This window comes from Mustela erminea, chromosome 3 (genome assembly GCF_009829155.1).
Source record: "Mustela erminea isolate mMusErm1 chromosome 3, mMusErm1.Pri, whole genome shotgun sequence".
NCBI lineage: Eukaryota > Metazoa > Chordata > Mammalia > Carnivora > Mustelidae > Mustela > Mustela erminea.
In genome coordinates this window covers 127,543,553-127,615,641 of record NC_045616.1, presented here as the reverse complement: position 1 = coordinate 127,615,641, position 72,089 = coordinate 127,543,553, and positions in this window count along the sequence as shown.

Sequence of the window (72,089 nt, the reverse complement as noted above, 5' to 3'; positions counted from 1 at the left end):
CTCACTCTGGGCCAAGCAGTCTACTCAGTACCTCACATTTTATCTTCTAAGAAACGTAGAGGAGATTTTGTTATTATGTTCCTCTTACAGATAAAGAGGTTAAGGTTGAAATAATTGACCCAAGTCACACAGGGAGAAAGGAGCCCAACTGGATTTGAATTCAAATAGTCTGACTCCAGAACCACACTTGTAACTATTGTGCCCGACTCTCCCCACATGCTACCTCATTAATGAACAAATTAACTCATCAAAACCCACTAAACACTTGGTATGTTCTTGGACTTATGCTAAGTCCTGGACGATACAAAAGTGAATAGAACAATAGCTTCCATAGCACAGAGGGGGAAAAAACACCTGGTTTTATCTCTGTCAGTCTGGACACCTTCTCAGAGAATGGAGCCACATGAATTCCGAAAAATGAATAAGAGAGAAATGAAGAAAGTGTGGGGTTGGGAGACACAAATCAAGGCTGGTAGAATATCATACAAAGGGTGGACAAAGGGTGTTCCACTGGGCCTGTATCAGGCCTTTCCTCCTACAGGTGTGCTCTTTCCTCTGCTTCTGATTGGAAATATTCATCCTTTAAGACTCATAGAAGAAACCTACCCCTCTTGAGGTCTTTGAGATTCTCTCTGTTGAGCTGGAGTTCCACCCTCCTTGAATTATTTCTGGCCCTTATCTTAATCCAACTGATATCTGATTCCTTCTAGACCCATTTTATTCTTCAACCTAAGCAGGGTGAGGCATCAGACAGTAACTTTCTCATGTCCTTCCTCACTACAGGTTATAATACCTTAGCTTTGCCTTCATCCTAAATATTCCCTCTGCCTGTATACTTTTTCTTCCCGAGCTCCTTTCTTTCATTCAAGTTCTTTTTTCAAAAATCATTTTCTGCATTAATACTTTTCTAATTTCCCCAAGATTTCTGTTAGATGTCCTGCTTGTGTGCTTGCATAGCACCCATTATAGCCCCCCGCCACCCTGTTGCAGCATGTAACATACTGTATCGTGGCCAATTTCCTCTCCTGTCTGCTCAGTGAGGGTAGGAGCATCTGTCATGTTCAGGTGGAATGGGGCTCATAGGTTTTTGTTGAATGAACAAAAGAAGGAATGATTTGTTGAAGTTGACTGCTCTCTTCTTCAAGTAGGGAGGCTCGAAGCTGGCCAGCCGTGGCGATAGGGTAGAGATGAGGTTCTACTGGATCGCAGAGACTGTCAAGAGTAAGCAGTTCCACACCTTGTTATCTTATCCATGTGTCCTCTGTCTATGACTATTTTAACCCTGATATTTAAGGAGGCCAGCCAGGACCCTGAAGAATAAGGTATTTCCCAGATACCTTGCAGTACCAGTCAGCATTCCCAGACTGAATTCCCCATCCTAGGATTTCAGTTCTGGCCTCTCCTTTTGCTGGGGAAGTGCTTATTTGACATCCATCTAGTCACTGGGAAGCTGGGTCATCCTGGTTTAGTGGTTAAATGACTGGTTCCAATTCTCCTTGGTCTTAGGATTCTGCAGAATGAGGCAGGGTCTTTAAATCTCAAAGCTTTTAACTCAGTTGGTTCATAGAAACAACCTCACTCACCATGGACTGGTTTTCTTATAATACAGTGGACATCTCTTATTATTGCCTATCTAATCTCTTCTGAGAACATCACCTCCTTGTCTAAACTCAGGATCATCCCCAAATTAGGTCCTCTAAATCTGAATCTGGAGGGAAGTGTCACAAAAATGAAAACCTTTTAAAATGCAGTCCCTATCACAGTGGTACCCCAAACATAGCCGTGAGACTTTGGGCAAGTTACTTAACCTCTCTGTGTCTCAATTTCCTCATCCACTAAAATAGTAACAATAATAAAGTACCAAGCTTATTAACTTGTGGTGTGGATTAAAGATGTTAATATTGGTAGAAGAAAGTCAGGCACAGAGAGGGTGCTTAGTAAGTATTATCTATTTCAACATATTTGTTAGAATTTTGAAGTTGCTCTGTTCCTGCTCATTATGAGGCCTGGCTGAAAGATTTTTTTCCTTTAGGCTTCTAGGTTACTCCGAATCCTTTAAAAAAAAAAAAAAAATCTTTTTAGCTTAAATTATCCTCAGCCAGCTTGCATTGCCTGCTGCCAGAAAACTCTAATGGTTGCTTCTCTCACATACTGTAGGCCTTTTCTCCCCAAAGTGTTTATTAAACCCCAGAGGGCAATAGCCATATATTATTAATCACTAAATCATCCAGAACACCAAAAGTAGTGCTTTGTATGTAAAAATATTCATTTTAGTGACTGGAAGACCAAATACATGAATAATACCATTGACCCTTTTCTTTAGGGGTTTATTGCGATTTTTCTTAGCCATAAAAATTAGGACTAAGAGCATCATGATCTCTTTCTGAACTCCAAAAGTGGCCACCACCAAATATTTTACTTCGCAGGGGGACAGCTGGTGCAAAGGAAAGAAAGCTAGAGTTCCAGGTGCTCTAATTCCCACCCACCACTTAATACCTTGGTCAATTTAGGTGAATAACTGAGACTCTGAGTCTCAGTTTCATCATATGTAAAACTGAGATAATAAAATAGAACCCACAAGGACTGAGAAACCAACAGAACAGATGATATGGCCCATGATAGAGACCCTATTTAGCTACTTGTCTTATTTTTTTGAAAGTGCTAGTTCATCAACAGAAGAAAAAGGAAATTAAACTTTTAATGAAAATTATTTACAAGAGTATGTAAAACTTAATCCATAACTGAATGTAATCAATTCCTGCTAGTTAAAGGAAAACAGTATGTAATGGGAACAGAAAAACTATAAGATCATTGCTTTGGGTCCTTAAAATGATGCCATTTTACCATAACTGCAGAATTAAATACATGATCATTTATACTATTACTGATTCAGCATCTAGAAGACTCTATTTTCATGCTGTTCTATTCTATTTTGTATCACAGTCATTTAATAAGTAACTTATCTAAAAATTATTATAGAATGACCAGTTTTGTTGAGAACCCAACTCTGAGTTGTTTTATTTCCCCATGTCAATAATAAAGACATTTTGCTTTAAACTTTTTATCTTTTCTGTTTGTTAGCTTGTTTATTTTTTTAAAGTTATTTATATTATTTTTAAATAATAGAAAGATTGTAACCACATGAAAAACAATTTGGAATATTAAAAAGTTACTTAAAATGTCACTATTGCAAAGTGTTTCCTTTATGTAGATATTTTTCTCATTTTATGCAGTTGAATTATATTCTCTTACTTTTAAAATTTAACACACTCAAAACATTTTCTATATTTCTATAGTTTTCATGCAGTCATTTTTTTCTAGCTATAGATCTTAATACCAAATAGATGTTTGGGCTATTTACAGGTTGTTTTGAACCACTGTGGGCTCAGACTTTGTCAATACTCAGGAGAAGAATTAATCTACAAATCTAGAAACACTTCACAAACAAATTATATTTGTATTTGCATGGTGGGAAGTCCTACACATAAACATGGTAAAACTATAGTTCTCTCTTTGATGAACATGGCCACATCCTACTTTAAAATCGTAGTAATCACAATAACAACATTTCCTTTGTTCCTGAGTCTTTTTCCTAGTTCTTCATTTCTCTATTGGTGAAGATGAAGCTGAGGGAGGCCATCTGGGGAAGGATATGTTTTAGTGATTCTGTCTGGAAATTATGTCATAGTTAAAATCTAGCTTTTATTTAAATTATTTGACATGATTTTGAAGAAAAGTTGATAGAGATTAAGGACCGCTTAAAAACCCTTGTCCCCCATACCATGCCTCACTGCTGTACTCTAGACAGGTACGTTCTGTGGCATATGTAGTCACATATAGAGGCTGATGGGAAGGATATAATGTAGCACTGAATCCACTGGGGTAAAGGAAGAGGGGGGGCGAGAAGGAAGTGGGGACAGAAGTGTGTCCTCAGCAGAGAATTAAATTCGGTAGAAATGGGTGTAGGGGCAGGGATATGGAGACTGAATGGCAAGGAACTTTCAAGAACAAGTAAATATCTGGCAGAAAGACTGAGAAGTAGGAAAAACCAAGTATCTTCTGGTAAATGAAGTATACAGGGTGATTGTAGGAGTGACCCAGACTATGGAGGCACAAGGAAGAAAGATCTAAAGGGTTTAATACTTCATTTGTAGTTAGTTCTCAGGATGGTTTGGTGCTGGACAGATAGTATGTTTACCCTCATTTGTTTATTCAGAAAATATTTATTTACCACTTAGAATATGCCAGACATACAGAAGTAAAGAAAAACAGATAAGAGCTCTTGTTCTTGTAGAAATCACAACTTGGAGAAGAAGGCAGAAATTAATTGATCAAATAACTACATAGATAAGCATGAAATTACATGTGTGGTGCTCTGAATGGAATGGAAAGGAGGATTTGACCATTCTGAGAGGTCAGGAAGGATAATTAAGAATTACAGGTGGATAAGGAAGAATTGACTAAACCATGACAGAGGGAAGAGCATTCTAAGTGTTATAAAATTACACATGCAAAGGTCCTGGGGTGAGCACAGTGAATGTTAACGACTGAAAAAGAACCATGAGATGGGATGGGTCAGAACAATAAGACAGGATTATTTTAGGAAGTTTGTCAGTATACTAAAAGCAATAAGAAATTGAAGAATTCTAAATTAAATTGTTATATGACCAGAGAGACATTTGGTAAAGATTACTCTAGCTACGTTGTAGAAAACAGATTTAAAGTCTGAAAGGAAGAATGTTGGTGAATACCTACCTCAGTTTACTTATAAGTAAAGAGTGAGCAATAAATCCATAACCTATTGTGAAAATAATAAGTGGGTTTTTTTTTAAGAATGTGAAGGAAGAGGCTTCAAATTCTTTAGAAGATCTCAGTCCAGCTGATTTACATTAATAAATGAGTCATTTAAACAACAATGGCTGCAAATCCCCAGTTAGCAACTTTTTTTTTTTAAAGATGTTATTTACTTATTTGACAGACAGAGATCATAAGCAAGCAGAGAAGCAGACAGGGGAGGTGGGGGAAGAAGGCTCCCTGCTGAGCAGAGAGCCCCATGCAGGGCTTGATCCTAGGACCCTGGGATCATGACCTGAGCCGAAGGCAGAGGCTTAAACTACTGAGTCACCCGGCACCCCCAGTTAGCAACTTTTAAGGAAGGAAAACTTGCCAGTTTGGTTGAAATTTGCATTAAGAAGAATCTGCCTATTATAAATTGAATTGGCAAATTAAACACATGATTGCTTTGAAGCAAAGACTAGTATAAGGATAGGACTCTTAATTCTGTTTTAGTTTTTAATATTTTGTCCTTCAGAAAACAATTCCGTTAATATATGTCTGAATTTCCATCAGAATGCACTAATCACAATATTTATAGTGAGTTCTTTAAAATGGAGAAGGAAGTATTAAAATAGAAAATGCTAAATATTTAATATAGAAACAATAATTCTTCATGGGGTTGATTCAGATCTTAGATAGTTCCGTCTTTTTAAACAAGAGAATATTTACATATACTAAATTCAGAAAATTCGCAGACAAAATACATTGAAGCACTGAAAATAGAAGAACTGGTTTGCATTGAAAGAATGAAAGATACCAATATTGATTAATTACAGAATGTCACTAGTAGAGTTTGCTTTTGATCATTCTAGAAGGAAAAGATTAATACTTTGCTTTCTATTTATATGCTATCTGGTCATTAAATAACTTAAATGTGATAGATCAGTAGCCAAGAACCTGGCAGATGTTATCCCACAGAGGCAACTTTTGCAACAGATTTTGGAGATGCAAGTATCTGCTCCATATTTGAGAGAAACTTCCTCTCTGGACTACTACACATTTAAATAAAGTAAATAAAACTTAATTTTAACATACGATTTCTGAATTTTGGGCAAGTAACAACAAAGAGAACATGTTGATGCTGTCAGTTTTCCCCAAAGGAAATTTGTATTATTTGCTACGATGAGGAAGAATTTAATATGTTCAAGAAAGAATTTAATATTTTCATCAAGTTTGATCCCAGCTCTACAGAGCATGCTCTTTCTTGTGTTTCTGTCTCTCTCTCTCTCTGAATGTGTCTATTTAGAGGTCAAAAGTTTCCAGATTTTTGATCATCTGTGTGTTTGTTTAAAAAGACTGCATAATACAGACACCAACCAAGAAGAAGTGATCATTCATTTCAAGTATGCTGTATGCATATTTCTGATGCCACCTCTGTATTTGTACTGCTGATTACGTTGAATTTGAATTGAAGCTGAAATTATCCTTCCAAATAAAGGAAAAAGTTGGAACTCTGAATTTATTCATGCATCCCTTCCTTTGGTTCATTTGTCATTGATTTGTTCATTCTTTCAATAGCTATGTATTGCACTCTTTCCAGATGCTCTGCACCATACTAGTTAGTGAATGGCATATAAAGACAAGACACAATCTTGTCACTTCAAGTGTTATTTCTCTATATTTGGGAATATATGGAGAAATGTATTCATTAAGCATGTTCCTTCTGATTGGGTAATATATGCGGAATAACACTTAGCTGTGTTTATTTTCCTTGACTTAGAGCTTACTGTGAAGGGCTGTTAATATTCTTCTAAGTGGTCTGACTACACTTTTCACTCAAGGAGGTTTTGACCAGGTTAACTCTTCAAACTATGCCAACACTGAATCAAAGTCTTTATTCCACTCATATTTTAATCCACTCATAATTGTCATTTTTGTTTATTCATGTTTGTTTGGTTGTTTTTCTTTTTTTCTTTCTTTTTTTTTTTTTTTTTTTGCTTCTTTCTGTCTTGGATAACACAGGCCATTCTTTCACTTTTGTGCTCTGAAGATGGCAGATCGGGGCCACCCGTGGAGAACAACTAGAGCTCCCCCTTTCCGGTCTCCCATCTTCACATGTTTTATTTGCCAGCTGATTCAAGTTTGTGCTTCTAGGCAACTCCCCACAAACAGTTGGTAGACAACGGGGGATGCTGCCTTGTTCACAATCTGGCAAAACCTTTGTATAGTCACAAGTACCCATCCTTGAAGAACCACGGAAGTTCCCCTCATGCACATCAAGTGCTTTTCACAATGGGAGCGTGCGTTCTTTAGTTTGCCCACATGTGCGCTATTTAGGAATAAGCCAAAGCAGGTTAGCACCACGTTTCTTCAAATAAACAAACACAATACTAAAACGGAATTGGGTAAGACATCGAGAGAATCATAGCAAAGCAAGATGGTAAAGATCCGTTTTATTTCCATGCAGAAAGAAGTATTTAAAACTCCACCAACAGAAAACATCAACATGCATCTTTTAGTGATGCTCATTAGCTGTCCTTATTATGACCTGCTTCTTAAGCCTCGAGGACATCCCTTCCAAAAGAGGAAAAGTGCAATCTGTATGCTAGGAAAACTACAAAGAAGCAATAAATTATTGCTGTAATGACATGCTAATTAAAATTTTGCTTGTAACTCATGTAAGTGTTTGAAGCCCGGCAAATTTCTCTTTTCATTTGTGAAGTGTGAAGGTAAATTGCCCAGTGACAGTGGGACATCGCTAACAAGTACAAATTGAATAACATGCTATCTTGCTCTATTAGCCCTGACTAGCATGTCTGAATTAGATATTCAGCACACTCCCCATTGAAGGCCTGATTGATAAATGCTAAGGAGAATTTGTCAAAACAACAGAGGCTACACCCAGTGGGACATCAATATGCTCCATTTAGTCACCCACACAGCACTTCCTACATAGGATTGTCACATAAAATTAAGACTAGCCGCTAACCAGCCATCAAGCTTGTAGCAGACGTCAGGCAGCCTGTGTTCTGTATGCATATTAGTCACATGCTTCACAATTTGGGCTGTCAGGACAGAAGCATGCAGTGACCTCCGGAGCAGAGGTTGAATTTTCCAACTATACCGAAACATCACGCTCAGCTGTTCAAGATTTTAGACCATTTCCTGCTAGATCTGTGCACAGATGCAGTGCCCTAAGCTATAATCTGTGGCCGTGTCCAAACGACAAATGGCCCTGGGAAGATTATTGCATTATATATTAAGTACCACAAGTCTGTAAATTATAAGTAAACTACTGTTCAGACTGTCTCCTCCAGCTTTCAGGATACTTTCCGTCTCCATTCTTTTTTAAATAAACCTAATAAATATTGGGTGAACCGAGAGATCAAAGCCCAGCGCTTGAATTAGCCATCTCCATTGCTAATTAGCTGCTTGAATATCAAACAGTTTTGGACCAGCTGTAATTTAATAAGCCATGATTGAGGTTGGTTTGATTTTGTTTCCCCATTGAAAATTCTTCTCAGGTGCAAGTTTGTATGAGTTTAGAATTCTTGGTGATAAGCTGTTTTTGGTACTTCCCTTGTAAACATAATTAGCTATAAATACAAAGTAACAATAATAAGAATCAGTACAGTCTACAGAATCTTTCATTGTATCTGTTATCTTATTTCTATGCATTATACTTAATCTCTTATGTATGAAGTTATGTGCTCATAGAATAAAGAACTAAAATGTAACAGAGTCAGTAGTTTGGAATAAAATGTATTCTCTACAAAATTGACAAGCTTTTGTCATTTTCAAGCTCATATCTTACCATCAGGCATGGAAACTAGGATAATATTTTTTAATAAATTGCTTAAGCTTCCCTTTACAAAGAGTCTAACAAAATGCATTTGTGTGCTGTACTAAAGAATATAACAAATAATTTTTGTTTTTGAAAAATCATGTATCTGTTCCAACTCAAAGAAAGCTATTCCAACCTGAAGTTTTAAACACTTAACACTGGTATTCTCCCTGTATTTTGGAATTCTTGCTTTTGTGCCGAGACTTAAAGCAGAATTACCCCATGAAACGTTAGAAACACATTTCTTATGGCACATCTTCATAATACAATCACAAGAAACAGATGGGCTGTGATAAAAAAAAAATCACTTTTAGACTTGAATAGTTATTTCTTCTTTCTAGGACACAAAGGCAAAACTTTTTTTTTTTTTTTTTTTTTTTTCCTAGGACAGAAAGGCAACCTGCTATTGGCATTCTGTATTTTCAATTTTGGAGAGAAAGAACACATGAATGAAATCTTCACTTTGGATTCTTTCTAGATTATATTTACCTTGGAGTTTCCAATATTTCAGTTTTTGGGTACATCTCAGTGGTATGCTATTTATAACTATGTGTAAATCTAATCATAGGATTCCTTCCATAAAATAATCATTTTCCATCATATTAAAAGACATCAGGTCCCTTAGCCTATATAAAATCAACATTTAATATGAAAAAATCGGTGAGCTGCAAAATGCTAATTCATTTGTGTTAAACTGCAGAAAGACTAAGTGAGAAGGCTGTGTCTTGACCCTAAAACAAAACTTGCTCAGTGTGGTTCAAACGACACTCCAAAGCCCAACAGTAGTTGTAATCAGGGGCAAGATTCCACCCCGTTGCTGGGGATGATTACAAAGGCACACTGGGGCAAGGAGGAAATAGCTGAACATTTAGCCTTGTCAAGCAGGTGACTTTCTGTAAGCAGATATAAACCTTTTCTCTCCAAATATTTTTTCTTTAACTGAGAACTATCCCCATGTTATAGGATATCTCACATTTATTAAAGCCAGCAGCAGCAGCCAACTCTGTTTCTTTTTTTTTCATGGTCACTTTGACTTCTTCAGCAACAACAATTCTTCACTTAAAATTTTCGCTATTATGGATTTTATAAATTCTCTTTTCTCATCCCCCACTACCCCTCACCTTCCAGTAGGAAGAGCAAACAAAGGACAGCAGAGGCCTTTGCCTCGGGCAACTGTCTGCTGATGGATATTGTAGCAGCTGAATCGCTCCCCATTCACATTCTAAACCCTCTCTCTTAATTGTCATCAGTATCATCAATGTCACTGACAGAGACCACTGCACAATCTACAGCCCTTCAGAGCAATATTGCCTTTGGCTTTTTCTCCTGGGGCTTGCTTCTTGCTTGGTGCAATCTGTGAAACCACTTAGCCCAGGATCTACGTGGACTTCTAACAGGTACCAGATGATGCATCCAGACCTCTCCTCTAGTTTTCTGTCCTTATGCCTGGTGCGCCTCCCACTGATGTGTGTGTCCAGATGTCAGGGAGTAGAGGACGCTTCTGCTTCCACTTGCATGAAAGAGCTTCAGGTTGGTGGGAGTGAAGTCAACTGTACATGAGAAAACCTGATGTGTGAAATAATGTTATTATTTGTAATGGCTTGGTACATTCTTTATTTAACCTAGTCCAGAATTCTCAGTCAGCATGTTTATATGCCTATGTGATTGTGATGCTTGAGGAAATAAATAGAGGGAAGTGCTTCTTCCTCCTCAATGATTTCCTTGATCTTTAAATATTATCTTTGTCCCCACAATTTATAAAAAGTAAAGGAAAATTATTCATCTTAACAACTCCTCTACAAGGATTGGGAAAGAAAGTAACCTCAAGTGGCCTTTTAAAAACAACCTTTATTATAATACTATTATTCTTTCAATGAGAAAAATTATTTCTTTTCCTAAAAATACATAATCGAATATTTCTTCCTAACTGTCCAATTTGCATTAAATTCAAATTCATCCATGAACATATGTTAACACAACTTGAAGAAAGCTGTATTATCTATGTGATTATTATATCTCTTTCAAATGAATAAATACACACACACACATATATATATAATATTCCCTTCTCCATGTGGCATAAATACAACTCCACAAAATATATCGGCAATCAAAATATTGTGCACAACAACACTTTCTGCATCTGTGTTTTTTATAGCTGAACTTTCATTATCTCAGCTAGCAATTATATGTTTTTACTGAGATTATTTATTTACATTTATTGCTGTCTTCCACATGATTGTAAACTCCAAGAGAGAAGGGATCATGCCCCCTTTTTACTCACCTTCTTATCCACGGTAGCTAATAAAAAAACAAAACTAAACTAAACAAAAGCCACCTGCTTTGTTGTAAGACTATCACTGGTTGAATGAATTAACATATGAGCGAATGACGAATGAATGAATGAGTGGATGAATGAATATATAAAATTACTGGAATTGGTAGGAACTTTTTAGTACTTGAAATATAAGCATTGAACAGGCAGTCTAACATAAATGTGGTAAGTCCTAAATGCGTTTGGTAGGCTCACAGTGCTGTCTCTAATAGGGATATCATATGGCCCCTACATCCTCTGAATCTTTAAGCAGACCCAAATCTTGGATTCTAACAGTTTTAGAGAAAACTCTTGAGGTGAGCTGTTGACCCTTAAAACAAAATAAGAAAATTCCAAGGCTAACTTATTCTTCAGGAGGGATCCGGATAACTTACTTAACTCTTTCCTTATACCTAGAGACTGCCACTTTAATTGGATAATCTTTTAAGAATTGGCCTTTTTGCATTTTTTTCTCTCAAAATATGGAAGAGGACAGGGTATTTTGAATAAAGTGAATACAGTGAAATTGAGTTAGACAGTAGTTCCTATATTCTTAAACAGAGTATTGCTAGGAATGCATTTGCTTTCTTTTCTACATCTTGGCCTAGATGGACGCCATTTTTCTGTTTTCTCTCTTGCTGGTTCTATGACGATTTTCTCTACAGATTGGATTACAGAAGTGCTTTTTGCCTAAAGTTTCCCCGGAGGACCACCCAAGAGCTTTCGCTGCTACAAAAGGTAAAAGCCTGTGACTTTAGTGGGTTGTTTGCCTAAAGCATAGACTGCCTATAAAATATAAGGGACTCTGTCCTGTAATTCATGTGGTTATAAAATAAATCATTTGAAAATGATTTCAAAAGCTTTCTGGACAAGTTAGTTTAGTATAATCCTTCTGACTAATGATCAACAATGGTTGGTCTTAATGAAATCTGTGTCAACGTGTGTGCGTGTGTGTGTGTGTGTGTGTGTGTGTGTATAGTATTTAACACTAGAAAAACTTTATTTGTGAAATCAGGGTCCATCATGGTCATCTTCCTGTGAAAAGCAACACAACTGGTTAAGCCTATTTTTCTCATTCTGTATACTAGAAGCAACTTTTCTAGGGTCATGAATGTAATATTGTTACCGTAATAATACATAATACATCTTATATACTAACCCTGTCTTGTAAGTGCAAATTTAAAATAGTTTAGACCTCGAGACAATAAATGTTGTGTAAAATTAGTACACAATGTACTATACCAGCAGAAATGGTATTTTATGATATTTACTCATACTACATTTATTTTTAGTCATAACACATATCAAAAATTAAAAGAAAACATACTTAGGGCTTAAACTTTTGCTTTCGGTGCAAAAATTACATGCATACATACACACAAATTGATTCTGGATATGAAAGCATAGTGGACAAATAACTGAGAATTATGTTTTCTGCTAGAGACAACAAATTAAATAATTTAATTCCAAAAACGTAATTAAAAATTGAAAACCATATTAGATTTTCACATTGGCCAAAATAATGATTTAATAACGCCAAATGCATGTCACTTTGTATGCATGGATTGATATGACCATATCATATCATATCATATCATATCATAAGAAAACTGCTTATATTCCTCAATATCACTTTTAAATCACAATGCTTAAAATAAAATCCGAGGTTTAAAAAAAATTTTTTTTTCTTCTTCGGACATTCTTTTTTTATTCCATATTGTTACAGTGTGATTTTTCAATAATCCAAACAGCTTATAGTTAATTTTGGACCCTTCATCCTTCCTAGGCTCTAGGACTTGGTAGGGGTCCTTTATTTAGAAGCGCTGGAGATAATTCCTACACAACTGATTTCAAGCGCTTCTCCTGTGGCTGCTCCAATCGTCACTCCTCTATTCCAGGTCCTTATTACGTCGTACCTCAATTCCTCTTTCAGAAGCCTCCTAAATGTTCCTTTGAGTTCACACCTCCTGCCCTCAGATCTTTATGCACAGACACTAGATTACTCTTTACAAAATTTTCATTTTCTTACTAATCTCATCAGAAGTAAGTGATGGCTGCCCATGGCTCATAGGGTAATTCTGAACTGCTCTGCTAGAATTCAGGGCTCTCAGACTTCTTGCTTTGACCTCACTTTCTGTCATTATCTCCCACTCATCCCTCAAGTTGATATGCTCTACTTGATATGCCCTGAATTGTCCGACTTCATTAATTCTGCCGGCATCAACATTATTCCTCATACTCGAAATGACCTCATTGTTAACCACACAGAAGCCTGCCCCGGTCCACTCGTCTCATATCCCCAACCCGCAGTGTTCTTCCTCACCACTGAGATCTTGCTTTTCAGGACCAGTTAGCCTTGCACTGAGTTTCACTGTATTATTATCATGTTTATGAAGACATACGTTTTATCTATCAGTTAGTTTCATGATTTTAAGAACAGGGCTTCTATTTCCTCTTTCCCCATAGGGCATGCCTTACACGTAGATTCCCCAAACTATTCACTGATAGAATAAGAAACTTCACACAGAGGTTAAAACTGTGTTCACTCTAGAAAAAAACTTACTTGCTGGCACCAAACGTTTTCTCACCTATTAGAAAAATAAAATGATCATACTAAGTGATACTGTGTATAAAATACATCTCTTCCGATGCTGAGCATATGAAATCTCAGTAACATTAGGAAAACTGAACTTTAACCCTAATCAAAATTTATCTTTTTCTTTGAGAAATGCCCACATATGTCTCTTGTAGATACTCATGCTATTTGAAGACAGACACATTTTAAAATTTATACTTACATAAATATGAAAATTTTTAAGAAAATGCAACCAAGGTGAATTACATTAATACATTTTACTGAGAGACTAGCAGAGTAGCCTGAACATAAGGCAGTTTCAATATTATAGTATCAGGAAACAAAGTGAAGTATAAATGATCAAGATATCAAGTCACAGACTTGTCCAGATTCACTATGAATAAGTCAGCGCCCTCTAATATAAAAGTATTATAAAAGCCATAGCCAACATAATATTATAGTAAGTTTAAAAATTTAAGGATCATATTTGCTTCTGTGTGTGATATTCTGTAAAAATCTTTATCCTCTCGAAGTTCCTTCTACCTAAAGCTCAGAACCTATGGTAAAGTATATTTTAGGGTGTTGTTCTTGATGTTTTTGGAGATACTTAAACGTCTAAAGTATTTTTCAGATTTGTGCTGAAAAGTACTAATCATTTAGTAGTAAGTCATGAGAAAATTTACATTTAAGTAAGGAGGAACACCAGGGGGTAGTACATTCTTTCCAATGACTTGAACAAGTCATTTTATGGAATTTATTATTCTGTCACTGGGGAGCTGTGACACTATTTTTTTTTTTTTTTTAAATAAGCTCTACAACCCAACATAGGGCTTCAACTCACGTCCCCAAGATCAAGAGTTGCAAGCTCTACTGACTGAGCCAGCCGGGTGCACCAAGTTATAACACTACTGGGCCAGTTTTTTTTTCAGTTACTCTTCAGTTTCTAAAATCTCCCTGCAAGGCCATTTAGACCAGTTAGTTAGTGTGCGACCAAAATGAGAAGCCTGATCCCCTAATTCATTAGAGTTCTTCTATTAAATACTCACAAATAAAAAAAAAAAAAAAAAAAAATACTCACAAATAAACTTGCCATCCATTTAACTTGCAAATGTGTGCTTCCGACTGCAACAGTTGGAAGGTAACTAGTAGTCTATCCTGATCACTGGAAAAGAAAATGTTAATCAATCCTTTAATGATTGAATATTTATCAAATTATTAATTTAATGAGAAGTACCAGCATCAACTTTGATTAAAAGGAACAGACCAAAAGTATATATGAAAAAAAAGTAAATAGTTAAAAGATATCATAAAGTATAATACTATATATAATTATATATTATGTGTTCTATGTATAATATGAATTAAACTATAAGCTAAGTAGGCATGTTTTTGTATATTACATGCTATACTTATGTAAATATGTGATATATATGCATATACATCTTACATACCCATGTCTAGATCTGTCTATGTATTTGATAATTCTCTATTACTTGGCTGAAATAAGAACATAGGTGATCCAAGTATGCATGATTTTTTATTTAGGATTCAGACTAATACATTTTTGTTAACAGACTTACCCTTACCTTTCTAACACATGCCAGAACACATAATTGCTTCCTGAGTAAAATTTTACAAGATAAATTGATTTATTGTTCTGCAGTTTTTCTTGTCAATTTTATTCTCTTTAGCATTCTCTGGTTAGTTCATATACCCAGTCACCATATTTATTTCTGAAGGACATTTGGCTCTTATTGACAATAAAATTCATTCTTGGAGAATCAGATCAACATTATTGAGAATAATCAAAACAGGAAACAATGGATTACATGATTACTGGAATAAGTATTTCTTCTCCGAAAATCAGGTACCCACATCTTTGTTAAGAGGACCATGCTTACTGGGAAGCATCTGCTGTACGTATCTGTGTGTTCATGTGCATATGTGCATGTGTATGTGTGTGCATGTGTACACTGAAGAAATCCAAAACTAGTTCTCTTTTATAAGGTTCACAGTACTACCTACATTTTATTTGTTTGTGGCTAAGTGTTCTAATTTTATAAGATTATCTAGCAAATAGTTGACACCAAAGATACTGGGCATTGTATAAAACAGTGGTGGATTCCTCAAGCTTAAATGTAAAAATCTATTTATTTTATAGTCTATCCCTCACATGCTCTTGGTAATCTAAATGATCTGAAACATGATCTAGACTGAGCTCAACTTTATATTAGCTACAAGCCCTTGAACAAGCCTTTGAGGTAGTTTACTCTTTTGCAAAATGGATAATATCGTTTTCCATGATTTTTTTAAATTATAAAGTAATAGCTTTATTAATGAATAGTCTCATAAAAGGAAAGTACCATGTGAAAATATATGATCTGAAAGTAATGAAATTCAAGAGCAAAAATTAAATATCCTGTAACTAAATTTTCACTGATGGTGAAAACAAAATCTAAAAGTTCTTACCATTTCTAAAGCTTGTTTTGCTACTGGTTAAAAAAACATTTCAAGATTTATTTTTATCCTGACCATAATATTAACATACAAAGTAATATTCAAGTATGTCTTATTCTTAATACCACAGAAGGAGATCTACCGAGGTGGGTGGAAATTTAGCTGAAAGTAATGAAGGGTCATATCTTTAAAAGACATATTGCTGTTGAAAAATATGGCCGAATCACACTGGTTGACTTTTTCTGTAAATGGGTTAAAATTTACACACCACTGGAGATCTGTTGAAGAGCATGTGGGTTAAACACACTGAATCTCCATCCCAAACACAGTAAGGCAGCTACAAGTCAAACATAATGACAGTGCTGATTAATTAGATACTCCTACCCCCAGTACTTCAGAGTGATTTATGGAGACACATCTCTAGCCTGATCCATTGTGCTGACTGGATTAATGGAGTGAGCTAGAAAAATTCACTGGCAACAGTATCTGGAAGCCCAGCAAACATTAACCCTTGGAGTTTTCTTATCTACCCTATTGACAGAATATTAATTATGACAAAACATACATGTCTCACCTAATTATCTTTTGATAGCTTGGTTTATGTTTGATATATAAATACAGATGTATATATTTAATGTTGAATATTTGGATCTACTGAAATTCCTTGCATTAGAAAGAAATCACACATAAACATTTAAGAAGAACAGAATGAAATTAAGTTTTGTGTCCATTATGGAAAGGACACTGTGTATGCTTATCTTTTTCCTCTTAACCATATGCTTAGAGACGTAGAAATTTGTTACAGAGTTAAGGAGAACATAAAAATTCTTTTCAAACAGAGACCATTCCATTTACATTAAGTAGTTATCAATGTGTAGGTTGCCTGGTGGTAGTAAATTCTGGAGTAAAGAGATATTCTGCTTGGGGTTGGGGAAAGACATCACTGACATATAAGCAATTAAATTAGAAATATTTTGAAGTATGCCTAATTAGAAGTGAGCCTATTAGCACATAAATTGTTTCTGGTGTATATAAATGAAGTATCATATATTATCTGAATCTCAAAATTAAAAGTTTTATGGAGCTATTTCTGCATATGTAAAGATATGTAACATTGAAATTGAACCTTTCCTAAAGTATCTAGAACAATTATGAGATGTATCACTAAGTTCAGATTGAATTATTTTTGTGGTATTAGATCCATTCCAGTCACGTTTTCTACATGTGTTATGTTAAAGATATGAAAATACAACTTTTATGTAGACTTGCTTAAAATTCTCTGGGTAAAAATGTGTCTTTCAGTTAGAAGCAGAAGCTAGAACCAAGTCATAAACTCCTAATGAAGCAGCTCTACGTTGCACTGAGACCAAATAAATAAGTTAACTAATTTAACTATTTTAAGAGCTAAGTTATCGTAATAGTACAATAAAGATAATGTAAGGTTGCCAAAATTTGGATAACTGAAGGAATACTCTTACCTGTCTGGCGACTCAAGGCTCATACTTAGAGGAATTATATTGTTTGTTGTAGATTTTCTTCATTCTAATGATGGTACAAAAGGAAGGAAATGCAAAACTGACTAAATCTAAGTTCATAAATTTTTACAGCCCAGGTCGTCAAGAAATGGAAACTTAATATCAGGCTTTAATACCCATAGGTATACCATGAAACCAATACGTTAGATCAAAGGTGTTGTCTTAAATTTGCCAAGTTGGAGTTAGTGACAGTTCTGCAACGCTCTCATCTGAACAAAAATTTAAGTTCTCATCTGGGAGCGATTTTGCCCCTGAAGGGAATGTTTTCCAATGTCCAGAGAAATTATTGATTGTCCAAAGGAGAGTGCTCCTGACCCCTGGTGGGTAGAACTCAGCTGATAGATATCCTACAATGCACAAGATAGCCACCTGCAACAGAAGTATCCAGCCCCTCGGGGTCAATAATGCTGGGGCTGAGAAACCCGGCCCTAGCTAGAATACATTTAAATAATTTTATCTCAAGTTTCGAAGGAACTTGCTAATGCTGAGAATTGCCTCTATGAATGAATGCTAAAGCGTGCTGATCTGCTATGACAAAAGGTATTAGTGTCCCTGGAAAAATATAAGAGTACTCTGAAAATTGGAAAAATGAGCCTAAAACTATTAATATTATCAAAAAGTGTCATCATTAAAATACCCTCAAGACATTAGGAGGCCCTTAAAATAACACACAGGCCCATCAATAAGTTGATTCTTCATGTTCCGGATGCCAAACTTTTGAATGTGAATATCTTGGACGTCTAAGCCCATATATTGCCAAAAAGTATTACTGAGTACCAGAAGAAAAGGTTTTATGTTATTTAATAATGCTAATATGATGAATAGTATTTAAAGAAGAATTTAATAACTCCCATGCAAAGTATTGTAAATACCACAACTTAATGGACTAAATATCTCCACTGAATACATGACTAAAGGTAAATTTGTGCACGAGTTCAAAAAGTTACAATTTTATTTTTCAATTACCTAAAACATATTCAAGCCCAACGCTCATCTCTTACATCATTCAAAGGCTCTATTTCACAGAAAATTGACTCCAGAGAAAGTGGCTTCCCTTTCTGACCACTGCAAATAAAAAATTTGAGAAGTTTCTAGGATTCCTGTCTTCAAGCTTTTCAACTTCAACATTAAGATTTTATTATTAACAGCCTTTGCAAATGGTTGTTTGTCACTTGGAAAGGCTTTCTTTATGTTACAAATTTATTACGATTTTTCCGAATTCAAATCTAACTCCCACGTAGTCAACTTTAGCCTTTTTCAGCAATTCCAGCTCAAAAACCTCTTTTCCACTTAAAATGGAAAATTTTAAATTATACTTAGAATTAGAAATTTAAAATTTGTATCACTTACTTTGGTACTTTATGTTATCCTGCCTCACTTTTTTTTTTTTCCTCTCAACCAATTATTTTCCATTTGTTTTTAAATCTTCTCAGGTTATAAACACCCAGTTAGGTTATAAACACTGTTTCATGTATATCTCTTCTAGTGATAAGTGCTTAATAAATACTAGCAGAGTGAAAGAAGGAAGGAAAGAAGGAAAGAAGAGAGGGAGGGAAACCGGAAGGGAAAAAGGAAAAAGGAAAGGAAGAGGAGGAGTTCAGGAAGGAAGGGAGAAAAAGTCCTTTGTATCACTCTTCCTGTATGACTCAGGAGTAAATATTCCCGGAGTCTACTTTAAAAACAAAATGTCTTCAACTGGCTCACAGATGTTGAAGTTCATCAATTCCAATCCATCAGTGTCCACCCGGATCATTTATGCCTAGACGGAATAGTATTTGAGGTTTCTCTACGTTTTCTCATTCAAGATCAGTAATTCTAAACTCTCCTTTACAAGCATAAACCCAGCTCCTGGAAACTGCATTAGAAGGTGGGACAGGGTGAACTTCAAAGGCATAATATGTTTAACATAATTACATATTTAGAAAAAAAACCCTTATTTTTCATAAAATAAAAAATAGAAAGCAAAACTGGTACAGACAGAGTGGTCTTCTTCTACTTTTTTTGGGGGGCGGGGTTTAAAGATTATTTATTTATTTATTTGACAGACAGAGATCACAAGCAGGCAGAGAGGCAGGCAGAGAGAGAGGAGGAAGCAGGCTCCCCGCTGAGCAGAGAGCCCGATGCGGGGCTCAATCCCAGGACCCTGAGACCATGACCTGAGCTGAAGGCAGAGGCTTTAACCCACTGAGCCACCCAGGCGCCCCCAGAGTGGGCTTCTTAAGCAGATATGGACCCATGATTTTTCCCCTCAATGTCTTCCCAATTCCCTGGAAGACGAATTCCAATCCTTAAATTCCATAGGCTATCTTTGCTACCCCTTTCATTTCCTCTCTCGTTAGTTCCTAATTCAGACTTTGGGCTTGAGACAAACCAATTTTTTTCGTCTTTTTCAACTGCACCATGTAATCTCTTTTCAGCTGGTCTTTGTGTGTACTCGTTAGCCATAGCCCTTTCCCAAGCATCCTTGTGGCCAACACACAGCATACAAGTGTGTACACGTGCATTGTTAGCTACCTTCTACTTCACTTCCTTCAAGAATTACTTTCGTGGCAAACTGCTCTCAGGTCTGGGGTCAGGTCTCTGGGTTCCCGGGAGGATCCTGCACCTCCTCCCACACTTCCTCTTTCCCAACGCAAACCACACTGGAATGAGATTGAGTGCGGGGCTCTAAGTAAATTCTGTGAAGACCCTTTTTTTCCCTCTCTTGCTCTTCCAGTAGTCCTAGCACCTAGTACTGAGTTTGACAGGAATGTTTTTCAATGAATATTTGTTAAATTGACCTAAAACAAACTAAATTGGGTCATACTAAGTAATTTTAAGTTTAATATGTGGCTAGAGCTACTCGTAAGTTTTTCATTTTGATCAAAAGGGGATTTGGTTTCTTGTTTTGTTTTGAAACATTGATAAACACTTAGATGCAAATCTGCACAACTTCTCAATGCCTTTCTTTTGTAAGGGAATGCATTTTATGTTTCCCATCTTTTTACTTACAGGACTATAGCTTAAAACAGACATTAGATGTCCGAAATTCCTATGGTTACTCAGTGGTTATGCATCTGTTATTTCATAGCTAGACTTTTTTTAAACCTTAAGAAAAACTTTTTCTCTTAAGTGATGGTCTCCTCTACTCCCCCCCCCCCACAAAAAAACCCCAAAACCAAAAAAAAAAAAAAAAAAGAAACCCACAATCCCACTTTAAATTAACCTTAATATATTCTGCATTTAACACTGTAGGACATTTTATGATTCACTGTATTCCTTTAACCAAATTTCTTCTGATAAAGCTTTTCTTTTCCTTTTTGAAAATTGAATTAATAAATGATCATTGACAGAAAATTCGAAAGACACAGACATATGAGTAAGAAACAGTGATCACACACGTAATTCCAAGATCCAGAGCTGGCCCCTGATAACATCTTGTTGAGTTTAGTTTCCACTTATTTTCTATGCATGTACTTTTAAACAGTTAAGATCAATCTGGGCAAATAGACCATATCCTGCATTTAAAAAAATAATTTTATATCAAAACATTGCCCTTGCTGTTATGCCATTATCTTTGTACACTTAATCTGAGATGACTATATAATATTATTATGTGAGTATCTCACAGTTTACTTCCCCATTTCCCTATTTAGTGTTCATTTAGATTTCTCTACACATTATAGGTGTTCATGCTTTTAAGAAACAAAGGCCATGGAACCCCATGGGCCATTGGGCTTGGGTGAATTTTTTCTTCCTTCCTGGTTCACGTAACGTGCTGTACAGCAGTTGCCTCAGTACAATGATGCCATTTAATGAACTATCCTGTGAGTGCATGAATCACGTAATTGGGAATTTGGGGAAAGAACTGTCCTATATATTGATGATAAATACAGTCATGACTCAGGGAATAATGATGAGTCATTTAAGCATGTCTTCTCAGATTCAGTGGAAAGGCAGGCTTAAAATCACTGGCAGCCAAAGATGTACTCTTTATATTTAAGAGAGTAGGAGTGTTTTCTGCTCTGCTTGCCTGAAAATCGATTATTCTAGAAGTGTAAAAGGTATAATGATTGCATAGCAGTAAGTGGGCATGACAATAATACCAATAGCAATGTTAAATTGATTAGGTTTCAGAATTCCAAAGGTGTGCAGATGCAGGACTAGGTGTTCCTACAACTTGGTGAATTATAGGACTACCTGTTAATGTACACGTACAATGAGCTTTTCCAGGTGGCTATGCTCTCAGCAAAAAGATCAGAAATATGTCTGTTAAGAAAATTCATTTATGCCAACAATTTGCTTCCAGTATTGATGAGAGAGAAAAGTCAAATAACTGCATTAAGTGGCTTTTGCAGTTTGACCTCCTGGAACGGGGTAAAAAGAAACCCAACCTAGTGCTCTACGTGCTCGATTGTAAAGGGCTTTGATGATGAGATGCCCTTCCTCAGGCTGTGACACTATATTCCCATGAAAAGATGAGACAAATAATTTCCATATTAAGGAAATTTCGTGAGGAATTTGTATCTACTTTAGAGATACTGTATTTTCTCATTTATAGAAAGAATCCAAGAAAGGGGTAAGAAGAACACCAACTTCACTCACACAGGGGCTAGAATTCAAGGACTCTATTTCTTTATTAAAGAGAGCAACAGAAGTAATAGGAAAAAAGCTTGGTCTTGGCTGTTGGCCTGAAATTTGTCCCTTTCTTGGCATAGGGATGGGAAGGTCTCACACATGAAGGAAGAGAACAAAAAGGAAAAAAAAAAAAAAGGCGGGGTGGGGGAGAGATAAAGGGAGAGAGAATTCTAAGTCGGAATTCAGGGCAGAAGGAGGAAGGATCTTGGAGGAGAAGTACTACCACCAGCACTAGTCCAGATAGTAGGTGCCCCAGAGGGTGGCTCTGAGGGGCAGGATTGGGACTGTTGCAGACTGAGCAAGTGCTGACTGCAATTTCCGGAGCAGATGGCCAACCTGGCAGGTGAGTTTCTGAGAGGAAGCTCCTGGGCCTTTACCCACATTCTCCACGTACCTGGGTTCACAGATGGCAAATGAAAAAGATGAATTTTTGTGTGTTTTATGTGCTCTCATAAATTATAGAGAGCAAAGTCCATCTTCTTATATGGATAAAATTAATTCTCAACACTTGTGTATTTATCACTTAACTTAACTGATTTTCTTTTCATTGGAAAAAAAAAACCTTAGAAGTCACAATTTTCTCTATTGTTTGTATAGACTATCCAGGTTTCTGAATGACATAATGCTTATGTCATAAACAAGCAAGGAGAACAAACATAGCAAGGAGAAAGCAAAAATTTCCAAGGACAACGAAATAAAATCCTATCTTGTCCTTAAATTTCACTAAAAACATGGTTTGAACCAAAAATTAAAAAAAAAAAAACTTCAGAAATTCAGAAATTGTTTCCTAACTACTACTAATTCTCATTAAATAAATTGTTGTCTATGCCTAAAGTATCATGACATAAAACAATAATTTTCCATACACTTAAAATCTAATATTAGATTTTATCTAATTAGATTGTATCTAGTTTATCTTATTAGATTGTATCTAATATTATTTTATATTTTAAGTGTGTACATGTTATATATAGATATGTAGAGAAATGTTATTATATGAAATATCATAACTTTATTTTAATCAAATAATAGTTATTGACCTTTTTTGAGGCATACTTTTTAAAAATGTGTTTCTAAATAAAAAGGGTCTCAAGAAGTTTACAGTTTGGTTTAGGGAGAGCGAACACATATAAAGGAACAAACCAAAAGCATGTTATGGAAAAGCAGGCCAAGGGGAAATTAATATTGAGTAAAATAAAATTTTTCTAAAAAATGATGAGGAAACAGTGTACCTGAATTAGCAAACTCGTTTACGATGTAGCAAAAACTGCATCGTGTCTATCCTTTCCTTAAGAAAGAAGTTCAGAGTTTATGGTACTGAACTGCACAGCATCAATATTTAGCTATATTTTGAAATCCAGGTAAGAACATTCTGAAATAGTTCCACACTGCCAGTATAACTTGTGCCATTCTTGAACCCTGAAAATTCCTGTCACAAAGAGGAATATGTTATGCATTTGAATCCAAAGAGGAAAGGTTTATCCCAGAGGTTCTTAATGGGGGTGACTTTCCTCCGCTAGGTAATGTCTGGAGACATTTCGCCTTGTCACACTAAGGGGGTGGTCGGTGGTGAGTATTATTGTCATTTAGTAGGCAGAGGCCAGGGATGCTGCTAAAACATCATATAATGCACAGAACCGTGCCCAACAGCAATCACCCAGCCCAAAATACCAACAGCACTGAGATTGGGAAACCCTAGTTTGTCCCTTATGTATCTGCTAAAGGCTCAAGGGAAAAGACTGGCCCTCAAATTAGAGCATCTATAATACCAAAAATTGTCGTCTTCTGCAATCACATGTACATGTTAGAGAAATTAAATCACTTTTTTAAAAAGTTCCCAATTTTTTTTTCATTTTAATCCTACTGTTTGAGTTAGTTTTCAAAAACTTCCTCAAAAATATACCTTTTACTTTGGTCAGGTGTCTCACAACTAAGGTAAGGTGGTGTTTCATACCATACCATTACTTCTATTGTTCTCTTAAATTCCAACCACTTGTTTATTCCTCTACCTTTCCTTTCTTTTATTCAAATATTTTATACCCTCTGATAGTTGGGTAAAATATCTTTTCTAAAAGTAACCCCCAACTTAATATTTTGTATTTTTATTATCTCTACCACATTCTTTAGCATTTAATCATTTCTCATTGTCTTGCTTTGTTTTATGCTTGCTTTTTTGTTAAATGTCTTGCTTATATATGCTCTTAAAAATAAGGATGAGGCATCATTCTTAAACTATATGATTCTCTTGGTATTTGATGCCAATATATGCAATATACAGACTAGCATATAAAGACCAACATATACACACATAGAGACGAGCATACACAGTAAACTTTCATTAAATTCTCATTATTTGGTTCATTCATTTCTTTAGACTGATAGGAAAACAAAGGGTGAAGAAAGGTGAGAAGGAAAAGCATAAAACCAAGGGAACAGGTCTTGCAACAAGTTTAATACATTTTTTCCAGCGATCTTTGCACATGTAAGTTGCAATCTAATTAACTTCCATTTTACCCTGTCTCCATCTGTATTTATGGAGGTTGAAATACGTTACTGTTTTCTCAGAAATACCAACTGAGTAAGAAGCCAGGGCTTTCTATATACTCATTGGAATGAGCAAACTTTATTCTAACCCTGGATGGTGGTGGCCACCGTTGGGCTCTGGAGACGGAATCCCTGGGCTTGAATCCTGGATTAGCTACTTATCAACAGCGACATTAGGGAAGTCATTTAACTTTTCTGACTTGGAATTCTTCCTCCATTCTATGGGAATATTAAGGGTGCCCAGTTCAGATGGTTGTTACGATGACTGATGAGATAACTGATGTGAAGGGCTTAGACCAGTGCCAGGCCAAGAACAAGGCTCAGTAAATGCTAGATAGCCTCATTACTAAAAACATAACTTAATCCTGTGATCCCTCAAGATCTTATCTGTTAACATGACCTTAGATCTAAGATCTTCAAATTATCTTAGCATTTCAAACATATGTTATAATGTCTTTTAAATGAGATTATTTTCTTTCCTGATTACTCAAGAAGTAACAATTTACAGTTTATCATGTTTCACATTGGGCAGGTTCACATCACTCTCAGATGCATTTTACATTTTTAAATCTATCTAACCTAAAAATCTAAAATAAAGAATAAAAATGTTCTTAATCTCGCATACTATAAATCTGCTTTTGTGTGTTCGTAAACACTGAGTTCATGGTGAAATAAATTAGCGCTGTAAAGTACACATATGTCAACAATTACTGAGTGCAGTAATTTAAGGCCTGATTCACTAAACTTTCCTTTGGCCAATAAGCACTCTTGCACAAGAAATGTGATTTAAGGAGGAAAAGGACTGAAATATAAATATTGCACTGACTCCATCTTTCATATTCCTAAGTGCTATAACTTTCAGAGTACCATTTCCTATACTTATGGCATACCCAATTAGCTCCCTCCCACCAACATTTATTTATGTCATCATTTTCCCTGGATTAGTTCTGATTTATAAATAAGCATGCTCGTTGAAAGCAAAGTAGAAGTGTGATTTAACCCAAAGTAAGAAAAATGTGTAGGTTTAGTTCATCAAAACTTCTAATAAGCATTGGTGAAAAAACCTCACCTACACAATAAAGGGCAAAGTGTTTGAGCTCTACCTGCTTGATTCGGAAGGGTTATTAATTCAGCATCCATTCTTCTGTTTTTAAATGTGGAACTTTAATTGACAAATACTGACTTCCAGTGGTGTAACACAAAACTTCCCAGCATGGCTGGAATATCCAGCTTCCTAATATTTCACCTGGATTTCATTTTTATATTTATGGAAATCATTTTTAAAATGTGACTCTAAGGGAAGTATGACTCTAGGAACTTTCTATGTTAAAGATAAATAAATAAATAAATCCTGCCTGTTATACAAGGGATGAAGACATCACTATATTATTCTAGATTAAAGGGCACTTGAAATAAGCAATAAACTTCTGTAAGTCAGCAACTTAGATAATTGGTCCTTTATAGTATCCCTTTTTCCTCACTACAAAAGAAGTACATGAATAAATATATACAACAGCAAGAACAAACACCCAGAAAATAAAACGGTTGCACTGTGTGGAATTTGTTACAGTTCTTTACTAACAAGAGAATTGGAAAATCTAACTTTGTATTCTAACCAGATCAGCAAGTACGTGTTAATTCAAGTCTGCTAGTAATAAATCATAGCAGTGGCCTCTTTATTTGCAGTCTTCTCTTACCTCTAGTCTATGCAATACATTTCCTGAGACCATTTTCCTGGCAAATGCTGATTTCCTTCATTGTTTCTTCTGCTCTAAACATTCATAGCTTATTGTCTGCATGATCTTGAACAAGTTACATTTTCTACTTCTGTTTCTTCATCAGCAAAATCTCTTATAAGGTTTTAATGAGATAATGTACATGAACATTAAAGAAGCGAAGCAGTGGTGCCTGGGTCGCTCAGTCAGGTAAGTGACTGACTTTTGGTTTCACCTCACATCGTGATCTCAAGGTAGTGAGACTGAGCTCCACCTCAAGCGGCAGAGCTCAGGGCAGAGTCTGCTTGTCCCTCTCCCTTTGCTACTCCCCCTCTCACAAGCTCTCTCCCTCTCTCCCTCAAACAAATTTTAAATAAATAAAATCTTTAAAAGGAGAAGATTCTCTCTGTCTTCCTCTCCTTCTCCCCTCCCTAAAAAAAAGGTTAAGTGAAGGTAAATTTTATATAAATCTGAAATATAACTGTTTTAAAGAGAAGCATATTACCCTGGCTAGTCAAAATTCAATTGGGCAGAAATCCAATAGAATTAATAAAATGCATTAAGTTGCATTATAATGATCTCTTATAGATCTCTTTTTCCCATTTTTCTAATGCCAATGATCTTGATTCTATTTGCAGATTAATTTTCTAAAATAATGTCTCTACATAGGTAAATCCTCTAGAAAAACCTTCTGTGGTTTTAAATTGTTTAAGAAATGAAGACAATCTCTTATCAATTGTATTCAAGGCCCTTTATGACATATCCAGTACTTGGAGCCAAACTGGGCCACAGACTACACTTAAATATTCAGTATTTTCTTGCCTTTGTTTATATTCTTCCCTCACTGCCATTTGAACTTATTGAAATTGTACTAAAGCGTTTTCTTAATAACTTGAATGAAAATTAATGAACTAACTATAATTTGTTCTCTACACTTAGGAGATGATCTGTTATATTCCTAAAGATTTACAATCAATTGACCCTGAATGAAAATAAAAATAAGTTTAGTATTAAAAAAATTCAGAATTTACTTTTGGGGTAATTGACTAACCATTTACCTTTTCAGCCAGTTGAGACTATATCAAAAAGACACACCAATTACTAATGCATCACCTCACACTTTTATAGAATTGCTTTGGAGTCCATTTGCTGTTATTAATAAATATAAAATATGGAAATTGTGTAGCACATTTTCTCTAAGACTTAGGACACTGGGGGTTAATAACATACATTCATCTTCTAAGCAAACTAATAATTTTATTAAAGCCACTTGCAAATACATATCTTCTTTCCAAATTTGGATGGTAAAATAAATATGGATAGATGATAGATCAATAGATAGGTAGATAGATAGATAGATATGAAATCCAAAATGAGATTGAGAAAAGCAAGAAGCAAGAGGTCTGGTGTGAAGGTCCCATGTAAATAGTCACACTGCTCTGCTCTGACATGATTTGTTTATTAGTACTGCAAATTGAAAATTGAGCTTAAACTGAAAATTAATCTGAAAATACTGCTCATAATATGTACAAGAATTCTGGCATGTTCAAGGCATACTGCAGGTGCAACATAGTTTGTTACATTTAATAATTGTTATTTAGCTTAAATCCATCCAATTCTCTTTTCTGGCCTGATTTGTTCTTTGGTAAATCTTTTATACATGTAAGTCTGTGTATGTTTAGAAAGGAACAACTGAGTGCATAAACATCTACTTAGCATTCTGGAAAATGGTGATTTAATCATCTTACTCTTACATTTAGCTCAAGATTATTTATAGGGGTCTCTGGGAGGCTCAGTCAGTTAAGTGTGCGCTTCTTGATTTTTGACTCAAGTCATGATCTCAGGATTGTGAGATCAAGCCTGGTGTTGGGCTCCACACTGGACATGGAGCCTGTTTAAGATTCTCTTTCCCTCTGCCCCTCCCTCCCACCCCCTCTCCCTTAAAAAAAAAAAAAAAAATATATATATATATATATATATATATATACATATATATATATATATATGTAGATAGAGATAGAGATACAGAGGTGTGTGTGTATGTGAATATATGTATATATGTATATATGTAAAGTATATATGTTTATGTACATATATGGAAAAATATACATAAATAAATCTGAATATCTATCCCTTCTATTTTTCTTTCTTTTTCTTTTTTTTTTTTAAAGATTTTATTGATCTATTTGACAGACAGAGATCACAAGGAGGCAGAGAGACAGGCAGAGAGAGAAGAGGAAGCAGGCTCCCCACTGAGCAGAGAGTCTGATGTGGGGCTCGATCCCTGGACCCCGAGATCATGACCTGAGCTAAAGGCAGAGGCTTTAACCCCCTGAGCCACCCAGGCACCCCTCTATCTTTCTGTTTTATAAGGACTGGATTTATTAATCTAACCCTTACCAAGTATAAGACATAATCCTAAGGATAGGGGATAAAAATGAATAATAAGGGGGGGGGGGTACTTGGGTGGCTCAGGCATCAAAATGACTCTTAATTTCCAGATCATGATCCTGGGTTGTGAGAACAAGTTCCACCTTGGACTCTGCATTCAGTGGGGACTCTACTCCCCTTCCCTCTGACCCTGCCCCTGCTCCTGCACTCTTTCTCTCTCAAATAAATAGTAAATATTTTTAAAAAAATGAATAATAAGGCAAAATCTTTGCCTAAAGTGTTCATGGAAAGGAGAGAAAGGAAAGGAAAGGAAAACACTAAGTTTAAGATTTAGAGGGTAGTTGTCTCAGGAAATCCCCAATAGGCATAGAAATTATGCTGAAATTTAGAGGATACGGATAGGAAAATGCTGTTAGAGGAAAATATGAAGAGCTTGGACGCTGGAAACGTTTTAATAAAGATCTATGAACCTGCACGGCAATTTTTAACTTTTTCTCAAATGCAGAATTTGGCAAGCTAAGTGCATATAATCTTGAGACCACTACTTTTGACTTTCTGTTAGCAAAATTCCCAACTCTTATTCTTGGTTAGTCATCGACACAGAAAAGCGTCAGGTCTGAATTTCAGAAATATTATTTCCTTCATGTTCACATACTAACAAAACTGGTTATTTAACAGTTTTAAGTTTCCATTGGTATCTTAACATTTTGCACTTACTTTCATATTAAGGGTTATCTTTTGTTAAAAATGTTCATAATAAAATAATACGGGTTGAAAGGTATTGTTAGCTCTGAGAGATTTAGGTCATACAGAGAGAGGAAACCTCACTTCTTATTTTATGTACCTCTGTATTTTTACAATGATTGTATAAAGTTTTGTGATTAAAAATAAATTACAGAGGCTCCTGGGTGGCTCACTGGGTTAAAGCCTCTGCCTTGGGCTCCGATCATGATCCCAGGATCCCTGGATCGAGCCCCACATCAGGCTCTCTGCTCAGCGGGGAGCCTGCTTCCTCCTCTCTCTCTGCCTGCCTCTCTGCCTCTTGTGATCTCTGTCTGTCAAATAAATAAATAAAATCTTTAAAAAAATTATAAAGTCAGCATAACAGAAAAGAGGGCGAACAGTCAGAAACACTGAACCAACTGACTCCTCTCATGGAGAGCACAGTGACCGTGATAGGCTGGCAAACATGAAGAACCAATATGAACTTACAGTTGAACAGTAAACAGTATGGAAGAAATAATGGAGTATAGTGTATACAACCAATTAATAAAACTCTCACCAGAGTAACCAAGTAGTTGGCTACATTTAATTACATTTTCTCAATGCTTGAATATACATACATATTTTATGAGCTTATATTTAAATGTTTAAATAGTTATGGGAAAACATGGAAACATATTCAGAGTATTTGTGTATATAATGTTAACTATGTGTCCGTTTTCCATTACCTTCAGACTCATATTGGGTCATTGTACCCATATACATAATATGATCACTGCCCTTTCATAATGCAAATGGGTCTATAGTAATTTTAGGTTGTTAATTCTTCTTTGTAAACTACATTATATAAATTTTTTAAAATTTTCTTATTTGGAAAAGTTTTGTTTGTGTTTTGTTATTCTCATATATTCTCTGGAAAAACTGGTTAGATTAGTTTTATATCTTCAGTACATATTTGCAAGAATTCCCCTGGGAATTCTAGGTGAGATTTCTCTATGATAAATTATTAGTGTCTCTGATAAATACTGTATTATTTGGATTGTCTACTTATTTTTGTTGTTGTTGTTACCTAGGGTAAGGTGTTATTTTTTTTCTAGAATTTTTTTCATCTCCTTTACATTTTTAAGGTTATTTGCCTAAACTCTTTCTTTTGCCTATTATCATCTGGAGGATCTGTAAGATGTCCATTTTTCCTTTCCTGATATTAGTAATTTGTATGTGTGTCTAAGTCCAATTTTATCTGCAAGCCCTACAATTCTATATGTGATATTTTCATTATCATTGAGTCGAAAATATTTTATAAAGTTGATTGAGTTGTCTCCTTTGTTGTACAGGTAACTCATAATTGTATTAAGTTCTAATCTAAATATTTGAGCATTTTATGAGTTATCTTTAGATTATTATTTCTAGTATAACTCTTCTGTAGTCAGAGAATGTTCATTACAGGGTTTTTAACCCTTCAGTACCTGTTGTGATTTGCGTTATCGTCTGGGATGTCAATTTTGGTTATTATTTTATCTACCTTAAAAAGATGAATATATGTGTATTCCTTTTAATGCTCTTCATTGTATTTTCTGAACATCTAAGACCCAATCTTTGATTATTTTCCTTCTATCTGAAGAACTCCCCTTAGTATTTGTTTTCAGTGTGGGTGGGTTACTGGTAATGAATGACTTCAGCTATTTTTCTCCCCTCAAGTATCTTTATTTCACTTGAATTTTGAGATATTTTCACTGAACTTAAAGTTTTAGTAGGCAGGGGTTTTTTGTTTTGTTTTGATTTTCGTTTTCTTTCATGAACTTGGAATATCATTTCATTATTTTCTGGCTTCCACCATTTCTGATGAGATGCCAGTTATCAATCTTTTGATCATTGGAAAGTAGTGTGAAAGTAGTGTGATATGTGTGTGTGTGTGTCTGTCTCTCTCTGCCTTTAATATTTCTCTTAGATTTTAACGTCTAGCAGATTGCTATATGTACCTAACTCTACTGTTAGATTTCTATTTCCTGTCTTTGACTGGAAAGAGTTTCTTGAATATGTGATTTCATGATTTTGTCAATCCTGGAGAGTTCTGCCTCGTTAACTTAATTTTTTCCCCCTTGTTCTGGGTCTCCAATTACGTGTACATTTTAATTTTTCATCTGGTCTCACATATCTTTTTTTTTTTTTTTAAGATTTTATTTATTTGTCAGAGAGAGAGGGTGAGCATAGGCAGACAGAATGGCAGGCAGAGACAGAGGGAGAAGCAGGCTCCCTGCTGAGCAAGGAGCCTGATGTGGGACTCGATCCCAGGACGCTGGGATCACGACCTGAGCCAAAAGCAGCTGTTTAACCAACTGAGCCACCCAGGCGTCCCTGGGCTCACAAATCTTTTATACTCTTTTGTAAATTTTCACTATTTTCCTCTCTAGCTTCATCCTGTATAATTTTACCTGATCTTTCTGTTTACTAAGCCTCTCTTCTGCTCTATCTAATCTTTTATCCCTGTCTATTTAGTTCTTCATTTTGGATATTGTTTTCTCAAATATCTAGAAGTTTTTAATGCTTTTTTAAGATTTTCTTTTTTGGCACCTATTCTTTTAAACATGTTAGTCAGAGTTATTTTATCTTATTTATTTATTTTTAAGATTTTATTTATTTTACTTATTTTTTAAGATTTTATTTATTTTGCCCATTATCATCTGGAGGATCTGGTAGAATATGTCTTTATATCTGTCAGAGAGAGAGAGAGAGAGAGAGTACACAAGCAGGCGAAGTGGCAGGGAGAGGCAGAGAGAGAAGCAGGCTCCCCTCTAAGCAAGGAGCTGGATGTGGAACTCGATCCCAGGACACTGGGATCATGACCTGAGCCAAAGGCAGCGGCCCAACCCACTGAGCCACCCAGGCGCCCTAGTCATAGCTATTTTAAAGCCATTTGTGATAACTTCAAAAATCTGGCATATAAATTGTTCTGTTTCTTTTTTCACTAGGTTTTGGATTACTTCATCCTCTCACAATGAATGGGTTATGTCCATTTTTTTTTCTGCAATGACAACCAATGACAATAAACATCCTGAAACATGTCTTCTTGTGCACATAAATAATAATTAAGAATGAGTATAGGTACAGTAGAATTGTTAGATTAAAAATATCATGCACATTATAACTTTTCTAGAAACTTACAATTATTTTCCAAAGAGATTATACCAGTTTACTTTTCTACCAAGCATATAATATTTCCCATTTTTTCCATAATCTCAGCAACACTTGCTCTTGTCAGACTTTTAAATTTTCCAATTTGTGCAATATATTTTATTGTGATTTCCCATTTCTGATACATTCTTAATGATTATTATGTCTCTAAATATTATGTTTCTGTCTCAAAAATGTCCAGATACATTCTCTTTGGCTAACATGTAACTAAATGGATAATAATCACTAAAACGATCATTAAATATTTTTACGTTATATAGATTTTATTAAATTTGCTCTTTTTGTCTTTATTATGAAATATATTTTCCCAGTTCACTAAGATGAATCAATGGCTCAGAATTGTTTTTTTGAAGGCAAAGTAGCACTGAGAATGACAACAAGAACACCATTCAAAGCTAATTTTGAAAACACAAATACAGAACAGATACATCCTATGAATTGAGAATATGACTCAGTATATGATGACATAAATAAATCCAAAATGAAAGGGCATAGAAAAAGAAAAAAAAAAGTACTAATGAGAATCATGACCTTCTGAATGCTGGATTCTTATAAGGTTGTCTCCATTTTTCCCTTTTCTCCATTACCTTGTCTGATAAGATATGGCACCAGGATTTTTGAGCAGTGATATAAATAGATAAATTGTCAAGAATTTGACTTTTTTTTTAATATTCTTTATTCGACATTCACTTTTCTCTATCTGATTCTAAGGTGGTGATGCTATGTAGGTATTTGCCATTATCAATATTTTATAGATACTATTATCACTAACATCATGAAGCAAAAAGTAAGCAATGGTTTTAAATCTACTCTTTGTCTTTTTGAGTAATTATGGCCCATGAATTGTCTGCTCTAATCTTCAAAATGATTAAGCTATTTTGATGCAAGCAAAAAGAAAATTACTTCACAGATTTTTTCCATATGCATCTTTCCAAGTTTACATATATAGAAAGCAGTTGGTTTATTATGAAACTATTTCATCTGAATTTATTTGGGGCACTCTAACTGGATATGGTAGAAAAGAAAGGTGATGCAATGTTATTTGAAATCTGAGATTATTTTAAGTGATTTACCTTATGCTGGGTAGTCTTTAACTACTTGTAATAAGTACACAGTCCTCTTCCTCTCCTTCTGAGCCAGTGCTGAGTAATGTAACGTCTACACATTTTTCAGAAGCATGTAGTGTTTACATGTTGAAATCTACTTCTTATTTTCATGTTCCCTGATTTCACTCGATGGGTTTGTTGGACTTCTTTTCAAGTGTATTTGTTTGTGTTGGGCAAGAAGCCAATGGTATTAGTTCATGGAAACCAGGTAGCTGTCAGATGGACTGTGGCAGCATGTCTAATTTTGCTATATTAAACCTGTCACAAAGCGTTAAGTAAGAGATTATAGGAAGTATGCATAAAGCACATGGTTTATAACTTCATAAACTTGTAGTGTTGGGAACAAGCTAAAACCACTCTCTTTTATCTTCTTTTCCATTTGGTTTCACCAATCTCTTTAAACCACTACTAGAAGAATGGGTGAAACTGTAAAAATTTTTCATGACCACAAGAAAGCTCATTCCCAAGTAATGGCCATACCAAGAGTTAGTCAGAAATACTCGAGAAGCTAACAAGGATTTTCTTTTCAATCCACACAAATATCTATTTTGTATGCCATGAAAGTATGTTGAGTCCTTATAATTGCTGATGTCCAAGTATATTTTAATGTCTCAGAAATCATATTATTTTTATAGCTAGCAGTTTCTGTTGCAGAAACTAAAGGATATCCCAATAGTTTTTTCTTTGTTTGCTTGTTGTTGTTTTCTCATGTTTTTGTTTTGTTTTGTTTTTAGAACAGAAACTCTTGAAGTTTGAACTAAGTAGTACTTGCTAATTGTTTTTCTAAATGAGCACAGGCAAATTAAATGTTTGGGTGCCTGAAGCATGTATCATTGGGACGACACTACTGAAAAAACAGAAAAATAATTTACTGGTTCAAAATCAGTTACAAGAATGAATATGTAATTAGAGTGTGAAAGAAATCACAAGTTACAAAGCCAAAAAAGCTGAAAACAACACAAACATCACAAAAACAGCATACTATTTTTTAAAGTCTCACATATCCTTGGTCATGTACTTCAGTACCTACTATGTGACAGGCTCTATACCATGAACTTGGAATGACTAAGGCTCACCTTGTTTTCTCCAATCTTTTCAGAGGCTCTTTGTATCCTTGAAAGTCTACCACAGAATAGGCACAAAGAAATGTTTATAAAATAAAAGTGGTCTAAGAAATGAATTAAGATTTTAAAAAGATGACTCTTCCTGTCCTCCTATCTTATAAATTCATAGGTTCATCAAGGCCACAAAGAATAACTAAAACAGCCAAAGCATTTTTGAATTGGATTAATACATGACATTATGCATAATATGAGGAAGAATTTTTCCACACTGGGAAAGCAAAAGCTAATGAAGACATATTATCAAAACCATTTAAAGTAATTTAGCCTCTGAAGAAAAGGTGATGCAAGAAGGAAAATGATTGTGTGACCCCCTTTTCAATAATGTGTTTGCTCTTGAAAAATGTGAATGAGGCCAGAGCCTCCATCCTCCATCTGGGAATCCTAAAAGCAAATGTCAGATATCGCAATTAGGAGCCACGATACAGGCTTTATCCAGAAACCAGATATTGACACAGAATGTTCAAGTGTGGAAAAGTAGTTAAAAGGTGGTCAGGTCAGTTGGAATGCAAGTAGGGGAAATTCACCGTAGGCTGTCTGATGGGCGAAAGGGAGAAGATCAAAGACAGAAATGGACCAAGGTCAGGTTTAGTAAAAACAGAAGGGGCAAAGCAAGCAGGTGAGGCATAGAAGGGGATGTAGAACCATGTAATCCTAAAGGTAGAAAGGTCTGTGCTGTAAGTTATGTATCTTTTAGCAAGTTAACATCTCTGGAGTGGTTCTAACTGGACTGGATTTAAGAAAGTTCAACCCCAGAATTATAGATGTCACACGGCCTTTACTTCGGCAACATTTGTAAGTAATCCTTCCTCTTTGGGGTAGCTCAAGAATCTTCTAGAAGTCCAAAATGATGTTAATATTTCCAGGATTTCAGTCCATTAGTGTTTAAGTCAGACCACTTCTTCTCCCCTTCCCAAGCTAAGGCACAGGACTCTCTCCATGTTCCCTTCCTTTACTGGGTGACTGCTTGCTCCCAATTCCCCAGGACTGCAGGGGTTCCTCAGATGCAGGACTGGGTTTCAAAATTAAGACTGTCTCATCAAACCAGGATGAGTTGATAATCCCAGCTGTGGGCCAGGTAATTTTGAACTCAGCCCTAATTTTGCAACAGAGTGGTGGTAGGGGCTAACTCATGTTCCCAACACTAGATTTCCAATCCAGAGCACCTTTCATTACAATTTGTCCTTAGAAGATATTAATTTAATCAATGTGCTGGAATTTATTTTCACATTTGCATTTGTAATGTACATACAAAGTCCTAGGTTGAAAACAAAGATATATTCTTTTATGAAAGAAAGGTTTGGGATGCTAATATTGAGATTTTTGTTTTTATTTCACAATAGTATTCTGTGTGTGTGTGTGTGTGTGTGTGTGTGTGTGTGTGTGTTTAAATTATAATGCTCCGAATGGGGCAGGATGAAATTTATTACTAGATACTCAGACACCATAGAACAAAAATTTTCATTCTGATAACTAGTCAATTTTCTTGGAGTGGCACTTCCATGGAAATTGAGCCATCGAGCTACTGAGAAAAAAACATTTTCTGAGCTCTAAAGCAAAGTAGATCTTATGAAACCCATAAATTAACATTTGGAATAAGATTAATGCATCATAATCTCACTCTATTTTACAAATTCGACTCTCTATTTCATGTACAGACAAACTGAAATAACGAAGAGCATCAAAAAGCCCATCTCACCTTAGAAATTAAAATGCTAAACTGATGGTATTATTTTACGCCAGCATTTATGACTCTATGTGTGTGATGCAGGGTGGAAGAAATGGAAGACACATGGATGTCAACTTGGACTTCTTAAGGGGTGAGAAGCAAATTATGTATTTTGAATCTACTTGGATATGTGCAAATGATGGGGCTCAGCATTTTGGGGATCTTAGCATTTCAAATGTGAACATTTTGTATTGAGATTTCATTGAGTAGTTCTCTTACATTTCTTTGTCAATCTTGTTTGTTGTTGGGGGGAAAAATGCAATCCTGCACATTAAAACGTGCTGAAATATTTCAGAAAGAATATGAATTATAAAGTCATCATGAAATATTGACTGATAATCCACAGTCCAGTAAATGATGTATAGCAGCTATGGAGATTAAGGCATATATTCATTGTGTGTTGACTTCTAGGTCCTCAGCATAATATTAGGGAGGAACATTGAGATGGACAATGGGGGACCTGACTGCTATCTGTTCATTTTAATGAGAGTTTGCTCCATTTGAGATGTTGTACTAAATGCCTTAATAATTATTATTTTATCTAATTCCCAGAATAACTCTATTAGGTAGTATTTCCCCATTTACAAAAAAGAATATGGAAAGTTAAAGAGTTTAAACACAAGCCAAGCCAGGATTCATTCTCAGGCCACACAGTCCAGTATTCTTTCTCTGGAAATGAATCCCTGACTGCCTCTTGTGGGGCTGCATGTTTGTTAGCCTGCACATCTTGTGCTGTGTGAACATGATATTTGCTAACCCTACAAATTTGCTAGAGATCATTTTAAATGATGAACACATTTAATAGAAACTTTAAAAGGCATTACAATGATTTGTTTGGGAAAAATATAGTTTTTAATCAAGATTAGTGAAGAAAGGAGGTTACAAAAGTATATTTATACTTGATTAGAATTTAGTGAAATAACATATTTATATGAATGGAAACCAGACATGTAAAATACCAGTATTATAACACTATCACTTTAGAGTGGTAGAATTATGAATGCCTTTTCTAGATTTTCTATAATGTGATATTGTTTTAATGATGAAAAATTTAATAAATTTTCAAAATTAAAAAGTGTAGGAACACATTAGAAACATAAAATGTAATGATTATTACAAGCGAAGTCCTATTGGAAATTAAACCTATAATAGAGTATTCAATTTCTGAAATGATGTCTGTTTCAAGTACCAGGTGAACCACAGAATTACATGTTTTAGTCCAGAAATTTAAAAAAAAAACCATTATCATTAGTCCCTTTCAGTCTCCCCAGTGATGAATATTTAATTTGGGTTGTGATCTATTCACACATGAAAAAGTAGGTCCTCTGTAAAGATTAATGATTGAGTAACTGACCATGTAACACATTTACCTTTTTTTCTAAAACATGCATCCACCACCTGTCTTCTTAGAACAGGTCAGAGCCCAGAGCAGTTATTGTATCTATGTGAGATTATTATTTTCTCCCAGAAAAAAAAATTAATCAATTGTGTGTGTTTACTGTTTCATCTTTCTCCCTCTCCAAACCTGGGAATCATAGAAGACTCTTTGTTAACATCTGTAATTTACCATGATTAATATTTCAAAGGAAATATCACCTGGCACCTCGTTAACTATGACTTTTCAGGCTAATATGATTCTCTAATAACAAGTTGGCCACAAAATTAAGACCCTGGAGAAATATTTTGAGGCTTAAGTGATCCGTTAAACTAGATTAACAGTTTGATTATCACACATTAGAAGTAGATGAGCTGGACAAGAAATATCAAGTGAGTTTATAGCACAACAGACATTTCAAAACTTTACCCATCTATGTCATTTTTGATAATATAATTAAAAATAACTAACTGTCTAAGGAAGGAATGATTATCCTCATTTAGGGATGAGGAAACTGATGCTCAAGCAACACAGGTACATCTAGCTTTGATGTAAAGGCTCTTAACTGCAGCTCAGTGTCGCCTCTATAGCAGTCATTGTGGAACCTAGTGAGATTGTGCTGCCGTTACTCTAAACAGTGCTCTTATTTGAGTTGTTTTCATAGAACCTCAGGAGGAACACCAAAAATTAAATTCTGTTACTATATAGGAAGGCCCACTTCTCTACGTTAGACAGCTTTCTTCAAACCTTTGGCTATTTTCCAAAAATCGGGTCTACCCATGGAGAACGAAGATCCTATCTCGGTAGATAAATTACTCTAAAGTCAAACCTGAAAGATAATGTTAAATATTTTGAATACTGTTAATAGTGTTAAAGTAGATGTACAGTCCCTAAAAGTGGGCAATGGTGGCAATAAACACACTTGAGAGTTTCTGTTTGATTTGTGGAGGGGAGAGATGGTTGCCATAAATGCTTGTGCAAGCTTCAGAAACTTGAAGTTTTGGTGCTGGACCCCTTTGAATATATAGATGTTAAGATTCTCTGTGATGAAGGATACACTGAGATTAGTTCTTATTTGAAATCCGGTATGGAATAAGCTAAATACATGATTTGTATTTAAATTAAACATGCACTTCAAGTAACATTGTTGTAACGTTCGTCCCACGGATCATTCCGCCATGGATCCATTATCTGTACTATTGCCCTCTCTGCATTTCTCTGTCTTGGGTCCAGAGATTTTATGAGATACTTAGGGAAACACCGAGTTGAGATCCTGATGAACTTGCTTTTCAGAATCTTTCTGGTACACCCTTGCGTAAAAACTTGTTTATGCATTAAGTACTAGAAGTGCTTACGGAAGGAAACAAACACTATTAACTGAAATTGTTCTGAAGGAAGTTTTGAAGAACTTGGGGCTTAAATTGCATTTGGGAGGATTTGAAGAACTAGGAAATTTATGAATTACCAATAAAAAGAGTTAACACAGTACCGTGTATTTTAAACTGGGTGTGAATTTACAGAGACTTATCTTTAATTTCTTCAATATTTATGCTGTCCTCAAACTCCTGAACAAAAAGGTAAAGCTAAGATCTGTTTGACACAGTCTTCAGGGCCCAACCTAATTCTCAATTTCTTAGCAAGGATTTCTCCGATTAAAACAACTCTGATTGTCTTTCCTTCTCTAAATGCCTAATGGGGCATCCTTTGAAACTCTCGTTTTGGCATTCTATCAAATATCATTTTTTAAAAAGTTTTTACTTGTTTATTTGAGAGAGAGAGCACATGTGCAAAGGAGCGAGTGCTCAATCGGGGGGAGTGGCAGAGGGAGAAGGAGAAGCTGGCTCCCTGAGGAGCAGGGAGTGGGTATGAGACTCCAGGGAAGGAGCGGGCTGTGGGACTTGATCCCAGGCCCTGAGATCATAACCTGAGACAAAGGAAGATGCTTAACTGAGTAAGCTAACCAGGTGTCCCTCAAACAACATCTTTAGAATGTCACTGGGTTTTTAATTATGTTTTCCACAACCTCAAGATAGACAGTAAGTATCCAGAGAAAGGTGGATGTATTACATACTTTTTTGGATTCCCCACAGATCAGCTATTGGAAGTCTAGGTTCTGAATATATACTCTGAATAGATGAGAACAACCAATATAGTTGTTTTTTTACTATACTAAAGGTTTTGTGTACATAAATGTAGGTGTGTAGATGTGTGTGTATGTGTATTTGTGCATGTCTGTTAAAATTTATGGTTTCCCAGTGTGACTTTTTAGCAACAATTTAAATGCAGAAAAAAATAAAAGTTTGAGTAACACAATGTGTGTAACCAATTATGTAAATATGCAAATCATCAGCTTTATGTATGCAATACTAAATGTCATTAGATTAATTCTAACATCATCATTTTCATTTACACTTTAGGTGTAAGTTAGATTTTTTGGTGCTTTATTATGTTTATCCTATCCCTGTAATAAGTTATAAAGTTATCAGGAACAAAAGTTGGTCTCCAATATATAAGTAAATTTTCAGAACATGCAACAACATTTTCTACTTTCAAAGTATCCTAAAAGCATTCACTTAGCTGCTGTGATTATGAGGATTAAATAGAAAAGAGATTCCTGCTCCATTCACCAGTGACAAAGTCAACCTGGAATCCACCCATGCTTTGCTTTTTAAGATGGAGTTTGCTGATTTATCAGTCCGTTTGTTTTCAGTCTATCTAAGCAATAGCCATTTTCAGTGTACCAGCATTCCCTCTTTCTCCTTAAATTACACTGTACAGTTCTTTAGTAGAGGTTAGCAGCAGGAGGAATGTTGCTGAGAATTATTCTTCAGAATTAACTCAAGAAGTGATGCTTTCCCACAGTTGGAAGGCAGACATCATGATGTCAATACGAATTTCCTGAATTGGGTTCTATTTCTGGGTTCACCATGAATTAGCATACGACCTTGAATAAGTCACTTTGCCAGTTTTAACCTAATTTTTCATTAGGTGAGGAGGTTAGATTGGATTACTTTTGACATCCTTTAGTGGTCTAAAACCTTATGAAGCTGGTTCACAGGTGAAATTGCTCCTTGAGGGAAACCAGACAGACTTATAAGAAAATATTCAATAGGCATGAAAAATCAGCATTGCCTTTTTTTTTTTAATGGCATAAGACCTAAACCACCTTCTTTGTTTTTCATATTTCTCTTTTTTGAAAATGATGAAGTCTGAGAGCTTTTAGGAAAGAAGGAGCTTACGGTTTTCCCCTATAACAATAAACAAGCAAACAAACAAATAAAGTGCTTGAATCCACTAAGAACATGGCAGTCCACCACTCTAGAATTACCAGGTATATTGGAGAGAACGTAAATCCTCAATTCATGCATTTACATATATGGATGAAGATTTAGCCTTTGCTTTTGTTACTTAAAATTAGAAATAACTACTGAAATGCTACAAAATTATAGGACTGCGGATATCTTCAAAACTTCCCCTAAATACAACTATAAAATGAATTTTTATATTTAAAAAAGTGTGCTCAGACTTCAGCTCTGTTACAAAGCGGTAATGATCAAGACAGTATGATACTGGCACAAAAACAGACACATAGATCAATGGAGTAGAATAGAGAGCCCAGAAATGGACCCTCAACTTTGGTTAACTAATCTTCAACAAGGCAGAAAAGAATGTTCAGTGGAAAAAAGACAGTCTCTTCAGCAAATGATGTTGGGCAAATTGAACAGCAACATGCAGAAGAATGAAATTGGACCGTTTCCTTATACCACACACAAAAATAGACTCAAAATGGATGAAAGACCCCAATGTGAGACAGGAGTCCATCAAAATCCTTGAGTAGAATACAGGCAGCAACCTCTTTGACCTCAGCTACAGCAACTTCTTCCTAGAAACATCATCAAAGGCAAGGGAAGCAAGGGTAAAAGTGAACTATTGGCACTTCATCAAGATCAAAAGCTTTTGCACAGCGAAGGAAACAGTCAACAAAACCAAAAGACAACCGACAGAATGGGAGAAGATATTTGCAAATGACATATCAGATAAAGGACTAGTATCCAAAATCTATAAAGAACTTATCAGACTCAATACCCAAAGAACACAGAACCCAATTAAGAAATGGGCAGAAGACATGAACAGACATTTCTGTAAAGAAGACATCCAAATGGCATAGAGACACATGAAAAAGTGCTCCACATCACTCGGCATCAGGGAAATACAAATCAAAACTACAGTGAGATGCCACCTCACACCAGTCAGAATGGCTAAAATTAACCAGTCAGGAAATGACAGATGCTGGCGAAGATGCAGAGAAAGGGGAACCCTCCTACACTGTTGGTGGGAATGCAAGCTGGTGCAGCCATTCTGGAAAACAGTATGGAGGTTCCTCAAAAAGTTGAAAATAGAGCTACCCTGTGACCCCAGTAATTGTACTACTGGGTAGTTACCCTAAAGATACAAATGTAGTGATCCAAAGGGGCCCATGCATCCCAATGCTTATAGCAGCAATGTCCATAATAGTCAAACTATGGAAAGAACCTAGATGTCCATCAACAGATGAATGGGTAAAGAAGAGTTGAGATATATATATATATATCTATATATATATATCTATATATATATATATATGATGGAATACTATGCAGCCATAAAACCCCCCAAATCTTGCCATTTGCAATGACTTGGATGGAACTAGAGGGTATTATGCTAAACCAAATAAATCAATCAGAGAAAGACAATTATCATATGATCTCACTGATGTGAGGAATTTGAGAAACAAGACAGAGGATCATAGTGGAAGGGAGGGAAAAAAGAAACAAGGTGAAACCAGAAAAGGAGAAAACCCATAAGGGACTCTTAATCCCAGGAAACAAACTAAGGGTTGCTAGGTGAGGGTTGTGGGAAAGATGGGGTGGCTGGGCGATGGACACTGGAGAAGGTACGTGTTATGGTGAGTACTGTGAGTTGTGCAAGACTGATGATGAATCACAGACCAGCACCCCTGAAACAAATAATACATTATATATGAATTTTAAAAATAAAAAAAAATAATTAATTTCTTAAAAAGTGTGCTTATAATTAGGGCACAAGTCCCAGTCTGACTGTCACAGTTTTGATTAATTTTTACACTTGGGTAAAGCAAATGGACTGCATCCAAGCTGTCACATCGAATGCCATGCTGTGTCCCCAAAGAGGATGCTGTTATTTGACACCCTGGAAACTTCTCCTGTGAGAAGGATGCTACTATATTGGGTTGCAACGTAATTCAAAGTTTTGGTTTGGTTTGGTTTGGGTTGGTGACTACTCGATTCCCCTCCCTGGTTGTCATCCACATCTCCGCTTCATCAGTTTGGTTAGCTGCATAACGAGCAAGAAGAAAAAAATTCATCGGTATCATTTCGACCGCTGGGAAAACCGGAGCAACGCTGACTGTTAAAAGCTGTTAATTGCAGTTTACAAAAGAGAAATCCCTTATCTTTGAAAGTTCACTTGCTTGAGTGACTCATTCTTCCTGGGAGGGATTAATGCTTAATTAGAAAAAGATGCTAAACAATCTGATGTGCTTCCTGTACGAAAACCTTGCCTTAGTTTTAAAGATTCTTAACAAGGTAACATGTTAATTATTTAATGACTGATTTGCGCTGAGAACTAGAGATATGTGTTAAAATCGCAGCGCTTATCGCGTTTGGCACAGCTCCCAGAAATCAGTGCCCTGACTGTTCTAGGTTTTGGTGCCAAGTCTGTTTTTTGTTGTGGTTGGTGCTTGGTTTTGTTTTCCTACCTCTGGGTATAAACATGTTTGTCAAAGTAACACGTTTGGGAGGGGTGCAGCCAGGACCGGGGTGCGCAAGCCTGGTGGTCAAGAAGGCAAGGGCGGGAAAGGAACAGCCAAGAAGGGGGAAAGGCAGCCAGGTTTGTTGTGTGACTGCCTTCTTTTTCCAGATACCTGGAAATAGCTGTACTCCAACCTCACTGTGGGTACAAGGAAGGCAGAAGGGGTAGCGTGTACCTTCAGAGGAAGGTAACACGGCATTGCAAGCCCAACTTCACACGTTGCTTGTCTGTCAGGGAGTTTTCTCCTTCGCAACAATACCCCAATGTTTTGGTAGGCAGGCTCCAGCTCACTTAGTAAGTGAGAGGCACGGGTGGAATGCCAGGTATGTCTACAGAGCAAAGCAGCGCAGGCAGGCTGACGCCAGGAGAGAATAGGCAGGTACCTATTGAGTTACAGGATTTCTACAAATCTAATCCGCATGTAATGTGAGACTTATTACAGAGCCAACCTCTGCTAGGGCTGCGAAGTCTAAGGATATGCACAGTCTCTGAAGCAATGATCCCAGTTAACCCATTGAAACCCAGCTTCCCTTGTCCAAACAGAAGAGCCTCCTACCTAGTGATGCTGTTTAAGGGAGATAGCGGTTACAAGTTGCTTACTAATGATATGAGAAATACTCACGAGTAAGATATTTTGAAGTGCAACAGAGATATTTAATATGCCTGCAAACAGTAAACGTGCAACTACAGCCACAGTAACTAGGGCTATTTTAAGGTACTCTCTATTTAATATGTCTGACACTGGATAGTCCATACATTACTAATGATGGGTATCTATAATTTATGGTACATTTTTTCTCATGTGATAAATTTGTTATGAAAATTTTAAATAGCAAAATTATTTATTAGTATCTAAAAAGCATCTGCTTAAGAGAAACATTTTCTTTCTAGGTCATCTTCATTAATTATAAAAATAAATTGATGATAATTTGATTAAGGGAAGGAAATCAGAATTGCTAATGCAACTAGGAAAGAGACTCAGGTACTAGAGTCTCAAATATTCATGATGTATGTCATAGACTTTTCTTGATCAGCAGCTAACGAACCTCCTTGGTAAGTGGGCAAAAGAAGTGAAAGTGTGGTTTCTATACTTAATATATGATCATAAAGATTGTCTAAATCAGGCTTGAAAGATTAAAAATGGTCAGTCTTCCAGCAATCCCATAATTACACAAAGAAAAGAAAATTAAGATAATGGTTCTTACCTTATCAAAGTAATTGGGGTAAAATCCAACCTAACCCCCAAAATTCACATTACAAACTATTCTTAAGACTGGTTCACGAAGGGGCACCTGGGTGGCTCCATCAGCAAAGTGTCCAGTTCTTGATTTCGACACAAATCCTAATCTCGTGGGTCCTGAGATCGATTCCTGTGTGGGTCTCTGCGCTCAGAGGGGAGTCTGCTCGAGATTCTCTTTCTCCTTGGTTCTCTGCCCCTCCCCTCTTGCAGGCACTTGTTCTCTCTCTCAAATAAATAAAATAAGTCTTTAACCAAAAAGACTGATTCGCTAATAAATAATGTTTAATCACAGAAATATTCTATGAAGCTATGGCTCCAAATGACCTTTATGTGGTTTTTACATATTGATACCCTCCCTCTCCACAGGTTCTTTATCTCCGTTACCATATTCAGATGCCAGGAATACACCTGCGACATCGCCTTTCTAAAGTTTTACTTATTCACACAAAGATGCCAAAATCAAGGCTTTCAAGGTCTGTGCACTGCTATGAGAATTCATATTCGCTGAGCATCTTCTGTCGTCCGCACATAATGATACTTGACGGACGTTAATTTATCTGTACATTCTTATGATTCCTACTTCTCAGACAAAGAGGAGGAGGCTCAGATCAAGTAGCCAGCGAGAGGCAGATGCAGAATTGAACCCAGGACTGGTGGATTCAAAGCATATTTAGATGGGATGAAAGATGGCTCTGCTCCTTCCTTGTTTCTGAACTGACACAAGCTGCTGAGTTTCTATGTGCCTAAGTGGGCTCACCTTTGAGGAGGCATAGGACAGCATCATGCTTTCGTGAGGACTGAAAAGACAAGTGACCACAAGCATATAGAAGTGTGGTGGTCGATACTAAGGTTAGCTTAGCTCTAACATACCACACAAGTCTCTCTGTGCCTTAAACCATGTGCTTTTCTATATACGCTCAGTGCACCGCAAAAGTGATTAATTTGAATGTGGTGGGAGAGAAAAGGATAAAAAACGAGACTGTTCCACACTCCCCTCCCTTGCCCCCCTGGCCTCCTGAATTGTACAGCTCGGACAGAACGTACTGAGGGAGCCTGCCTCTGAACAATATTGGAAACTTTGCTTTTAAGTTGATCTGTGACATTAAAGCCAACCCAATCCTAAATTTGTTCACTCCCCTGTGCTGCTTATTTCTTTCAAGCTATTGCCAACTTTATCCCTGTTTAACCTTTGTGGTAGATAAGTAGATGCTATTAAATGTTGGACTACTGAGCAGGCCTCTTGAAAACAGCAGTCAGGTTTTGAAAAAAGCAGATAGAGCAATATTCCAAGCAGCTTTTTAAGAAGCATAAAACACTGATTAAAACACGAAAGACTGATTAAAACACTGAATAAAACATTTGCAGAAATAGCATCATTTTGATGTTGCTCCTAATCCCCAAGTTATTAATATCTTTAATATTTGGTAAAAATAAGAATTCTCTAGTGAGAATGAATGATTTTACAGGGTAATAATATTCTATATTAATTGTAGCTCTGACTTTGGTTTTAACACGGCACGGAACATTTTTCTTTTTTTTTTTTAGGCCAGATACGTGTTTGAAAAACCAAAATATCTCTATATTTAGGTACATATCCATATTTTTATAGGTTACATTTAAAATTACCCATGTAGGGGGCACTGGGTGGCTCAGTGGGTTAAAGCCTCTGCCTTCGGCTCAGGTCATGATCTCAGGGACCTGGGATTGATCCCGGCATCAGACTCTGCTCAGCCGAGAGCCTGCTTCCTCCTCTCTCCCTCTCTGCCTGCTGCTCTGCCAACTTGTGATCTCTGTCTGTCAAATAAATGAGTAGAATCTTTGAAAAAAAAAAAAAATTACCAATATAAACATGACTTAGAAGACTTCCTTTCTACAATTAACAAAGCAGCATCAATGCTTGCAAATTAATTTTTCAAAGAAATGCTCTAAAAATTTAAAAGCAAACATTAAAACAGCTTAATAAGTAAGATCTAAATCTGAATTGTTCAAAATTCAATTTCTTAGAATATTTTCTGCGTGCACCTTAAAAATGTGTATTTTACTGTTACTGGATGGGCGTTTTACAAATATTAAGATAGTGGGAAGTGTTCAAATTTATCACATGCTTGTTGACATTTTGTCTACCCCTTCTATCAATTATTAAGGGCAATTTTGAAATCTATCACTGTACTTGTGGATTTATCTATTCATTCTTGCAGTTTTATCAGGTTTTTTAACGTATATTTTCAAACTCTTTTCTTGGGCACATGATTGTTTCAGACTGTTATGAATTGATGATACCTTTTCATTACAAAATGACCAGTTTAATCCTGGAAATATTCTTTGGTCTAAAATCTACTTTGTCATATATGGATATAGCTTTTCTAAGCTTTCATTTTAATAGGGTGGACACAAGTATAATTTCTTTTACACCTTTTGATCTACTTGCTTCCTTATATTTTTAGTGCTCTTTAAGTGCTCTTCTATAGGCAGCATACAGCCTTGATTTTTGTATTTAATCTGACAATACCTGTTGATCCATTGTTTAAACCACTTAGAGTTAAGGTGATTACTAATATAGTTATGTTTATATACATCATGTTCCTATTTATTTAATGCATCTCATTTCTTCTTTATTTCTTCTTTTCTCTTTATCTGGCTTCTCTTACATTGGGTATTTTGATGATGTCATTTTATCCTCTTGGTTTATTAATTATGGCTCTTTGTTAATTCCGTTAGGTTGTGTAGTGCCTATCTAACTTACCACAAGCTGCCTTAGAGTAATATTTTCCTACCTCATGTATCTTCCCAGCTTGTATGCTTTTTCTTTTTATTTATATTATAAATTCTAAAATATATTTTTTGATTAGACAATTATATTTTAAAGTGATTTAAGTAATAAGAAAACAGTAATCTATTATATTTATCTGGAAGTCATTTCCAGTATTCTTCATTTCTTTGTATAGCTCCGCAGAGGATTTCATCGAGAATTACTCATCTGTATTTCATCTTATATCATTTTCTTCAACTTCCTTGAACATTCCTTGCAGTGCAGTTTTGCCGGGGTTCCATTCTTTCAGCTTTCACTTGCCTGTGTTACCTTAGTATTTGAAAGATATTTTTGCTGAATAGAATTCTAGGTTGACAAATTTGTTTTTCAGTACTTCAAAGATGCTCTACAATCTGCTCATTTTTATTGTTTCCAGTGAGAAAACTGCTCTCTTCCTTTTCGTTCCTTTGTATATAATATCATTTTTCTCCTCCTCTGGCTGCTTTTAAGATGCTCTCTCTCTTACCATTTATGAGTACTTGGATTATCAGTTGCCTTAGTGTAGTTTTTTTTTTTTTTTTTGGTGTTTGTTGTGCTTGGAGTTCATTGTCTTAGATACATGGATTTATTGTTTTCATCAGATTTAGAATGATTTTGGCCATTATATTTTTTTAAATTTTTCCTTCCTACCCGCCCCCCCCCGTTTTCTTCAGGGACTCCAAGCACATGCATATTAGGTGGCTTGAAGTTATCCTTTAGGGCACTGAGGCTGTGCTAATTTTTGAAATTTATTCTCTCTTCTTCTGTGTTTCATTTTGGATGGTTTCTATTGGCATGTTCATTAACCTTCTCTTCTGTAATACTTAATCTGCTGTTAATCACATCCAGTTTATTATTATTTTTTAAATCTCACCCCTTGTAGTTTTCATCGCAAAAATTTGATTTGGTTCTTTTTATATCTTCCATAATCTCTAGTTAACTTTTGAACGTATAAAATGCAGTTAAAATCATGGTTCTGATGGTCTTGTCTGCTACCATCTTAATGTTTCATTTTATAATTTTTGAGGTAGGTGTGGCTCAGTGCTTGTTTTAGGGATAATTATCCTCCACTTCTCAGCAAGATCTTAGTGAGTACTTGCCCCAGAGCCCCTTGAATTATAAAGTTTTCTAGGTTTTATGGTAGAAACAGGCATTCTCCAGGCCCTGAATGAACTGTAGAGTGCTATTACTCTTGAAACTTTTTAGGTCGTTTTTTACTTAGCCACAAGTAGTTTCTTTATATACGTGTGTTGATCAGCATGATGCTAAATATTTAGGTAACCTCTATAAATTTCTGAGTTTCTTTTTCTGTCTAGTGTTCTCTCCAGTACTTGCCCTATGAACTCTTGTTCCCTTGGTCTTCCCAGATCTGCTGCTCTGTTTCTTCAATTCCAGACTCCCCATGGTTTTCCCTTCCCTGTAGTGCAGCCTTGAGTCTCTCTGAAGATAAAAAGCTTGGATGATCATAAGGTGCACCTCACTCTCTGTCTCTTAAGGATTTCTATAAGTTGTTGTGTAGTGTCAGGTATCTTGAAAACTACTGTTTTATTTCATGTGTTTTGTCTTTTTATTATTGTTGTTTCATTCTGGAAGGGAAGGCTAGTCACTGTTTCTTCATTTTGGTCAGAAACAAGTAAAACTCAATTTCTAAACCAGAGAGAGGAATTTAGTAATTCTAGGAACTGAAGATGTTCTTACCAATTTTTAGTTTCTCACTGAATAGTTGAGGGCATTAATGCACCAAAAAATAAGTAAAGTTTATAACATCATACAACTAGTTATAGTGACAGTATTAAGAATTTGTGTTTTCTTATGCCTATATTCTAGAATTAATCTGTATGTGTTTTAGTCATAGACACATCTGAAAAGAATCACAAAAGTCATTTTTTTTTTCCATTCTTGCTTCTTAATTTTCACATAGTGAAACTGAGAACCAAAGAGGTTATCATATTGTGCAGAATCCAGAGGCTACTGTGGATCTAGGCAAAGAAAGAGAACTAGTTTAACTAATTGTTTCTTCTGGTTCCTGATCTGCCCAAACTGAAAGCAGAACACTGAAGGTTGGCCATGGAAAGTGGTTCACTGTGCTGATTCTCCTTTAATCACAGTTCAAAATTAAAACAAAGAAAAACAAGAAACCTGCTTTGTAAAGAGAATGCTCATGAGACTTTTTAACCTTAAGGAAGTTAGAAAGTTAGAATCTATGTGACCAATTAAGAATGGCATTGCCCAAGGCAGTCAATAGCTCTCCAAGGAAAGGCCCACATTAACCACATGTAAAGGTTAAGGATAGATGGCAGCTGAACAAGTGAATAAGAAATTTTTGGACAATGCTCATACTCAAAAACTAGTCCTTTTCATAGCTTGCTATTCCTTCAGTTCTTTCTTCTAGAATACCACAAATATAAAACAAACAACCTACCTCAAGGAGGTACTGATTCATACTACAGACAAAATCTCTGATAGATAAACAATGGATGTTATCCTGCCTAAGATATTTATAATTTAAAGGAATCATCTTGGTGACTCTGAACAGTGTTTTTGAAAGTATATGCCATGATCACTAATAAATGGTCATAGAATAAAAACTTTCTGAGTTAAGTATTTAACTTCTCAAAGTTAGGCAACTTTATTGTGATTTCAGTCTTTAAGTCACTTATGGCCAAATACATATCTCTAAGAGAGCAAATTTCCCAAATTTTTTCATGGAACCATTGTTTCAAGACTAGTATTCTATAAAAATATGCCAGAAAAAGTTCAAGACTAGTATTCTATAAAAATATGCCAGAAAAAATTAACCTAAGAAATAAATCCTATGGTTACATTTTTAGGTGTTATAGTAGTTTGGTGGTTTTTTTTGTTTTGTTTTGTTTTGTTTTTGTTTGTTTGTTTGTTTTTTAGTGTTGCCAGGAAATTTTGCCAATTTTATTTATTTATTTTTTATTTCTTATCAGTGTAACAGAATTCATTGTTTATGCACCACACCCAGTGCTCCATGCAATCCGTGCCCTCCATAATATCCACCACCTGGTTCCCCCAGCCTCCCACCCCCCACCCCTTCAAAACCTTCACATTGTTTTTCAGAGTCCATAGTCTCTCATGGTTCACCTTCCCTTCCAATTTCCCTCAACTCCCTTCTCCTCTCCATCTCCCCTTGTCCTCCATGCTATTTGTTATGCTCCACAAATAAGTGAAACCATATGATAATTGACTCTCTCTGCTTGACTTATTTCACTCAGCATAATCTCTTCCAGTCCCAACCATGTTGCTACAAACGTTGGGTATTCATCCTTTCTGATGGAGGCATAATACTCCATAGTGTATATGGACCACATCTTCCTTATCCATTCGTCCGTTGAAGGGCATCTTGGTTCTTTCCACAGTTTGGTGAGTAGCCATTGTTGCTATAAACATTGGTGGGTAAGTGTTTTTGAGGCTAAGAACTATTTTTTCAGATATAACAGAGTTAACAACTTCCATCCTTCCAAAGGTGACCTTCTGAATTTTCCAAAGTAATGTGCTGAATGCTTTCTTTCTAGGAGGTTTGCATAGAAACTATGCTCAAACAAGAGAAATTAACAGAAATTTTCTACTCATGATACTTCCCAAGTAGGAACCATTACCCCTTAATTACAGAACACTGAAATTGTATTTTGGGGAACAAAGAGGAATAAAAAACCCCTTAGATGGGTGGCATAAGGAGGAGGAATTAGGGGTTCATTTTCATTTCCTTCCAAACTAATTGCCTAAAGAGCTTTTTATTTCATCAGGAAGTACACTAACAAATGGCCTCCTTGACTTTTGCTAATCACTTTATTAATGCTTTAGCCAGATTTTAAAATATGCAGTAGTATTAATATCTGAGGAGAAAAACCTTTATTGTGCATAAATTACAAATTTACTATCTCAATTGCAGTTGAGTTTTAATGTTTCCTTTCCAGAAAAGCCCTAGTGCATATTCTTCAGGGAGCAATTCTGCACTCTTAAGGGAACGAACTGAATGACCTAATAGGGCCTTCCATCTTTAATTTCTGTAATTCAGGAAAGCCTCATAAAACACAAGCTTCCTTTGTGAATTAACTTTTCTCTAAAAGTATTGAAACCACTTTCTTGCTTTCTTTGGAAGTACTTTAAAATGTTTAACAATATTAGAAATATTTACTAGACCCATATTGAAAAATATCAGCTAAGTTATACTTGATGCTTCAAGTATAATTCTTCTGAAAGACACAAAAATGGCACATGACCTCTTCATTTCTTTTCCAATTATAGGAAGCTGTCCACTCATAACACCAAGAAAATAATTTTATTTTCTAAACAAAAATTAAATGAAACTAACAAAAAATTATGGAATATTTTTATGCATAAAGTGTTAAAACATCATTGTTAAAAGAGCAAAGGCATTTATGAAAACTGAAAAGAGGTATTATATCCCTGTTTTAAACTTTCTAGTAAATGTAATAAAATATGTAATATTTTTTATTGAAAATCATGTGTGTTAGAGAGCATGAAAAATCTAGGAGAAATATGAGTATTGATTGTTTACTATAAATGTTTGCAATTTAAAAGGGAAAACAAAAACTACCATAATAGAATAATTAGTCACAACATAATGAGTCATGAACTTTAAGCATATGAGGGTTCTGGTGGAGCTCTGAGGGTGGCAGTATGCACAAAAAATGAGTTGGAAGGTCATTTGCAACTCCTAACTCTACCTCTCAGAACTTTGGGTCAAATATTCATCAAGATTAAAGAATTCTTTACCTTAGAATGCTAATTTTGGAAGGGCTTGGATTTCCATGAAACACAGTATCATATGCAAAATTGTGTGTGTGCCTTTGTGTTACCAAATTTTATGACATATTCATAGGGTTTGTGAACCTAACATGTTTAAAGAGAGTAGTTATTGTCTTTCTTGATTATAATTCTAAACTAGCATGAAAATTAATTTAAGTAACATAAATTATAACATTCAAAATAAAATGTATATAGACAATATCAATAAATTGATAGTAGCCCCATTTTGTGACTTACTTGATAGAAAATGTGAACTGATTTCCAATGACATATTACAGAATAATCTGATAGTGGTACACCATGCATTAACTTTATTTTTAGCCTGTATCTTCCCAAAGTTCAGGTAATAAGCTACACCAAATAGACATTGACTTTGATATTGGCTTTGGAATGATACAATATCAGAGAATGACATTTCCAGATTTCAAAAATAATCAAGTCAATCAGCAGATGAATAGATAAACAAAATGTAACATATAGATAAAAGGGAACATTATTCAACCATTAAAATTAATGAAGTTGTGATGCACAACATGGATGAAACTTGAAAACATTATGCCATGTGAAATAAGCCAGACACAAAAGGACACATATTGTATGATCTCATTTTTATAGAATAGATAAATTCATAGAAACAACAAATACTTTAGAGGTTACTAGGGACTGGAAAAAGGAAGAAATAGAAAGTTACTGCTCAATTGATACAGATTTTCATTTTGGGGTGATGAAAGGGTTCTAGAAATAATGGTAGTGCTTGTATAGCTCTATATATAATTAACACCACTGACTTCTACACTTAAAAAGATTAAAACGACAAATTTTATATTATGTATATTTTACCAAAAAAAATGTTTAAAAATAATTGAGAACATTTTCTTGCTTTACTTTTCTTATCAGGGCTTTAAAGAGTTTAATGATCTCAACCTGAAAATCTAGAAGGTTATAAAACATTTATAAAAGCCACCTACTCTGCAGATAGTGACATTGGGACTCATTTGTTTAGATTAGCAGCCTATGTTTGGGAAAGAAAAGATGAAATGTTGACCAAAATATGAGTATTGATGAAAAATGAAACAGAAGACAGCAAGCAAAAGACCTTTGATCCATATTAGCGGTGGACGAAAGCACCACAGTTTAACCATTTTCTGGGATATTGAGATCTTTGGTAGAAAGAGGAGAAATGAGATTGATGGAGAAAAGGCTCCAGGATGAGAATCAGAAGATCTACAATCTAGTTTTGATTCCATTGCTTTCTATATATGGTAATTCTGGAAGCTTACTTATCCGTGTCTTTTTTCTTTTGAAAAATAGAAGGGCTAGATGAATATTTTTAGGTCTCCTTCTAGTTGTAAAATGATGTAAGTGTCTAAGTTCAGGCATTGTAATTCAATGCTAGATCAATTGTTGAAGCCAGTTCTTTACATTCAAATTTTGACAATTTTTATAATTATTGTTATTATTTTATCATTGTCAGTACTGTCTACATATTTGACATTGTCATTTGGATTTAATAAGCTAATTTGTGTGTGTGTGTGTGTGTGTGTGTGTGTGTATACCTTTCACAATTTAATAAAAGATGCTCTTATGAAATGTTCTATCAACATATTCCTCTAAGAACAGGGTGTGGTATTTAAGCTTGGAGACTACAGAATATAACCAAACTATATACCATAAGCTCAATTTGTACTTCTGACCATGTTACTAATCAATCTAAAAAATAATTGTTGACTTTAAAGCTCCATGGCAATTAAGTTCTAATAAAGTTAAAGTTTCCCTTCTTGTTGTATGTCCAATATAATTTTCTTCTTTTTCACAAAAGAACACAAGTAATATTCCTTTTGACTAGATCATCCATTCTGTGTAGGTACTATCTTCCATATTCTTTCAGTTCCATCTAAAATCCTTCCCTGGAACCTTTTCAAAACTCTTACCAAATTGAATACTTATAGAAGGTGGAAGCTAAGATGTGTATTGATGAAAAATGAAACAGAAGACAGCAAGCAAAAGACAGTAGACAGCATATATTTTTTACATATATGCATACAAAAGCATACAACTTTTACAAAGGCTATGTGGTTTTGAGGTTGAATGTGGCAATGGCAAGAATGACAATCCCATAAAAATTCTAAACACAATTTTAAAAATTTGTTCTTTGACTATATATTGTTAATGTGTAAAATTGATTATCGCCATTTAAAATATTTTACATCTTTTAGATGAATTGCTTTGTTTAGATGTTGGACTCCCCCAACAATATTTCCAAAGGAAGGAAAAGTTGCCTTCTAATTATTATTTGATTCCATCCTAATACAGTAGTCATTAAATTACATGATAGGCATTATTTTTGTTGTTCCATCTGTGCTGTCTTTGCTTTCTCCAGCTGCTTATAGCTATATCTTATATCCTCAGTGGAGAAAATGAATTTGAAGTTTACAAGGTGTATTAGCAAACTCGCAACAACTATGGATTACAGCTTAACTTTGGGTCATGTAACAGCAATCCTAGGATCTAGGTTCTCCAACTTCCCAAAATCCACTGTACTGTCAAACATATCTGGGGTTAAGCATGCCTAAATGGCCTCTAAGTCATGATTTAGGGTGGTATTGGAGCCCAGATGACCCAGTTAATTATCTTCATTGATTTATGTCCCAGAATTTCCCCACCCTCTTTGAGACCAAAGTTTTGCCTTTACTGTCCCTGGGGATTCTTGAACACCATTAACTCCTGCTAGACACCTCCATCATGGATTCCATTACCTATCTTTTCATCAAGGGCAACCTTGGGGTAATATGGGCAGATTCTCTATTGAATAAACATTAATCCATTTTCTTCCAAATTACAGTATTCGATTATATCCTTCACTATCATAGCTCACTCAAAACTTTAACCCTCCTAAAATATATAGTAACTGATGTAGAGTCACTGTTCATTCACTGTGCAATAAACAGATATACCTAACAATGTATGTACAGACCTTTAAATTTCTTCCAAAATTATGTTCTTTTGATGACACAAGAAAAGTGTGAATTATTGTTCCTATTGGGACAAAAACGAGGTGCAAAACAATTTAGGATTAAACAACTTAGCAATACATATTTTAAAAGATTAAAAAAAAAGTTATTGCTTTAAACAACCCAGTAACATATTGGAAAAATGTTAGTCATCCAGACACAAAATGTCATCAAAGGGCCTTCCATTTAGTAGATATATTTTTACAGGGAAACTACATTTCTAGGGACATTATCAACAAATGTTTCCCAGAAAAAAAGACAAAGAAAGCCATTCATTTTTTAAATAAATATGGCTTCTCACCAGTCCTCTCCTGAGCCTTACATTAGATAATCAACAACTGTGTAAAATTTCAGATTTGTCTTAAAAATCATATGCTCTATGGCAATCAGCTTACAACATGATTTATAAGCACTGAGAAGGGAGAAGGAAAAGGCAGAGAGAATGCATTTTCAGCTTTCTGTGAATACACTGTGTCATCCCATTCAGCACCTGGATACAGCCTCATACTTCAAAGTGCAAAAGCACAACCCAGGAAGTCTTCCAAATCCATTTTTATAAAGAGGAAGCACTTGCCAGGACACAGGAAGTACTCAACACATTACTAGTAGTTTGTTGTGTTGTTTCAGCAAGCATTGCCAGAACTCTCCAAGAAAGTTTAGTAATAACAAATAATGGGAAATTTGAAATTTGAAATACTATCTTAGCCCAATTCCAAAGAGCTACTTTTCCCTGGAGGTTGATAGCTCTTCTGTCAAATATATAATGAAAAATTCTTAGGAAAATGAGGACATTCATGGGTATAAGGTCAGATCCTGAGAAGTCTATGATGATCTGTGTTAAATTTCCTGTTTAGTTTCAACAGAATGGCTGGACTATAAGGTTTATGATAAGTTTAAAATTGAGTTTTTGTGTTTTTGTCTAATTTCTAGCTCTTCACATACTTTGGAGAAATATCCTTGATAAAATTTTAAATATATAAATCTAATGTGGTTTTACTAGATGTTAATTTATCTAGTTTATGATTATCTTACTATTTAACAAAATTTGTAATTAACTATTGCATTCATTATATCCTGTGTTCAGTGTTACTGGGAAACTAAAAAATTTAAAACTGTGGGCTCCTTGTCCTCAAAATATAGACAGCCCTTCTACTTTTGAGAAAGAATTTTGATTTCTTTATGCAAAATCATCATATATTATTATTATTATTTAACAGTATTAGTAGTAGCAGCAGTAGTAGTAGTGGTAGTATGTTCTTAACAGTAAGGCCTAAAGAAGTAAGTATATATACAAAATAAGGTTAAAGGGAAGATGAGGTTATTAGCATTCCATTGAGTTTAATGATGTAATTTTTGTCTTTTGCAACCCCTATAGTAAATGTAGCTTTTGTCCATACAACTGAGCATCAATATTTGTGCAGCCAAAGTGATTGGCTTAGGCTTTTTTTGAGAGAAGCCAAAGACCGCAGGTAATATAAATTAGGTAATCATTTTTTGTTGTTTTTTTTTCTACTATATGATGGAATTTGGAAATGGTTCCAGAAATACTAAATTTATGAAATGTAGTTACAAAAGAGGAACGTCATCTATGCAGAAAATAAATTAACATAGTAATGAAAAGTCTACACGGCTTAGCTAGAGTATTAAGAGGGTTGAAATTAAAACCATCTGCATTTGCCTGAATTTTAGTAATTCTTTTATAACCTATTTCTTACTTGATACTTTCTTCCCATTCAACCTCTCATTGCAACTTGACCAATTCAGACCATATTATTTCATACACAGACTACTGCACCAGGCCTACTCTTTGTCACCTCAATCCATCTTGTACAGTATTGTTAGAGTAAACTCCTGCAACATCACCAATGTTCTTGTCACACTCTGACTCAAAAATATTCAATTGTTTTACCTATTAATTTGATTTCAGTCTATCAAGTATTTCTGAAAACTCTTTTAAAATAAGCCTCTACTTTAACTGGTCCATTCGACTTCTATCCCCCGAACGCTCTTTATATTTATATTACTCATCTTGATGTGCTTGTTTATAGTGGCCCTTTCAATAATGCTTTTTACCCTATATATAACCAATAAAATTACAATTAAATTCATAGGAATAATAAAATATATATCATTAATGATTTAACTCAAACATTGCTTTTTTTATGAAGAGTTTTATGATACGCTCAACTGGTACTAGTCTTTCCTGAACTCCTTTTAAGCACCAAATGCATATAACATTGTTATGTGCTAATGATAATCTGAATCTCTGTCCTGAAAAATAGTTTAAAGGTATTATTGCTTCTTCAACTGCCTCGATATTGCTGCCCTGTGTCTTAGGATAAATGGAATGACAAAAACAGTTATCAAGGTAGTTGAGGCAGAGAGGGCATGTCAGAGATGTTCTCTCTCATTCAATAGCTGATCACAGACATGTTGAAATGTGCCCTGATTGCCCCACAGATGAGCGATTATGGATTGTCTTCTGGATTCTTAATTTGATACAAACAAATAGAAAGCCAAGAAAATCCTCCAAGGATTTTTTTTAGAACTCTTAGGAATCTATAAAGACATTCAAAAGAGCTTAAAGTTAAATCCTTTCATAAGCAACTTACACGGACAACAAATTTTGCTCCAGCAAATCTCAGTGGAAAATGTTAAGCTTAGTCCTTAGAACCAAAAATGGTTTTTGCATTATGGTTGCTCAGAAAATGTGTTCAACGTAGGGAGACAACGAGGGAGGTACAAATTACCTAAAAATGGTTTGAAGTATTTATCTCAATTTAATAGCCATTAATTTAATAGCAAACTTGAAGAAGATTATTAGAGGAAGTTTAATAAAGAGACTATTTGCAGAGATCTGAGGTTTACAGCATCAACAAGGAAGGGGATAGCACCCCAGATGCAGCCATATCAGAGACCCTTACCCATCTCTAGGCCTGAAGAGGTAAGTGGAGGGAGCTTGACCTGGCAAGCACCACAGCTGTAACTGTAAGGAAGGAGGGACTGCCTCGCAGAAAGTGTGGCCTGTAGAAGAACATAGTCACTGACAAATTGAGGACAAACAAGAAGGAAATAATTTCCTTGACCTTTCTCTCTTTCCACCCACCATTTTGGGTCAGGAGAACCCAAACTGATGAAGATTATAGAGTTCAACCTCTGGGGCACAGGATAAGGTGAAGAATAGATCTGAAGGGACAGACAGAAAATATCCAGCATATCCCCAGAAGTCATGCCAAATAGACACCGATTATCCCAGTCATTATATCACATCTGATTAATCACTTTAAGTTGAGAGAAGGCCATAAGGCCCAATCTACTGAACCCATTTAAAATCTCCTCTGTGATATGGATGCCCATAACCTACATACCTCTTTATACTAGTTCTTTGTGTGAAGTCTTACATTCAAAATGCAGGTTCTTCAAAGTTAGGATGCAGAATTTTGTGGGATAGCATCAGAAAAATCTACCTGAGAGTACTGTTCAGTGAACTACTTTTTAATTTACTAGTCTGTATCATTACTAGATTTCACAATTTTACAGCTATGTTCCTATTGCTGTATTCTATTGTATACAATTAAGAAAATGGATAGAAGCATTTTAATATTTTGGTAGCATTGATTGATTTACTAGACTTTGAATCTATGATTTTTTGGGGGGAGGATCTGTCCTTGAGTTCAATGGAATGAGCACTCTACGGGTTCCAGGCTTTCCATGAAGCTTTGAATACTTACATATGCATATACTCATTCATTACATATTTACTCGTGGTCCATAACATGCTAGGCATTCTGCTAACTGCTGGATGAATGATAGTGTTGGAATAAAAAGGAATGAGGTTTTGACACATCCTTAAACAGCATGAAGTTTTTGTATATTCAAGCTCTTTCTCTTGGACAAGATCCTACTAGTGCTTCCCAGTATCGACTTCTAACACTACCTGTGTTCATCCCTGTCTTCAACACACTGACCCATGTGATTTTCCTACACTGCATTCTCCAGTTCTAATAAAAGTTTTTTTTTTTATTAGTTGGAACATGCAAAGAAATTTATTTAGAAAATGTATGAGCAGAATGTTTTATGAGTTTGCATTGTTTAAAATATTAATAAATAAACGCTACATAATATATCCTGCCCATTTCCTTCAATGAAGTCATGTCATACATCTATAACTCAGATTCCTTTAAAATTTTTTCTTAAGATTTTTATATTTTTAAATAAATGTATACCCCCTTTACCTTTACCCCACACCTATCAACAACCAATCTATTCTTTGTAACTATGGGCTTACTTTTAGTTTTTTGTTTTTAGATTTTACATATAAGAAAGATCATATGATATTTGTCTTTCTTGTTTGACTTATTTCACTTAACATAATGTCCTTGGGATCCATCCATGTTGTGACAAATGTCAAGATTTTAGATTCTTTTATGGATGAATTATACATACATATATAATTTCTTTGTCCATTCATCCACTAATGGACTATTAGATTTTCTCCATATCTTGGTTATTGTAAGTAATGCTATAAAAAACATGGAGTACTTATATCTGTTTGAGTTAGTGAGGTCTTTTTTGGATAAACATCTAGAAGTGGAATTTATGGATCATACAACAGTTCTATTTCTAATTTTTTAAAAAGATTTTTTATTTATTCATTTGAGTGAAAAAGAAAGAGCACACAGGTGGGAGGTTCAGCGGGAGAGGGAGAAGCAGACTCCTCACTGAGCAGGAACTCTGACACAGGACTCCATCCCAGGACCCTGGGATTGTGACCTGAGCCCAGGGCAGATGTTTAACCAACTGAGCCTCTTAGGCTCCCCTATTTTTCATTTCTTAAGGAAACTCCGTACTGGTTTTCACAGTGGCTGAACCAATTTACATTTCCACCAACAGTGCACAAGGGTTTCCTTTTCCTTCACATCCTTGCCAGCACTTGTTATTTCTTGTCTTTTTGATAATAGTCTCTTTAACAGGTGTGAGGTGATATCTCACTGGGATTTTGATTTGCTGTTGAGTATCTTATCATATTCCTGTTGATCATTTGTATGTCTTCCTTGGAAAAAATGTCTATTCAGATCATTTGCCAATTTTAATTTATTTATTTATTTATTTATTTTATTATTTTTTAAAAAGATTTTATTTATTTATTTGGCTGACAGAGATCACAAGTAGGCAAAGAGACAGGCAGAGAGAGAGGAGAAGGCAGGCTCCCTGCTGAGCAGAGAGTCTGATGTGGGGCTCGATCCCAGGACCCTGAAGTCATGACCTGAGCCAAAGGCAGAGGCTTAACCCACTGAGCCACCCAGGTGCCCCACATTTGCCTATTTTTAAACCAGTTTCGTTTTTGTTTTGTTTTTTGTTTTTTGTTTTTTGTTTTTGTTTTTTGCCATTGAATTGCATGAGTTCTTTGTATGCTTTGGATATTAACCCCTTATCAGATATATGATTTGCAAATAATTTCTCACTTTCAGTTAATTGCCATTTCATTTTGTTCACGGTTTCCTTTGCCATGCAGAAGCTTTTTAGTATGATGTAGTCTTATTCATTTTTGCCTTGTTTGTTTTTGCTTTTGGTGTCAGATTTTAAAAGTTATAATACAAAAAAATTATAATGCATTATCTATTCTTAATTGTCCAGTATTTGCCTATAAACATATCACTTATGTATTTTAGTCACATTAAAATGGAGGTGAAGACATTATAATATACCTTTATGTGAATTCTAAGAAAGTATGTTCTTATATTATAAAGGATGCTAAACAAAATCTTAATATGAATGAAATTATTAGGAACATTTAAACCTAAGAAACTAAATATAAATATTACCAACTTCTGGTTTAGTCCAGTTATTTTTTGGAATACATTGATAAAAACAGCTATTAATTTTTGAGTTTTCTTGCAAAGGAACTAAACATTTCAGCTGATTTCTGTCTAGTTTATTTTGTTAATCCCAAGGATTTGTTTTAGCTAGGGAGTAATAAACCTTATATGGCATTGCAACTGTTTCAAATACAGAAGTATCAAATTATTGAAACTCTAGATTTAGCAACCGGATGATTTGCTTGCATTTGGAATGGACAGTTAGGGAGAAAGAATAAGATATTTCTTTTATTTTACATTGATGGCTTATCTACATCGATTACAGTTATGTATGCATCTGGGAGTGACAGTATTCTAACATTTGCCAACTGCAAAATGACGGTGTTACATAGGAATTCAAATGATCAATGGTCTTCCCCCCCCCAAAGAAACACTCTTTCCCTGACATTAAATGACCTTTATTAAATTCAGCAACTTCAGTCGGCATGATGAATGATTAAAAAAAACTCAATTAATGGATGAGTTTCTTTGCAGCACAAATAAGACATGCATCTTTAAATCATTCAGGGGATTATTACAGCTTCCAGGAACAAGCCCAAGTTCCTTAGCATGCTACATAAGACCCTTCTCAAACTTGCCCTACATCCCTTCCTTTTCACTTCATACTCAAGTTATACTGAAATTCTATCCATCCCCTAAATCACCAAGTTCTCTCTCTTGCCTCCTCCTCCATGCCTTTACAATCATGGGTCTCTCTTTTTGAACTGCTTTTGTTCCCTCTCTAGTCTTTTCATCTGGACATCTCTTTGTCATATAAGAAGAAAATTTCAACATTACCTCCTCTTAAGAGTGTATTCTGACCATCTCAATTTCAAATGAATATTAGGAGGCATTCCTATGTTCTGCAACAACATGGAATACTTTTTAGTTTGCAGCATTTTTTTTTTCCCAAAGATTTTATTTATTTGACAGAGAGAGACACAGTGAGAGACCACAAGGGGGAGAGGGAGAAGCAGGCTCCCTGCAGGGATCCTGATGTAAGGCTCGATCCCAGCACCCTGGGATCATGACCCGAGCCAAAGGCGGATGCTTAAGGACTGAACCACGCAGGCACCCCATTTATAGCACTTATAACAGCAAATCATAATGATCCTTTCATTTGTCCAGCACCCCCAGTAGACTGTTTCTTGAAAATGGGGATTGTGTCTCATTTATTTTTCTTATTTTGTACTGAAAATATTTATCTACTATAATTTCCTATTCCACACCCCCCAAGAAAACCCTTAATTGCCAGCATCTGAAGCAATGTTGATGGTATGATTCTCTTGAAATTTTGAACATCTGAGTTTTACTTGTCATTCTAATGAAGCAAATTTTCACTTACAAAAAACCACATCACAAAAGTTGGAAAAAAGTCATAGTACCTCTGTCTTCATTTTGCTCATGCTAACTAGTTATATAAAAATGAGTGATATGTTCATTAAGTTTTTGGTTTGGGAGAGTTCTAGGACACCAAATGACTAGATGGAGTTGATAACTCTTTTGATGGAGTTTCTCATATCGATGGAGTTTTTCTTTTTTTTTTTTTTTTATTTCCAGCATAACAGTATTCATTATTCGATGGAGTTTTTCATACTTTATTATTATTTATCTCCAAGTGAAAAGTGATAATTTATGTGAGATAAACCACTTGACCTGGCAGATATTGAATTGATCTAAACAAGTACTTTTGTATTCTATCCCATTTCCATATTGGATATCTACGTTCTTGATTATTAAACCACTCTAGCTCTAAAAATGGAATTTCACTCTTCAATATTGCAAGAAAGATCTTGAGAATTTTTATGCTTTCGGGGAGTTATTATTTCCAGATGCCAGGAATAGAGTAGATTTATTTCTTGTTCCTTGGATTATAATTTCTGTTGACTTTACAAATCTTCCTCTTAGGAACATTAAGGATGGTCTGCAGAAGAAATGTTTGAGGGAATCACAGCCTCATCCTCTGCCAGCAGTGGAGGGAAAACAAACAAACAAAAAACAAAAACCTTTGGGACTGCAGAATAACAGAATATCTCAGTTCAGGATAATAATAATATGGAAGTTCTGACTGGGTGTCAGAATTCTCTGTGGAGGGGCGCCTGGGTGGCTCAGTGGGTTAAGCCGCTGCCTTCGGCTCAGGTCATGATCTCAGGGTCCTGGGATTGAGTCCCGCATCGGGCTCTCTGCTCAGCAGGGAGCCTGCTTCCTCCTCTCTCTCTCTCTGCCTGCCTCTCTGCCTACTTTGTGATCTCTCTCTGTCAAATAAATAAATAAATAATCTTAAAAAATAAAAATAAAAAAAAAAAGAATTCTCTGTGGAGTTTTTTAAAAGGCAGATATCTTCATTTTTCAGACCTATTGAGTCAGAAATTCAGTGCTTGTAGAACTGGTATGGCTGTCTTTCCTAAAATCTACAAAGGCCACTTAAACTTAATGCTTACTTGAAAACCACCATAATATTTCATACCTTATAGCACGTACAACTTACATATTGTCCTCCCATATTTTTTTCTTTTAATCTTCACAATACTTCTAAGAGATAAAGTATATCTTATTTCCTAAACAAACAAGCTGAATTCCAGACATAGTTGGCAATACTGGGGGTACTCAAAATCAGTAGTTTTTTTAATTTATTTTTTATTTTCAGCATAACAGTATTCATTATTTTTGCACCACACCCAGTGCTCCATGCAATCCGTGCCCTCTCTAATACCCACCACCTGGTACCCCGACCTCCCATCCCCCGCCCCTTCAAAACCCTCAGATTTTTTTTCAGAGTCCATAGTCTCTCATGGGTCACCTCCCTTTCCAATTTCCCCCAACTTTTGACTCTAAGCCCCAACCGTCCTTCTACACAAGTATAAAAGTTAAATATTCCAAACAGCTAAAACCAAAGTACCTGCTTATGTTTGTTTAGTTCTCTGAGACTTATCATTATACTTCTCATTATGTAGAAATTAGAAACTAGTGTGGTGCAATATGAAGATACTCTCTAAATGTTTAATATTTTAAATTATGAAATCAGAGATACAGTAGTCATTTTTTATTGGTCTCTCTCTCTCTCTTTTTTTTTTTTTTGATGTTCAAACTCATTATCACCTAATCATCACTACCAACGAGGATAATTAAGACTTTTTCAGTAAAACAACTTAAAATGAACTCTAGGGGCTCCTGGGTGGCTCTGTCAGTTAGGTGTCTGCTTTCAACTCAGGCCCTGATCCTGGGGTGCTGGGATTGAGCCCTGCATCTGGCACCCTGCTCAGTGGGGAGTCTGCTTCTCCCTCTGCCCCTCACCCCACTCATGCTCCCTCTCTCACTTTCTCAAATAAACAAAATCTTTTAAAAAAATGGATTTGACTCCTTTCATTTCTAAATTTGAAATTATTTAAGATTCTTTGTTTTAGTTATTCCAAGAAGAAAAGTAAATGTATGATGTTTCAATTTTTGGTTACAATGATATTATAAACATATTTAAGTTACAATATATAAGTATCATATATCTTAACTCCATAAACTTGCATTTGGTAATTATAATAAACCTGCTCATATAAAACACTCAAACTCAGCACAGTGATTGGTTGTTCTTTAAGACATTATTTCTTGGAAAGAAAAAGATTATATTTATACTATAAAGAAAAATGAAAAGAGTATCCTTTCCGTATAAGAGCCAACTTGAAAGGCAATACTTGATGTGTGCTATGATACTGAGCAAAATTTTCCTGTTACAGAATGGTTTTCAATAGGATCTCTTTAACGTTCATGGACTAATTCTTTCTTTGGTATGTGTTTGCTTCTATGTCAGGAGGAGCATGGAAGAAAACGCTGAATATTATAGCATCTCCGTCTGAAAAAAAGCACACGAACTTTGATATACAAAACATCTCTATTTTTCTCAACACCGCCTTTAAAAATTCTCATCCTGAGAAATTTTGAGTACAATCATTCACTTACTTCTTAACTATTCTTTAGGGTGGATGCAGTGAATGGTCTATGACAGTCAGTTTGTAACACTGTGAATGAAAGATTTAAGACCTTTAATCTCAAGAATACCACTTGGCGCCAGCAGACAAGCAGGACACTCCTTTACCTGTCCTCCCATTATTTAAGCTATGTCCTGCAGTAAAGATGAATTTACTTACAGGCTATAGAGACATAATATTAGCTTCTAATCTAAAACAACAGTTATCAGATTCTGATTTCATTTAGATATTTTCCTAGGAAATAAGGTATGTTATTAAAATATACTTAAACCATTTTTTTGTGTGTGAGACAGAATAGCTTTTTACCTAAATGCAGAGGGTTAACTGTCTACTTTTCTTCAAAATATTATTTAATTGAAACTCCATAATTTCCTTACAATGAAATTAGAGAAATGATCATAATTGCAAAATTTCACATTATTTTTTTTTCTGGCTTTCTCAAATGGCTGTTCCTTCACCATTTATTCAGTAAGTTTTCATTCAGAAGATAGTACAGCAGTACTTAATACAAGACTATAAGACCCACAGGGTGCCTAGGTGACTCAGTTGGTTGAGTATGGGACTCTTAGTTTCATCTCAGGTCATGATCTTAGGGTGGTGAGATCAAGCCCTGTGTCAGGCTCCCCGCTCAGCATGGAGTCCGCTTATCCCTCTCCATCTTCTTCTGCTCCTCTCTGCAACCTTGCTCATTCCTGCATGTGCTCTCTCTCTCTCAAATTCGTAAGTAGTGGGGCGCCTGGGTGGCTCAGCAGGTTAAAGCCTCTGCCTTGGGCTCAGGTCATGATCTCAGGGTCCTGGGATCGAGCCCCACATCAGGCTCTCTGCTCAGCAGGGAACCTGCTTCCCCCTCTCTCTGCCTGCCTCTCTGCCTACTTGTGATATCTGTCTGTCAAATAAATAAATAAAATCTTTAAAATATATAAAATAAACAAATTAATAAATAGATAAATAAATCACCTTAAAAAATTTGATAAGTTCCATGAGGCAGGTAGGGATTTTTGTTCATTCTCTTCACTGACCTATTTCTAGTACCTAAAACAGTAAGTTTCTTTGGGTGCACACAACAAATATTTGTTGAGTGAATGAATAAAATGTGTATGTCTGTCTTCCATAGATAAGCACTTTCACTGTGAACGTTAAGTAAGAAATGATCACAGAACTCAAGTGCACAGTCCTTTCTTCCCCAAATTCTCTACCAAAACAAGCCTCCATATCTATAGGGAATCTATGGTCAATCTGCACAGTAGTACTAGAAGAGAGTGGGATTCTGGAATACAATTAGGGGCTGGAAAGTTCTGTGCCCACTTTAATGTCCACTCTATAAAGCTAAGCACTTTCAGTAAATAGTTACAGTAATTACTTATTTCACATAATCTTTGAAGGTTTACTTTAATTAGAAACATAAAAATCCAATCCCAATTGGGAAACTAAAAAATATTTCACATGGCGTATTCAGTCAGATTAAGGCACTTTCTGAAATCCATTTATAGTTCATTTGTTTTTCCATGTAAATGTATTTTTATGGTTTTTTCTTTTCAGAATTTTCTTGTCCAACTGGTGATCTGTACAAGAAGCTTGTTTTCTTACAAATAAAAAAAATCCTCATTATAAAAAGCTACTTTTTAGAAAACAAGCACACTTTATTAATTGATTTTTTTAAATGAGCACACTTTAATATCAATGTATATAGATGAATAAACACTTTGAGGTGTTTGTTATTGCCTTCCTTGGAAGACTTAACTCTTTCATTTTACATGGTAAATTATTATTTAATTTAAACCAGTGCATCAGTTGCCTAAAAGAACAACTAGTTCATAAATAGCAATTCTGGTGTGAGAGATTTAATGTGCTATCTACAGATAGAATTATTCTCAAGTATTAAGTTTCATATACATGGTAATGTGCATTTTCTCATATGGTGAAACTCACTGGAAAGTTTTGCTAAATTTAATGCTCTTCAGAATCTTTCTCAAAGAAGCATATCTCTAAGGTGTTAAACTAATAAAATAACATTCCCACAATATGTTTGGGTCACTAAATTCTGAAAATTAGAGACTTCCTCACTCAGATTGAAGCAATTTTATTCCAATTGATTCTTAAGAACTTCAAGATGTTAAAAAATTAAGCAATAAATTTGTCTTTTGATATGTCTGGAAAACCAGAGGAGGATAAACCAATACTATGTCATTATTGTGGTTGAAATAGCCACCACTTAATTACTTAAGTAATGCTTTACAACTGAAGTCCGAAGAGGAAAATAAAAAGTTTTTCAGTGTACTATTAGTGCAAATTGGATGTTTTTACCCATTTGAAGACTCCATTTCAAAATCACAGGTGCACTTTATTTTCTGTATAGGTCACCTAGAGATGTTTATGTTAGTGTTCACAAATTATATATTAACAAAGTGTGCAAAGACATACTGTTGTTCTTGATTACTTGAAAAGTTCATGTACAGAGTTACAAAACCCTTTTTATCTTTAAACATATAGGAACTTCTTGTCTTGAATTGAGGAGTTAATTTAGCTCTTTTGCGTATATTGTTTGCAACCTTTTGTCCAGCCTTCTGAAAATGTAAGCAAAACTGACTATTTACTCTGTGCTAGGCTTATAATCTTTTGCATCCAAGAATAGGACTGCTGACACGGTCTGCTTACAAACTCTGTTCTGTGTGTGGTACTGTTTGATATGACCATATATGAACTATAGTCCAAACCATCTTGATTAACCAAATTTTCTAGCTTCGGGATAGCAGACACATGTTCCTTTTCACTTTTCTCCTAGAGAGTTCAGGAATCAGAAGGACACTAGCAATCGAATATTCAGATTAATAATAATAAACCCTAAGGCTAATTGCCTAATTTTAAATTCAATTTTTTAAAAATAGTCTGTTTTGATCCCTGGAGGGCTAACAATCTTCCATTTTTTTGAAAGATTTTATTTATTTGACAGAGAGAGAGAGATCACAAGTAGACAGAGAGGCAAGCAGAGCGAGAGGGGGAAGCAGGCTCCTGGCTGAGCAGAGAGCCCTATGCGGGGCTTGATCCCAGGACCCTGAGATCATGATCTGAACCGAAGGCAGAAGCTTAACCCATTGAGCCACCCAGGCACCCCTCCCATTATTCTTAATGTAAAGTTGTCCTGCCTTATGTTTCCCCAACCTGTTTAATTTTAGTTATTTGACATTCTTCTGATGTGATGAACTCTGCTGAACTGAAATGTATGGAACATGATTTTATGTCCACATGTAATGACTTTTCTCCAAGTCCATCTGTTGCTACTAATAAAACATTATTTGTGAACAAAATATGTTAATAACAGCAGACATAAGTCTTCACAAACTTCCTATTGTTTCCACTTCTGATAATGGTGGGGCCTACCAGAGCTACTGTAAGTTTAGATTTCCCCCAGAAACATGGGACAGCCTAAGTTGCATTACTTAATCTCTCCAAAATGACCTCTAACCCAAGCTTTACGTTGAATGCGGACTACACCTGATTCTGTAATAGTCAAATGAACTCTACTTCACCTCTAGCAATGATGCAACCATTAACCATTTTGAAAAGAAATGTTTCCTTTCATAAACTACAGCACACCATCCTTCCTGTTGATCTAGAAGAGACAGCGGTCATCTGTCCACAGGGCTCACACTGAAGGCAGCACATGGGAGAAATTTTAGTGTTCCAGGGAAGGACTCACTTCATTTAGGAACCTGAAGAAAATGCAAATTCAGAATAACTTCATTTTTAGCACACTCTAAACTCTTTTCTCTCTCGTCTCTGCAAGTGATGGTCTTTTCTCTTGCCCCCTCGTTTCCTTTGGTTTTGCATAAAATTCTGGCTCTCCAACATCCCCAGTATGAATCCCAGTTTTGACTTCCTTAAAGGTAATTTAAATTCGATAATTTAATTTATTTTTTCTTTTTGTAATCTCTACACCCAATGTGGGACTCAAACTCATAATGCCAAGATCAAAATCGCATTCTCTATCAGCTAAACCAGCCAGGTTCCCCTTTAGGGTAACTTACATTGACATGCAAATCTATGGATTCATTTCCAGTAGAAGGATATTTGGAACCTTAAAGAGGAATGTTCATTTTTAATATTTCAAATATATGAACAAAGATAGATGTCAGATAACTACCTGAATAACTAAATAGATGGATAGATACAAAATACGTAAGACAAAAATCTTCTTGATGCTTTTTGTGGACGCCTTTTTTTGCCTCAAACTAGAGAGACATAGATCACAAGAATCAACAGTAGGTACTCTATTTAGGTAAGTTTGTCCATATCTTCTGAATAATTCATTATCATATAAATAAAAGCTGAAGTTTAGTTTGTGTGCTAATGTACAATACAGGCATCATATTGTGAATATTAAGGCTTTAAAGGCATGTTTTATAATATATGTTAAATAAAAACGTGTTTCTTAAAATTTTCTTAATAACTGTATATTTGACCTCAACCAATAATGCAGATTATTCATTGACTAGCTTCCACCTTTATGCATATTCTGCATTAAGATTATAACTAGATCAATAAAAAAATCTTCATATGTTTCAACATTCTCTATGCTGCGAATGACATTTGTTGTTCTCTTTGGAATACATCTGGATTTCTTAAGGGCATAATCCCATTGATACTGCAATATATAGCGTGAAAACATGGTGCTGGTTTCTTTAATTTTTCTAACAGAGTATGACTTTCCAATTGTCTCTTCCTATCATCATCTGCGAATCTCTTATTTATGTTAATAGTGGATGCTATTGTTGATAAGCTACTTGTAACAAATGAGTCAAACAAAAAGGCATGAGTTCTGCAGATGGCGGAATAATTCAGTGGGATAATCTGCATAAGCAGATTCATATTTTCATAGAAAACATTTTAATTTAATGTTTGGCTTTGATCACTAGCTTACTGAACATCCTTAATTTTTCTTATCTAGTTCCCACCTCCTTTTTAATTAAAAATTATACTGCAATTACTGATTAATCTTTTTCCAAGTAGCAACATGATTATATCATGCTATGTTATATAGTACAGATTTCTATTGTTACAACTTTATTCAGATATATAATTTTATGTCACCTGCTCCCCTAGTGAAATATCATTCAGAGTGAAGGAAAAGCAAACAATTCAATGTTAGCTTTTTTTTTTTTTTTTTTATCTGCAGAGAAAGCACAAATTTTCTGGTCTGGGATGTAGTAGTTTAGAAGTCACTACTCCATTCTAATAATAAGCAAGGAACTGAACAAGCAAAAATCAACTTTTCCTAGTTCCATCAGAGAAGTAAGGTGACCAAGCAAACCGTTACCCTCAAAATTGGAGGAACAGACAGGAAGATACGGAGATTCACAACATACTAGAGCAGAAATCCCAAAGCAGAAACTTTCATAAAAACTATTGCTGGGATAGAAAAACCTGAACCATAATTTACAAACTGCTAAATAACCTGAGAAAAATCTCTTACTTCCAGCTGGAGAAGAGGGAAATAAGCCACTTTGAAATAAACTAGAGCATTCTGTTCTTAACAAGGACTGACCTCAGAAGAAATTGTTTTATGAAAGTGTAAACTATTGGATTTTTTTTTTTTTTCAGAGCTTAACCTAAATAGAGGAAGGGAAATATCTAGCGGCAGCCCCTTCTAGCCACCCTCTTCCACATATGGGCATCCTCAGCTGAGGAACACTAGTAGAGTTCACATCCAGAGACACAGGCTTACCAAAAGACTGAGATCTAATCATATGATTATAGAATACTTCCTCTCCTCCTACACGTTATGGTCATATTATTAATGTCATATTTCCTGCAGTCTTTTTACCTAGTTCTTCATGTCCACCTTTCAACAAAAAATTACAAGGCACAATGAAAAGCAAAAATAAAGTTTGGAGAGAGTGAACAAGGATCAGAATCAAAGTCAGATACAGCATGCAGGTTGAATTAATATACCAAGAATTTTTAAACTATGATTAATAGACTAAGGGCTTTAATGGAAAAGTAGACAATATGTAAGAACAGATTAATAACATAAAAGATAATAATTCTGAGAAAGAATCAATAAGAAATGTTGGGTATCGAAAACACAGTAACAGAAATGAAGAATGCCTTTGATGGGCTCATTAGCAGACTAGACGTGGCTAAGGGAAGAATCTCTGAGATGGGGGATATGACAACAGAAACTCCTCAAACTGAAAAACAAAAAGAAAAAAAGACTGGGGGAAAAAATGTAAAGAATATTCAAGAGCTGTGGAACAACTACAAAAGGTGTAATATGGGGCGCCTTGGTGGCTCAGTGGGTTAGAGTCTCTGCCCTCTGCTCAGGTCATGATCTCAGGGTCCTGGGATTGAGCCCCACATCGGACTCTGTTCCGTGGGGAGCCTGCTTCCCTTCCTCTCTCTCTACCTGCCTCTCTGCCGACTTGTGATCTCTTTCTGTGTCAAATGAATAAATAAAATCTTAAAAAAAAAAAGTGTAACATACATGTAATAATACCAGAAGGAGAAGAAAGAAAGGAACAGAAGCAATATTTGAAACAATAATGATGGAAAATTTCTCCAAATTAATGTTAGAT